We start from the raw sequence: 71,584 nt of genomic DNA, 5'->3' as shown, positions 1-71,584 counted from the left end.
TAGGGGATGTGACGGTTCAGTCAGGGAAGGTCTCTTCGAGAAGATGTGATTTTAGGAGGGCTTTGAAGATGGGGGAGAGGGATGGTCTGTTGCATCTGAAGAGGGAGGGAGCTCTAAACCAGAGGGAGGACATCACTGCTGAGAAAAGCATCCGTCTTTCCTCCGATCAGCGAGGATCCTCACTCCCAGCACGCTCTGTGCCCACCGGGCTGGGGTTAAAGCTGCTCTGGTGTGGACCCACAGCACAAAGGTGCCATGAAAACTAGGGAAAAATGGTGGCTGCCAGTGGGCCACAAACCCTAAGTGCTGATGAGCCTGAAAATTTTCTCCTCTAGCTACACTCTTCAGATTTCATTCTTCCATTCGATCATATTGAGTATGTACTGTGTGCAGTGCACTTTACTAAGTGCTTGGGAGAGTACAACATAACAACAAATAGACACATTCCTTCCTACAACAAGCTTACAGTCTAGAGGGGAAGAAAGACATTAATATAAATAAATAGAAAGATAAAATAAATAAATTGCAGATATATACATATGTGCTGTGGGATGGGAGGGAGGATGAATGAAGGAACAAGTAAGAATGGCTCAGACAGGTGTGGGAGAAGACAAGAGGAGGGCTTAGTCAGGAAAGGCTTCTTGGAGGATATGTGCCTTCAATTTCTCCAATTCACATAGGTCTGTAGGCTTGAGTGCAAATTACTGCCTGACAGAAAAGAACTATAGTCAAAACACGTGGTTAAAAAGTCATTAGTAGATGGTCAGATTAAATCCTCCATCAGTTTGAATCCCTAAATTGGATCTGTTTAGAGGGGGCGAGCGATAGTCGTCATAACCAGTTCCAGCTTTTTATCCTATTTCATGTGCATAGTACTGGACCAGACTATCCAAAGTAATTAAATAGACATGGGCCCCGTGTCCTAGGAGTAAAGATAATATCAGGACAAAATGAAGCAGTACAAAATAGAAAGAAAATTAAAAATGGAAAAAGCTACTTTCTAGGCAAAATGCAAGGGGCTCTAGCACTATGATTAATTGCAACCTAGTGATGGACTGTTCTGGAACCACAGTTTGCATCCTTTCTCCCTACTGGCCATCATGCCAAGTGTGCGTTTGGACACAGGGGGAGAGAATGTGGATGGTGCAACATAAATCACCTCCACTACTGTAAAAAGATCCATATACGTCCTGCTGCCAGTAGGGCGAAGACCCACAAAAGGTGCACTACTGTATTTCTAAAGACACAGAGCACTCAGTGACGCTCAAACACACGAATGCAGTGTCACCGTCGGCAGTGCCATTTTCAAACTGGACAGCTCTATTGCCAACGGTCTCTCTGTACCACAGTCGCAACCATCTCGCCACAGACCTCTCGGCCACGTCTTGCTTCTGGCTTGGAACGCCCTCCCTCCTCAATTCCGACAGGCAAATACTCTCTGCCCCTTCAAAGTCTTATCGAAGACATGTCTCTTCCAAGAGGCCTTCCCTGACTAAGCCCTCTTTGCCTTTCTTCCACTCCCTTCTGCATCGCCCTGACTTGCTCCCTTTATTCACCCTCCCCGTCCCAGCCCCACAGCACTTCCGCACCTATCTGTAATTTATTTATTTATGTTAATGTCTGCCTCCTCTTCTAGACTGTAAGCTTGCTGTGGGCAGGGAATGTGTCCGTTTATTGTTATACCAAACTTGACCAAGAGCTTAGTACAGTGCTCTGCACTCAGTAAGTGTTCAATAAATACAACTGACTGACTGACTATTACTTCTTTTATTCTAGTCTCTTCTAGTAAAATCTCCTGGCACTTTTATTCTCTTACATGACATTCAAGTCTATATCTAGTCTCTTGGGCTGTGAAATGCAGTGGAGCCTAGTGGAAAGAGCAAGGACCTGGGAGCCAGAGGACCTGGGAGCCAGAGGAGCTGGGTTCTAATCCAGGCTCCTCCAATTGCCTGCCGGGTGAACTTGGGCAAGTCACTTCACTTCTCTACTTATGAGAAGTGAATGAGTATCAGACTCCTTGCCTACACTTCTGTGAAGGTGATCCAAGGTAGGACTTTGCCTTTTGATTTTTCATTCAAGAATACTTTGAAACATTTCTAGGCATGCTCAATGAACAGATGTTTTTGTGTGGGAATCAAATCAGGTTAGACAGATCTGATGCTTTATCACAATTATTTCCCAAGAACAAATGTGTACCATAGGCAGTAGTAGCTACTGTAGTATTTATTTGCTAAACAGATGGAGAGACAGGCAAAGATTCTAAATTTCTTGTGAAAAAGCACACGAGTCAGTAGAAGAGCTAAGAACAAGTCTTCTCGATCCATCAATCAATCAATCAATGATATTTATTGAGTGCCTATTGTGCGAAGAGCTCTGTTCTAAGCACTTGGGCGAGAACGCTACGAGTGGGCAGACATGATTCCTGCCCACGAGGAATGGTTTCCCAGTGTGCTCAGTTTATTAGGCTAAATGTCCTTTCATGGCATAGTGGCTGGAGCGCAGGCCTGAGCGTCAGAAGACTGTGGGTTCTAATCCCAGCACCGCCACTGGTCCGCTGTGTGACCCTGGGCAAGTCAATTCACTTCTCTATGCTTCACTTCCCTCATGTGTAAAATGATGATCGAGACTGTGAGCCCGATGTGGGACAGGAACTGTGTTCAATCTGATTTACTTGTATCCACCCCAGCGCTTAGTACAGTGCCTGGCACACAGTAAGTGCTTAACTAATACCACAATTATTATTATTATTATCTTAGATGAACCGAGCTTCTTCTGTTGCGATTTTCCTCTCCCTTCTCTTGTACACATTCTTCAGATTTCCCCAGGACTCCTGAGAACTGTAGTCAGAGCACCACAACATTTGGGATTTGATTTTGCTGATTGATGCCTGGGGGAAGAAGCACTGAAGATTCTTAGTCACTGTTTTGTTACCTAAAAAGAAATAAGTTTGGATTGGAAGCTGGATAACCTCATTTTAAGTTTAGGTACTCTGGCACTGAAGAAATCATTTTCCGTAACGCCGAGGGCTTTAGGGCGAGACGGAAGAGGCTGTTTGTCATGTTTGGGTGCTGACTCCGAAGGCTGGCATCTAGACCACATGTGACATTTCACTGGGGTGGAGCAGGGAGTTGCATGCCTAAGTGGATAAAAAAAGGCTGCATTTGCTGATACTTCAAGAGTTATCTTTAACATTCCCTTCATTAGGCAATTCCAGGTGGCAGGGGCTAATTAATCAGCTTACAGATTTTTCCGGCTTCTCAACATTAATACCGAAAATAATAATACCGATCACGATAATCCTGGTATCTGTTAAGCACTTATTATGTGCCAGGCACTGTTCTAAGCGCTGGGATAGATAGGAGATAATCAGGTCCCTGTCCCGCATGGAGCTCACAGTCTTCATCCCCATTTTACAGATGATGAAACTGAGGCACAGAGAAGTGAAGTGACTTGTTCAAGGTCACCCGGCAGACAAGTTGGCGGACTCCCAGGCCCGTGCTCTGTCCACTAGGCCACACTGCTTCTTGCCATCTCACTCCTCTTTCGGCCTTTCATTTCACTTTGCTATTGTCTCTTAATCGGTGAAAATTGACGGTTATGGCCACCGGGCTGAGGGTTTTTCCAGGGTGGGGGGGCATTCCTGGACTCCTTCCTTGCTCGCTACAGTGGTTTTGTGTTCCCCTTCCAGGTCGGCGTGCACTAGAGCGGTGTCCCTAGCTGCCCGACTTGGTGGTGAGGCCACAGGGAAATGCCCGGGGTCGAGGGGATGTGGCTCCTGCAAGGTTGGACCCACTTGTCTTTTCTGATGCTGCCGTGGCAGCAACTGAGGCAACACCCTGAGCCAAGTGACTGGAGCAAAGACTGGGGTCTTCATAATAGTAATAGTATTAGTATTCATTCATTCAGTCAATCCTATATATTGAGCACCTACTGTGTGCAGAGCACTATACTAAGGGCTTGGGAGAGTACAATACAACAATAAACAGACACATTCCTGGCCCTTCGAGTAACAGTTGTATTTATTGAGCACTTACTTGGTGCAGTGCACTGTATTAAATGTTTGCGAAGGATATAACGAAGAAGAGCCCGTTCCCTGCCCACAAAGAGCTTACACTCTAATGGAGGAGATAACTGAATGTATAATTGAATAGACATAGGGAAACAGCCTAGCCAAGTGGAAAGAGCACGGGCTTGGCAGTCAGCAGACCTGGATTCTAAATCCAGCTCTACCGGGTACCTGCTGTGTGACCTGGGGTGAGTCGCTTAACTTCTCTGTGCCTCGGTTCCTTCATCTGAAAAGTGGGGATTCGATATACCTGCTCTCCCTCCTACTTACACCGTGAGCCCCGTGGGACCTGATTGTCTTGTATCTACCCCAGTGTTTAGTACTGTGCTTAGCACATAGTAAACAGGATGCAGTGGAGAAGCAGCATGACATAGTAGGAAGAGCATGGACCTATGAGTCAAAAGGTCATGGGTTCTAATTATTCATTCAGTCAACCGTATTTATTACTTACTGTGTGCAGAGCACTGTACTAAGCGCTTAGAAAGTACAATGGGGCAACAGATAGAGACAATCCCTACCCATCAACGGGCTCACAATCTAGAAGGGGGAGACAGACAACAAAACAAAACAAAACAAGTAGATATCAATACCATCAAAATTGATAAATAGAATTATAGATATTTGCACATCATTAATAAAGTAGAATAATAAATATGTACAAATATACACAAGTGCTATGGAGCGGGGAAGGGGGTAGAGCAGAGGGAGGGAGTTGGGGGAAGGAGAGGAGGAGCAGAGGAAAAGAGGGGCTCCGTCTGGGAAGGCCTCCTGGAGGAGGTGAGCTCTCTGTAGGGTTTTGAAGAGGGGAAGAGAGTTAGTTTGGCGGATGTGAGGAGGGAGGGCATTCCAGGTCAGTGGTAGGACATGGGCCAGGGGTCGACGGCGGGATGGGCGAGAACGAGGCACAGTGAGAAGGTTAGCGGTGGCAGAGGATGGAGAGTGTGGGGTGGGCTGTAAAGGAGGGAAGAGAGGTGAGGTAGGAGGGGGCAAGGGGATGGAGAGCTTTGAAGCCAAGAGTGAGGAGTTTTTGCTTCATGCAAAGGTTGATAGGCAACCACTGGAGATTTTTGAGGAGGTGGGTGACATGCCCACAGCGTTTCTGTAGAAAGATAATCCAGGCAGCGGAGTGAGGTAAAGACTGAAGCGGTGAGAGGCAGGAGGATGATCAGAATGGGGAGGCTGATGCAGTAACCCAGTCGCGATATGATGAGAGATTGTACCAACAAGGTAGCGGTTTGGATGGAGAGGAGAAGGCAGATCTTGGCAATGTTGTGAAGGTGAGATTGGCAGGTTTTGGTGATTGATTGGATATGTGGGGTGAATGAGAGAGCAGAGTCAAGGATGACACCAAGATTGCGGGCTTGTGATGGTGGATGATGTGAATGGCAGTGCCGTCCACAGTGACAGGGAAGTCAGGGAGAAGATGAGTTTGGGAGGGAAGATAAGGGGCTCAGACTTGGACATTTTGAGTTTTAGGTGGAAGGCAGACATCCAGGCGGAGACGTCCTAAAGGCAGGAGGAGATACAAGCCTGGAGAGAGGGAGAAAGAACAGGGGAGGAGATGTAGATTTGGGTGTCATCTGTATAGAGATGATAGTTGAAGCTGTGGGAGTGAATGAGTTCATCAAGGGAGTGAGTACAGATAGAGAACAGAAGGGGACCAAGAACTGACCCTTAAGGAACCCCCACAGTTAGGAGGTGGGAGGGGGAGGAGGAGCCCACAGAGGAAACCGAGAATGACCGGCCAGAGAGATAAGAGGAGAACGAGGAGAGAACGGAGTCTGTGAAGCTAAGTTTGGATAACGTGTGGAGGAGAAGGGGATGGTCGACAGTGTCAAAGGCAGCTGAGAGGTTGAGGAGGATAAAGATGGAGTAGTAGCCATTGGATTTGGCAAGAAGGAGGTCACGGGTGATCTTTGAGAGGGCAGTTTCGTGGAGTGGAGGGGACAGAAGCCAGATTGGAGGGGGTCCAGGAGAGAGTTGGAGTTGAGGAATTCTAGGTAGCGAGTGTAGATGACTCGCTTTAGGAGTTTGGAAAGAAAGGGCAGGAGGGAGATGGGCCGATAACTAGAGGGGGCATTAGGGTCAAGAGAGGGTTTTTTTCAGGATGGGGGAGACATGGACAGGTTTGAAGGCAGAGCTGTTGGAGAGTGAGCGGTTGAAGATGGAAGTTAAGGAGGAGAGGAGAGCAGGGGCGAGAGTTTTTATAAGGTGAACGGGAATGGGGTCCGAAGCACAGGTGGAGGGGGTGCCACTTGAGAGGAGGGAGGAGACCTCCTCTGAAGGTACTGCTGGGAAGGATGGGAAAGTAGAGGAGGGTGTTGAGAGTAGGGGGGTGGAGAAGGGGAAGGGATGACTTTGGGAAGCTCAGACCTGATGGTGTTAATTTTCTTAATGAAGTAGGCTGCCAGATGGTTGGGGGGTGAAGGATGGAGGAGAGGGAGGAACAGGGCGCCTGAGGAGGGAGTGATGACGGGGGTACTGGGCAAAGGTGTCAATAAGGAAAGAAAAACAGTGTACCCACCCCAGCGCTCAATATAGTGCCTGGCACATAGTAAGCACTTAACAAATACCATAATGATAATAACGTTTGGGGAGCTAGAAATTAATCAGGCAAGGCTTGTGGGGGGGAGGTGGGATTTCTAGGAGAACTTTGAATGGGAAGACTGTAAATTAGCAGAGGTGAGAGAGGGAGAGGGGCTGTGGTGGGGAAGGTGGAAGTTGGGGGGGTGGGAGGAAATCATGCCAAATACACCCAAGGGCCCCCCAGAAAGGGACAGCTAGAGGGCAGTTGTTCCAGTGGAGGCCCAGGAGGTGACAGCAGCAGGCAGCGACACCTTAGAGTGCCCCCCCACCGCAGGTTATCAGAAAAATATTATTATTATTATTATTATATGTGTTAAGCGCTTCTCCTGTGCCAAGCATTGTTCTGAGCACTGGGGTAGATACAAGGCAATGAGGTTGTCCCACGTGGGGCTTCCAGTCTTCATTCCCATTTTGCAGCTGAGGTCACTGAGGCCCAGAGAAGTTCAGTGACTTGCCCGAGGTCACCCGGCAGCCAAGTGGCGGAGCTGGGATTAGAACCCACGTCCTTCGACTCCCCGGCCCGGCCTCTTGCCACTAGGCCACGCTCTTCTCAGTGAGGGACGCGGGAAGGGAAAAGGCACGTCCCTCACTTAGAGAAGGAGTGGGGCCTAGTGGCGAGAGCCCGGGGGTTGACCAGATGTCCCCCTCGAGCCATGGGGCCGGCAGGGGACTGGCCACGTGGGCGAGACTCCCCCGGCCGTGAAGCCCCCCACGAATCCCCCGGAGACACCGGGAGGAAGGAGCCAGGTGGAGAAAATACAGGCTCTAAGGAGGGAAAGCCAGGGCCCCGTATGAGTTTGAAGGTCTGGGCCTGTGAGTGAAGGTTGTTGCATCCGCCGAAGGCCCTGGTGCATGTGTGACAGTGCTTGGGAGGGAAGGACAAACAGAAATTGGGGGTGGGGGCCAAGAAGGGAACCATTTAGAGGAGGTCTGCATCCCAAACAGGAGGGAGAGGCAGGGAAGGACACCCCGCTGGATGCCCTGGGCGGCTGCCCGCTTTTAAGGACCAACGCCCGTGTGCCAGGGCTTTACAGAGTCTAGCTCCTTTCACGGGTCGTTTGGGAATTTCCAGAGGGGTGGCAACCGTCCTCGGCCCCCTCCCCTCAAAAAAGAATTCAGACATAAAAGCGTCTGGAATCGGATCCGAGTCAGACGGAGGCTGGGGCCATCTCCAAACCCGACTGTCTGATGTAAGACCGGACAGCTGGTCACCCTCCTTCCCTCCTTGCAGACCTCCGTCATCGGGGCAACCGAGTCCAGGCTCCTAGAAGAGGGGAGGGAATGGAAGGAGCTCGAATGATGATGATGATGATGATGGTATTAAGCGCTTACTATATGCCCCGCACTGTTCTAAGAGCTGGGGAAGATACTAGGTCACCAGGTTGTCCCACGTGGGGCTCAGAGTCTCAATCCCCGTTATACAGATGAGCTAACTGAGGCCCAGAGAAGTTAAGTGACTTGCCTAAGGTCAGTGTCTTAGGCACTGGCTCAGTGGAATAGAGCCCGGGCTTAGGAGTCAGAGGTCATGGGTTCGAATCCAGGCTCTGCTACTTGGCAGCTGTATGACTGTGGGCAAGTCACTTTACTTCTCTGTGCCTCAGTCACCTCATCTGTAAAATGGGGATGAAGACTGTGAGCCTCATGTGGGACAACCTGATTCCCCTGTATCTCCCCCAGTGCTTAGAACAGTGCTCTGCAGATAGTAAGTGCTTAACAAATACCAACATTATTATTATTATTATTATTATTAAAATGGGGACGAAGACTGTGAGCCTCACGTGGGACAACCTGATGACCCTGTATCTTCCCCAGCGCTTAGAGCAGTGCTCTGCACAGAGTAAGCACTTAACAAATCCCAACATTATTATTATTAGACTGTAAGCCCGTCAAAGGGCAGGGACTGTCTCTCTCTGTGACCGATTTGTCCATTCCCAGCGCTTAGTCCAGTGCTCTGCACCTAGTAAGCGCTCAATAAATCCGTCTCCCCCGATTAGACTGTAAGCCCGTCAAAGGGCAGGGACTGTCTCTCTTTGTGACCGATTTGTCCCTTCCAAGCGTTTAGTCCATAGATTCATTCATTCAATAGTATTTATTGAGCGCTTACTATGTGCAGAGCACTGTACTAAGCGCTTGGAATGAACAAGTCGGCAACAGATAGAGACAGTCCCTGCCGTTTGACGGGCTTACATTCTAATCGGGGGAGACGGACAGACAAGAACAATGGCAATAAATAGAGTCAAGGGGAAGAACATCTCGTAAAAACAATGGCAACTAAATAGAATCAAGGCGATGTATATTTCATTAACAAAATAAATAGGCATAGTAAGCGCTTAACAAATCCCAACATTATTATTATTACTGCTATTATTAAAATGGGGATGAAGACTGTGAGCCTCACATGGGACAACCTGATTTCCCTCTGTCTCCCCCAGCGCTTAGAACAGCGCTCTGCACCTAGTAAGCGCTTAACAAATCCCAACATAATTAGACTGTAAACCTGTCAAAGGGCAGGGACTGTCTCTCTCTGTGACCGATTTGTCCATTCCCAGCGCTTAGTCCAGTGCTCTGCACCTAGTAAGCGCTCAATAAATCCGTCTCCCCCGATTAGACTGTAAGCCCGTCAAAGGGCAGGGACTGTCTCTCTTTGTGACCGATTTGTCCCTTCCAAGCGTTTAGTCCATAGATTCATTCATTCAATAGTATTTATTGAGCGCTTACTATGTGCAGAGCACTGTACTAAGCGCTTGGAATGAACAAGTCGGCAACAGATAGAGACAGTCCCTGCCGTTTGACGGGCTTACATTCTAATCGGGGGAGACGGACAGACAAGAACAATGGCAATAAATAGAGTCAAGGGGAAGAACATCTCGTAAAAACAATGGCAACTAAATAGAATCAAGGCGATGTATATTTCATTAACAAAATAAATAGGCATAGTAAGCGCTTAACAAATCCCAACATTATTATTATTACTGCTATTATTAAAATGGGGATGAAGACTGTGAGCCTCACATGGGACAACCTGATTTCCCTCTGTCTCCCCCAGCGCTTAGAACAGCGCTCTGCACCTAGTAAGCGCTTAACAAATCCCAACATAATTAGACTGTAAACCTGTCAAAGGGCAGGGACTGTCTCTCTCTGTGACCGATTTGTCCCTTCCCAGCGCTCAGTCCAGTGCTCTGCACCTAGCAAGCGCTCAATCAATCCTATTGAATGAACGAATTGTCCCTTCCAAGCGCTCCGCACCTAGTAAGTGCTCAATCCATCGTATTGAATGAATTGTTCCTTCCAAGTGCTCAGTCCAGTGCTGTGCACCTAGTAAGCGCTTAACAAATCCCAACATTATTATTATTAGACTGTGAGCCGGTCAAAGGGCAGGGACCGTCTCTCTGTGACCGATTTGTCCCTTCCCAGCGCTCCGTCCAGTGCTCTGCACCTAGTAAGCGCTCAATCCATCCTATTGAACGAATTGTCCCTTCCCAGCGCTCAGTCCAGTGCTCTGCACCTAGTAAGCGCTCAATCCATCCTACTGAACGAATTGTCCCTTCCCAGCGCTCAGTCCAGTGCTGTGCACCTAGTAAGCGCTTACAAATCCCAACAGTATTAGACTGTGAGCCGGTCAAAGGGCAGGGACTGTCTCTCCCTCTGACCGATTTGTCCCTTCCCAGTGCTCCGTCCAGTGCTCTGCACCCAGCCAGCGCTCAATCCACCCTCTTAAATGAATGAACTGTCCCTTCCCAGCGCTCAGTCCAGCGCTCCGTACCTAGTAAGCGCTCAATCAATCCTAATGAATGAATGAATTGTCCTTCCCAGCGCTCAGTCCAGTGCTGTGCACCTAGTAAACGCTTACCAAATCCCAACATTATTAGACTGTGAGCCGGTCAAAGGGCAGGGACTGTCTCTCTGTGACCGATTTATCCCTTCCCAGCGCTCAGTCCAGCGCTCCGCACCTAGTAAGCGCTCAATCCATCCTATTGAACGAACGGTCCCTTCCCAGCGCTCAGTCCAGTGCTGTGCACCTAGTAAGCGCTTACAAATCCCACCAGCATTAGACTGGGAGCCGGTCAAAGGGCAGGGACTGCCTGTGACCGATTTATCCTTTCCCAGCCGCACCTAGCCGGCGCTCAATCCATCCTATTGAACGAACGGTCCCTTCCCAGCGCTCAGTCCAGTGCTGTGCGCCTAGTAAGCGCTTACCAACCAAACCCCACCGGCATTAGACTGGGAGCCGGTCAAAGGGCAGGGACCGAGGGATCTGTCCCTTCCCGGCGCCCCGTCCCGTGCTCTGCCCCCAGCCCGCGCTCCATCCATCCTCTTAAATGAATGAACAAACTGTCCCTTCCCCGGCGCTCCGTGCGCTCAATCGAGCCAATCGAGTGAACGAAGCCTTCCCTTCCCGGCGCTCCGCCCCTCCTAAGCGCCGCTCCAGCCGCGGGAGCCTCGGCCTCCGGGGCACCTGCGCCGGCCGGGCTCCCCCCCCCCCCCCCGCCTTCCCTCCCCCCTTCCCTCTTCCCTCCCATTGGCCGCCCGGGGCGTGACGTCATCCTCCGGCCCCGCCCCCGAGCGCTGAGTGGCTGTGCGGGCTGTGACGTAGAGGGCGGGGTATAAAAGGTGGGTCGGAGGCCGCCTCCCTTCCCCAGTCGGTGCTCGCTGCGCCCGCCTTCCCTTCTCCTCCTCCTCCTTCTCCTCCTCCGCCGCCTTCCGGTTTCTTCCTTCCTTCCTTCCTTCTTTCTTTTCTGTCGCCTCCTTGTCGCCTGGCCGCTCTTTCCTCCGCTCCTCCTTTTTTTCTCCTTTCCCCCCCCCTCCCCCCGGTCGTGGTTGGTTTTTTTTTTTCCCCCCCCCCGCGCTCCCCCAGCTGCTGTCGGCGCGGCCCTCCCCCCCCCTCCCCCCCCCCCCGGTCTCCCCCCCGCAGCCTATGGCCCAGGCCGCCTCGGCTATTTCTGCTCTAGGTAACCACATCCCTCTTTAAAAATTCCGCCTAAAAAGAGAAGACGCTTTACCCGACTCTTTGGGCCGTTATCTCACGTGAGTCGAGGGGCGCGCGGAAAAGGGAGGGGAGGGGAGAGTCGCCGGCCGGTCCTGACCGCCTTTTAACATGGCGGACGCGTGTGCGTGGTCACCTCCCTGCCGTTGCTGCCCCGCCGCCGCCGGCCGTCCCCTTTGGAACGACCCTCGGCTTCCCCTCCCACCCACCCCCCCCCCACCGACCCCCTCCCCGTGTGTAGAGCGCTGCCCTAAGCGCCGCGGGGAGGGACGAGACACCCCAGCCGTCCCACGTGCGGCTTCCCTCCTCCGGCCCGGGCATCCCGGAGGAGCGAGAAGGGGGGGGGGGGGGGGGACGCCCGGCAGACCCATTTTGTTTTTAAAAAAATGATGGAGGAGGCTCGCCGTGTGCTGAGCGCCGGGGGAGGGGCGAGGGGTGTGCTAAACTGGGTGACAAGCACTAAGCGCTGGGGGAGGTGCGAGGAATGTGCTAAGCGCTGTGGCAAGCACTGAGCGCTGGGGGAGGTGCCAGGGGGGCTAAACTGGGTGACAAGCACTAAGTGCTGGGGGAGGTGCCAGGGGTGTGCTAAGCGCTGTGGCAAGCACTGAGCTCTGGGGGAGGTGCCAGGGGTGTGCTAAGCGCTGTGGCAAGCACTGAGCGCTGGGGGAGGTGCCAGGGGTGTGCTAAGCGCTGGGGGAGGTGCCAGGGGGGCTAAACTGGGTGACAAGCACTAAGTGCTGGGGGAGGTGCCAGGGGTGTGCTAAGCGCTGTGGCAAGCACTAAGCGCTGGGGGAGGTGCAAGGGGGGCTAAGCTGTGTGACAAGCACTAAGCGCTGGGAGACGTGCGAGGGGTGGGCTAAACTGTGTGACAAGCACTAAAGCGCTGGGGGAGGTGCGAGGGGTGTGCTAAGCTGTGTGACAAGCACTGAGCCCTGGGGGAGGTGCGAGGGGTGACAAGCACTAAGCGCTGGGGGAGGTGCGAGGGGTGTGCTAAGCTGTGTGACAAGCACTCAGCGCTGGGAGACGTGCGAGGGGTGTGCTAAACTGTGTGACAAGCACTAAAGCGCTGGGGGAGGTGCGAGGGGTGACAAGCACTAAGCGCTGGGGGAGGTGCGAGGGGTGTGCTAAACGCTGTGGCAAGCACTAAGCGCTGGGGGAGATGCAAGGTGATTTGTCCATTCCGAGCGCTTAGGACAGTGCCCTGCACATAGTAAGCACTCAATAAACACTATTGAATGAAAGGTGTGTGCAGTGTGGCAAGCACTGTCTAAGCGCCCGGGGGAGATGCAAGGTCATCAGCCCTGGGGGGCTCCCAGTCTTCGTCCCCCCATTTTCCAGATAGTAATGTTGGTATCTGTGAAGCGCCGACCAATACGGGGTCACCGGGTTGTCCCACGCGAGGCTCACAGGCTTCATCCCCATTTTCCAGATGAGGGAGCTGGGGCCCAGAGGAGGGGAGAATGACTTGCCCCAAGGTCACCCGGCGGGAGCCGGGATTCGAACCCATGACCTCGGACTCCAGCCCGGGCTCGCTTCGCGCGGCGGGGGCGGGATTGGAACCCACGTCCTGCGACTGCCGGGCGCTGGGCACGGAGACGCGCGGGTCGGTGACAGCTGGGGGCGGGCCGGTGGCCTGCACGGAGTAAGCGCTCAGTAAATAGCACCGAATGAATGAAACGGCGTGGGGGGGCTCAGGGCGGCCGGTCCTTTCTGGAAGCCTCGGGGCGGGGCCCTCCCACTGGCCGGGGCGGCTGTCACTCAAGGCCGCAGCGCCTCTTGCAAAGTAAGGATTAGTCACCGGACCTTCCCCAAGGCCGACCCCCCCACCCCAGGCCTCGGCTGGGGAGTGGGACATCCCCGTCGGCTCATCATCATCATCGGGGTATTCGTTAGGCGCTCACTCTGTGCTAAGCGCCGGAGGAGATACGGGGTGAACAAGTTGTCCCACGCGAGGCTCACCCCTTCGATTCTCGTTTTAACAATAATCGGGATGGTATTTGTTAAGCGCTTACTAGGTGCGAAGCGCTGCGGGGAGGGATACAAGGTGATCGGGTTGTCCCACGCGGGGTTCACCCCTTCGATTCTCGTTTTTACAATAAACTTACTGCGTGCGAAGCGCTGCGGGGGGGGGGGATACAAGGTGATCGGGTTGTCCCACGTGGGGCTGACCCTTTTAATCCCCATTTTACAGATGAGGTAAGCGGGGCCCAGTGAAGTGACTTGCCCAAGGTCACCCAGCAGCCAGAATTAGAACCTAGGCTCTTCTGACTCCCCAGCCCGTGCCCTTGCCACTAAGCCACGCTGTCTCTAATGATGGTGTCTAAGCACCTACTATGTGCAAAGCACTATTCTGAGCGCTGGGAGGGGTGGGGGGTTACTCCAACACCCATCGGGGTCTCCCATCGCGGTGGCTACGACCCCGGTGACAGGGCCGCATCTACGACCGGGGTTGCCACCGCACGGTCGGAAGGGCCCGGGCCACCCGCCGACGCCCACCCTGAGCCCCTCCCAAAGCCGGGGAGGAAGGACACCCTTTTTTTTTTTAAAAAAAAAAAAAGGAAATGTCAAATTCTTAAGGCCCCACTTCAGCCACGGTCGGGGTTGGAAGGAAGACTTTAGATCGAGAGAATCTAACTTGGGGGCCCTGAAATCCAAGTGGTGATAGTAGGCCCTTGAGACAGCTGTTTCCGGCATGGCTTCACCCACCATCTTTAAATCGGTTCCCTTTTCTGCTACTGGCACCGAATTCCGCCTGTGTGGTTTATGTGCTAGAGGGAAGGGCCCTTTTTTTTTTTCCCCTGCAGTCGGTCGTTCCCGTTAGGTTCAATGGAGGAGGGTCCCGATGGGGGAGAGACCCGTTAAAAGATGCGTCCTTTCCCTGGGTTGAAACGGCTCCCCTTCTTACGCTTTCCCCCCCCCCCCCCCCCCCCCCCCCCGGCCCCAAAATCTGCCCGTTCCTGTCCGGGCCTGGTGGGCAGAAACCCCAAGGAGCATCCTCCCTGCAGTGCCGCAGCATTTTAGCGCGTTTTTTTGTTTTGAATCCGTTGTGGGTGGCGATGAGGAAGGAGGAGGAGGGGTTTGTTCCGGTCTGGACCGCTCCAATCTAGTTCTCTTCTTCCTGTCACTATGTGAACAATGCTGCTGCTGCTGCAACTGCTGCTGCAACGGCCTGGGTGGAGGAGCCCTTTCCAGCCCGGAATACTGCCCCGTTTCCCTCTCTTCCCCACCTCCTCTGCCCCCACCCAGATCTGTGCGATTATAAAGCGTCCCCCTTCCCTCAGCCCTGCTCACTTGGGCTAGGAAAGGGCCAGGCGGCGGCTCCTTTGCATCCGCAACCTCACGGGAAGGACTCCACTCCAATGACACCGTTCTAAATGTTGCAGGTGACATTCTTTTTCCTTATAAGGAGAGACTGACCTTTCGGGTAAAGTAGAACCTCCTTTCCCCCCCTCCCCCGGTTTTCTTTTGACAAAATAGGGTGGGTGAAAGAAATTGGCCGGCCGCTTAGAAATCTTCCCCGCAGACTGGCCTGTCTTGGCTTTCAGAGAAGTAGCAAAAGATCAGGGTGATCTGCCGGCTGCTTACTCACTTGAAAGTTTTGTCCTTTTTGAGGTCTGGTCCCGAGGCACCCTATTAAGGACAACTAGCTGGATGGGAGTGGAGATGAGCCGACACTTTTAACTCCTCGGCAAATCAGATTCCGGCCTCGGATTTTCACACGGTTTTGAAATATAGTCGACACAGAGTACGGAAGCTTGTGAAATAATGCCCTGTCAAGCCAAGTGGTCAACTGCGTGTTTAATTAATGCATTTGGGGTTTTTTTTTTTTTTCCCCTTCAGTGCTAAAGCACATAGTTTTCTAGTTGGCATGTAGAGTAGCCTAAGATAAAAATATAGCAGCGAGTAGTAGTGATGGTATTAAGTGTCTTACTGTGTGAAAAGCACAGTACCGAATGCTGGGTGAGAGTAGATGGGTGAGAGATAGATATTGTTGCTGTTCTGCAAGGGGCTCCTCACTTACGAGTAAGTGGGGGGGGGGGGGCACTGGTGACGCACACAGGAAAAAAACTATTTCAAACACTAAAACAATGTAAGAAAAAAGGCACTGGGTGGTTGTGGCTGTGTTAATCAGAATATTAACAGTTTGAAAATGGCTGTCTCATTCGAGGCCCAATTATCAGATGCTAGAATTTTGGAGATATTTGCTGCAATTAAGAAGTTTGGTTTTTATTTATAAATGCATATTTATTTACTACATATATAGTCTTGAGTCTGCACACATGGCCTGAACTTCAAGCCATTGGCTCCAATGTGAACTTGCGTTAACTTTTATCCTAGCATTTGCAGTAGAAGGTGGCTAGAAGCATACTTAGGGAAAGACCTTTCCTACACGGATTGGTTTTAATTTCTAATTCCTGTGCAGGGGTACTTAAAACACTTGTGTCCTTCAGAGTGAGCTAGAAAACTGATTACCATGTCATGTTTTTCGAGCAAACCAACTATGGTCTTGAATGATTAGTAGTGCTCCTTTTGCTCTGTAATACTGAGCTACTAAAGGACTCAAACTAGTTTGAGCTTTCTGGTGGTTGAAAAGCGGGCTTCATTATGACTAATAATTACTGTACTTAAGCACTTACTCCGTGCCTGGCACTGTACTAAGCACCAAGGTGGATACTAACACATCGGGTTGGGCACAGTCTCCTGTCCCACGTGGGGCTCACCTTTTCAATCCCCACTTTTCACGTGAGGTAACTGAGGCCCAGAGAAGTGAAGTGACTCACCCAAGGTCACACAGCAGACGAGTGACGGAGCTGGGATTAGAACCCATGACCTTTTGACTCCCAGGCCCGCCCTCTGTCCAGTAGGCCGTGGGTTAAAATGTTCCTGTACTATTTCTTTTGGGGCAGTATTAGTCAGAAAGTTATACTAATATATTAGTCTGATATGCAGTCAATCTTCGAAAAGGACAGATTAAATGGTGGATGCTGCTGTTTGCTTCTCAAAATGTTTCCTTCAGAGGCTAAAATAGGGTATCATCCCTTAATAGTCGGTAGCCTTAGCATTTTAAGAATAATCTGAAAAGGTTCAAGTTCGTATGACTCTTAGTTCACTCAGAGTGGTTCTTGTGTCTACAACCACACATATTCACCCACGCTGGTAAAGGGGATGCCGTATATCTGATAGCCAAACAGTTAGATTTACGCTGCACTTTTTGGGGCAGTGCTGATTCACCAGGATCTCTGGCTTTTTCTTTAAAAGGTCTGTCTTTGGGAGGTAATGAGTCTGAAGAACTTCTAACTTAAAGAATGATTGTTAAACTTATTCTAGCGTGAATAAATTTGAAACCTTTTAATAAAGGGAAAGTATTCAGGATTAAGGAAGTGTAGCCGTCTTTGAGGTTTGTCTTAAGCCAGAGGCTAAAGTCCTTTAGAATGACATAACTAACTTTATCTCTCCTGCAGCTTTTAAGAACTGATGAACACTTGCCGATGAGTTGGAGTAAGAAAGGTCAAGGATCTCTTAAGGATTAAAGCTGGAGCTTGTGCATAACCCTTATACTGTGTGGGGTCGGCTTTCATATGGAATGACCAAATCATCTGCATAACACAGGCTGTTGTGGAACGCCCTCTGAATTACTCTAAATTATTTGGTAGAGCAATAGACATTCACTCTTTGATAGTTGATAAACCAGTCCAAGTGGGCTCTGCGCTCCCCCTTTCCCCCCCACTCAATTTTTATTTCCGAGAAGGTGGTTTCAATGAAGTAACTAATTTTGTTTCACCTAGAGGTCTTGATGATTCTGAGTGGAATCCTCTTTATATTGTTTACCAGGAAAGGCATTTTTCTCCCTTTTTTAAAGAATTAGCGGAGTATAGGCTTGACATCTGGCATCAGGTTGATCAGCTTGGCATCCGTTTCAGCAAGGATTTGGGTCTCTCCTGAGTCTTCAAGTGGAAAAGATTTATTCAGGCATCACTTTTCCATTTGCCACAAGCTTCCTCTAGCCCTGAAATTCCTTTTAGTTTTCTTCCTACAATTCATTCGCGTCAATTGAGATTAGGCAGTCTCCTCGATTATTCTTTGTAGTTATTTGGCTGTAATTTCAATGATATCATGAAATTGAATTTCTAGCCACCAGGCTAAAGAATGGTAAGTTATTTTCTGAGTTTATGTTCCCTTGTTTTGAGTTAGCTGAGGTGTGACCACCCATTTCTATGAGAGGTTGTGTTCACTGAGTTTTTCACCTTGAAGAGTTTTTGTTTCAGAGGAGCAACCGTACGGTACATTGAAATTCCTCCTGAGATGGGATTCCATTCTCAAAGGTGATAGCAGAAAAGTTGGGCCTATCTTTGTGAGGCCCTAGCTGTATTAGGGTACCAGTGTGTTTTATTCAGTATGGTATTTGCTGAGCACTTCACTGTGTGCCGAGCGCTGTACTTAGCGCTTGTGGGGAGTTCAATACAGCAGAGTTGATAGACACGCTCCCCACCCTCAGGGAACTTAGTCTAAAGGCGGGGACAGATATTAAATTCAAATTCCTGTGGTTGGTCTCTAGTGTGAGTTTCAGTTTTTTTTAAAAAAAACATTTTTCTTCTACAGTGCTTAGCATAGTTTGCATTTAGAGGATGTACGGTTTGAGGGTGGTTTTCGGGGGGGAGGAGGGGCTCAGAGCCCAAACTAAGATTGCCTGATTCTTGTAACGAGCAGTGAACTGGTTAGCTGGGGAAATGAGACCTGACTGATTATTCTCTTTGCTTAATTTACACGACACTGGGATAGGGTTTTCTTGGCACACTTTCCTTAGGGAACTGACACATATGATCATAGTTGACTACTCACCCGCATGCCTAGGTATCAAAGACAGTGGTAGGCAAATAAATGTAAAGACCACCTCCTGCCATATTTGCTCAGAGGAATAAGGCCGAAGCCTTCCTTTGTCTTGTTTTGTGGGACCCCCCAAATTCTCCTACTAGTTGGAACAAAAAGGAAGTGGTGTGACCAGGAATTCTGAGGCCTCCCCCTTCTTCCCCGTTCTCAGGGGCAATATTTGTTAAGCATAAGCACCGCAGAGCAGTTTTCCTAAGCACATCTAAAAGGACAGAAGTAAAGACGGTCCTGACCGGACCGCGACTATTCTCCATCCCTTTTCCCCATCTCCTATCAGTGCATGTCTTCGGCCAGGATACCGGCCCATCGCTTTCCCTGATTTATTTTCTTGACGCTTTTGTGAATATCTCAACTGAGGAATCTCCCGATGGGTGACAGGTGAGCCTCAGTCATCAGACCTCATGAACCACCCAAAATCTGTGAAGTGATTGATTCTGACCATCACTATAATCAATAGAACTCATTGTGTTCAGAGATAGACGCAGAAGGCATGATCCCTGCCCTCAGGAATTCACCATCTAGCAGGGGAGACTTTTCAGTACTATAAAGAGTAGGGAAATGGCAAGGAAAGTGCTCCAGGTGGCTGAGTGCATAACTGATTTGCTCAGTACCGCTTGCGTTTCGTGTCCGTCATCCCTGCCACTTACTTGCCCAGAGGGCTACAAATGAGTAAGCAGGGCTGTAGCCCATTGAGGTACACACAGGTGTGTGTTTTGTTCTGGGTGTTTTTTGTTTTTAATATTAGACCCAGCAACAGCCAAAGTGACTGTCTCATCATTCAAATGTTGTGCCTCGGTGCTCTAACCCAGCAGATGGTTGCCTAGATAGCCACTGTGGTCTTCACCGCCCATGTTAGTCAGCTGTTTTTCAGGATTCTTGCTAGGCCTGTCTACCTTGTAGCATGCCTTAAGTGGTAGTTCTCCAGGCAGAAGGCTTCATCACTCATGGCCCAGTCCCAACAGGCATTCCTCTCCTCGCAGAGACAGAATGGGAATCCAGGGCTCCTGTTCTCTGGGCCCATGTTCTTTCCACCAGACCAGCATCAAGACTCACCACTATTTTCCTGGAATTTCAGGCAGGGGATGTGTCTGGTCTACTGTACTCTCCCAAGTGTGTAGAATAGGGCTTTGCACACAAGCGCTCAATAAATACCTTTGACTGATTGGCTGAAAAACCAATCTGTTGCATATCCTGCTAATAAGACTCTCTTCACTCTCACCCCAAACCTAAAGTCATATGCAAATAGACATCCCAGTGTTGGTATCTTGGTTGCCGAAGGTAGCCGATGCTTTTTGGCAGCACTCTTGATAGCTGTACTATTGAGAAATGCACTGCTCTCCTTGGTTGGGCAAGGGGCTTCTGAAGGTGTCTCAATATCTGTGCAAGTAGATATTGTGGCCTAGCAGAAAGAACCCAGGACTGGAAATCAGGAGAGCGGGGTTCTAATGTCAGCCCTGCTACCAGCCTGCTGTGACCCTTGGACAGGTCATTTTAACCTCTGTGGACCTCAACTTTGTCAGCTGGCCTCCAGGACCCAATGGCACAGGAGAAAGACTGTTCCATCTCCGTGCCACCGTGTCTTTCAACTTTTAGAATGGTCAAAAGGTCATCACTGGAACTGGAGGACTGCTGATCTGAGTCACGAGGTGCTTTTCTATTTTTGTTAGTGTATAATAATGATGATAACTGTGGTATTTGTTAAATGCTTACTGGTGTGCCAGTCACTCTACTAAGCGCTGGGGTAGATACAAGCAAATTGGGTTGAACACAGTCCCTGTCTCATATCAGGCTCACAGTCTCAGTCCCCATTTTACAGATGAGGTAACAGGCACAGAGAAGTGAAGGGACTTGCCGAGTGGTAGAGCCGGGATTAGAACCCACGACCTTCTGAATCCCAGGCCCGTGCTCTGTCCGCTACCATGTTGCTGCTTCTGTGTCTGTCACCAACTCCCTGCACCCCCTGCCTTATTCTTGGATGAATAAGGCCAGAGACTGTATCTGTTACCTCGTTTCATCTGTCGCTCTTTCCTAGCACTTAATACAGTGCTTTGCACATAATAGTTAATAAATGTTATTTCTACTGTCATGGGGATAGAATAGATTGTGAGCTCCACAAGGGACAGGGTGTGGGTCCACTCTAACCTTTTGTCTCAGTGCTTAGCATATTGTTAGTGCTTAAATGCCATAATATCTGTTCAGTGTGGAAAATCTGTCTCTCGACACCATACGCATGTACACTTAGATGACGTCTGACCAGTTGCATCATTTAATACAAAGAACAGCTATTTATGCATATGCAGTAGAAAATGGATTATCCCAATTGGCCTTGAAACAGATGTCCATCTGGAATAGTTGGGGAGGTAAATGAATGAGGCCAGACAGTTATCCGATGTGGAATAACTGACAAATTCTCAGCGGGCCAATTCCCCTTTACCTCCTCCAACCTGTGCGCCGCCCCCAACACACAGTCTCACCCTCTCTCTTACCCCGGCAAGGCCGATGGAGACCTGTAATGTTTATTTTTAAATGTTGAGTATGTGGGTATGCCTACTTGTACGTCTTCTGGTTATTTCTTAATATGCAAGTAAGTGGGCAATTAAAAGCAGGACTGGCCTCTGGAATTATTTGGGCAAAAGCAGGAACTGGTGGCTTCCAGCTTTCCCCCTCTTCCTTCTTCCCCTGCTGGAATAGCAAGCTGACGTGGCAGTAGTGCCCAACTTCTTGGGTCACAGTAGAAGGCAGGTCTCTTTCCTTGGTTGAGGATAGTGGGATCTAGGGTCTATTGCCCCAAACTCCTGTTTTGTTCTTTTAGTTGTATTTATTGAGCATTTACTGTATATAGAGCACTGTACAGAGCACTTAGGAATGTACACTATAACAGACACATTCCCTACCCATGATGAACTTACAGTCTAGGGGCGGGGGTGAGGGAGAGACAGACCCGAATATAAGTAAATTAGAGATATGTACACAAGTGCTGTGGAGTTGGGATGGGAAGATGAATAAAGGGAGCAAGTCAAGGTGTCACAGAAGGGATTGGAAGAGGAAGGAGGAGGGTTTAGTCAGGAAAGTCCTCTCGGAGATGTGCCCTCAATCCTTCAATAAGGCTTTGAGCAGTGGGGAGACTAATTGTCGGCTTTTTTTTCCCTTCTTAAAAAGTTCAGCCCATGTCTCCTTACCACTCAGTCCCCTCCTTCCTTACGTCACTGACTTTCTACTTCAACCCAGTCTGCACACTTTGCTTTTCAGTCAATCAATGATATTAAGCACTTACTGTGTCCAGAGCAGTGTGCCAAGGGCTGGGGAGAGTACAATACATTAAAGTTGGTAGACCTGATACCTGCCTACTTACCATGCCTCAGTCTCGTGTATCTCGCCGCTGACCCTTCGTTCGTGTCCTGCCTCTGGCCTGGATCTCTATCCCCTCTTCCTGTCAGTCAGATCACAACCCTTCCCAACTGCAAAGCCTTATTAAAACTACATCTCCTCCAAGTGGCCTTCTCCAATTTAGCCCTCTCCTTCCAGACTCACTCTCCCTTCTGCATCACCGTTGCATCTGTGCTTGGATCTGTGCCTTTAAGCTGATGGTGTTTACCCCACAGCACTTATGCACATCTGTTATTTATTTTTATGAATACTTGTCAACCCTCTATAGATCATAAGCTCTTCGTGGGCAGGGAATGTGTCTACCAACTCATATTGTACACTCCGAAGAACTTAGTTCAGTGTTCTGTACAGTTAGGGATCAGTGAATACCATTGATTGATTTCAGAAGTGGGCAATTCATTCAGTTGTATTTATTGAGCGCTTCCTATGTGCAGAGCACTGTACTAAAGCGCTTGGAAAGTACAGTTTGGCAACAGATAGAGACCATCTCTACCCAACAATGGGTTCACAGTCTAGAAGGGGGGCGGGGGGCAATGAAGGTCTCAGGTGAGTGGGAAAGGGGCAATTTGGCTAATTCACCTGGATCTTGCCATTTGGTTACACACTGGAATTGGGGACCAAGCAATCAAAGTAGACTCTTTGGGGGTGAAACCACTGCATAGCTTTGTTTTTTTCATGGCTCATTTTAGAGCCTTATTCTGACAGTTGTCAGGGTGCAGTTCTTGAAGGCCCTTGAAGCCTGCCACCCTAAACATCAAGCCTCTGCTGTAACTTGACTAAAGAAAAGCAGCTGTAAAATGTGTCCTTGGGACTCTAATTTTTTCACTCTTTCTGGGCCTTTGACTTTGTTATAGGTAGGGTAGACATAGCAGTGTCAGAGGTGGGCTAGTATTTTTGGCTCTTTCCAAGGTGGGCAGCTTGCCATCTGGGAGATTGGAAAGAAACTCCAAAGGATTGAAAAATATTAAGGAGATGCGCTAAAATGATGTGGAGTAGCTGAAGAAAGAACACGACCTAGAAGCTGACCAGTTTATGCCAGTTCTCATAGTAAATATTTTCGGGTGGTTTTATTTTATTTTAAAAACTGGATGTTTATCCAACCATATTGGTTTATTTGTACAAAGCATTTTTAAAGGTGAGGCTAGGGATTGCATCAATCTGAAAATACACTCCGGTGAAGTGAAATTCCACTCTTGACTTGGCATCTTTATTTTTCGGCTACAGTCCAGATCCTTGCCTTCATTCCTTTAACCTGTTTACTCTTGGTCATTTAGGCTGCCATTTTAATGATATGAATTTAAACTTCCTTGAGGTCCTTTCAGGCTTTTTCAGAGCACTTTTGGATTTCTCATGACAATTTACCATATCTAAGGTCAACAGTTCCAACTTCCAGATTAAACAAAAACTGATGCTTCAAAGTTCCTAGTTGAACCTTTTAAGTAACTTTAACGTCATACTTTGGGGGTAGTTGTTGGGCTAGGAAAATGAGCCCAATCATGGGTGTCAGGAGACCCAGGCTTCTAGGCTCGACTGCCACCTGCCTGCTGTATGGCCTTGGGCAAATCACATGACTTCATTGTGCCTCATTTTCCTCAGCTGTAGAGCACACTGGCTCCCTACCTTGTAGATTGTGAGCCATGGATAGGACAGAGACTGTGACCGTTTTGATGATCTCGTATCTACCATAGTGCTGGGCACAAGTAGCCACTTACTAAATATCGTGATTACCGACCACTCAGATGTTTGGAAAAGTTGTGTGGTTTTTAATTTTTCTTGCCGTTCCATGTCGCATTCTTGAGGTAAGAACACTTTCTAATTTTGTGTTTTTTGGGTTTTTTTCTCTCTCTCTCTCTCTCTCTAGGGCGAACTTTCTGACCAGGTATACAACTATCCAGAAGGTCTAGGAGAAGTGCTTTATAGAGAGCAGTTCGACTTCAACGCCGAGCCACCTTGGGAACCTAGCTGATGATAGGGGGGTTCCATCTCCTAACTTGTCCATGTAAGTCCTCTGACTTTCCACTACCTCGGGTACATCGGCAAGTCCCAGAGCACCACTGTAAGACTGTTGAGCCCCAGAGCGGCTTTGTACGGGAAGGGTGTTGCGCTGCTGTGGCGTTTCATTGTGCACCCTGATCTCAAAGGGCGTGGACCTCCTTTGCTGGGTCTGTCTGTGTTACTTGCCAATTGCCAGCTCACTGCCATAAATAGTTTTATCTGAGATCTTAAGTTCAGTATTGAGCAGACGCTATACCAACTGCAAATGAATTTCTGGGGGTGGAGGGAGTGTTTGAAAAGCACTGTTTACTCTGATCATATTGAAATGGTATCCTTGTAGGTTGGTAGCATTATTTAACTCAGTATGATCAGTGTGCAGTCTTAGAGATTCATTTATGGGCTTTTTAATGTCATTGTAATTTTCAGGAGAGGGTGTTATGAGCAACATCTAAGTTAACTGGGGAATGGGATTTAGCATTTATTCAAGGGAAATGTTGGCTTATCAGGAAGTAATTATCAAATTGTCTAGTAATGGATATTTTCATTTGAGCCACTGGATAAAACTGTATAAATATTGAATTTCTTAAAAAAAACAAAACAAAACACCTTGCCATCTTTAAAAATAACTTTTTTAAATGTCTATTTTAGACCTTATGGGGTGGAGAGATTTTGTGTTGGTTTTTTTTTTTCCATGGTCTGCGTGATTGTGGAGACCACAGGGAATATTATGTTAGTCATTAGTAGCAAGACTCTACCAGAAAATTGGGTGTGCCAGTGGGCCTATTGTGTTTGTGGTAGGGTCCTCAGACATTCTGGCTTTGTTTTTATTTGATAGGATCTGTTTAACTTTATTCTTGTGCTGTGATGCATGTGTCTCATTTAGAACTTTTACTCGTGTGCAAATTAAATAGACGATGACCTTTAACTTGATTATTGAGATGTCATTAACCTTATACTAAAGCTAGCCAGTTCTTTAAGCTTTAGGAAGAGAATGTTTAAGGTTATTGCTTTTATAATGCTTAGGTTATTCATAAAGGTGGTAATCAGTTGCCGCTCCTAGCGGGTCTCACATATTACAAATTATTTCCATAATGAACAAAATTATTTTTAAATACTGATCACCTAATATGATTTTCTCCCCCTGCACCCCAAAATGGGTTTCATATTAATTTTTTGGAGACTTTTCTTTGTGAAGTCTTCCTTCCTTGAGGCTTTCTACCTATTCTGAGATTACCAGGAGCCTGATTTTTTTTTTTGGTCTAGTGTCTTTGCTCATGGATCTGATTCGAGGCCAAGATGTTGTGAAAGTTCTTTTGGAATTTTGTTGCCTCTTCATAAAAGGCTCATTTATGCATGAGTCCTCATTAGCTTCCGGTGGGTACCATATTCTGCTTTTTCCATTTGAGTGGCATCACCGTGGCCAAGACTGGCAAACTAAAAATGCTTTTCCTTCTGGAAAGGGAGTAGGGATGAAATGATAAGATTATTCCTGTTTACAGTGGCTCTTGATTCACTCTGTTCAAACTGAAAGTGAACCTGTGTACCTTCTTAATATAAAGGGACCCACCCAAGATGTGTGTGTGTCTCCCAGAGTCAGAGAAAGAGATGTCATTGCAGAACTCTTTGAAGTAGTTATTTCTGCCCCTTTTTTCACTTCATTTATAGCAACTGATTGTCGACTTTTTGATGAAATGCAAGGTTTTTAGCTAGACTGTGCGTTCTTGTGAGGTTATCACGGATTAGTGGTAGTGTCCTTTTAAATAGATACCCTTCCCCTTCCTCTCCTCATTCCCCAGGAAGTTTCCGTGATGTTCATTCATGCATTCATTGTCATATTTATTGAATGCTTACTATGTGCGGAGCACTGTACTAAGTGCTTGGAAAATGCAGTGCAGCAATAGACACAGTCCCTGTCCCCAAGCTCACAGTCTAGAGGGAATAATTATGGCATTTAAGCGCTTACTATGTGCCAAGCACTGTTCTAAGCACTGGGGTAGATACAAAGTATTCAGGTTGTCCCAAGTAAGGCTCAAATCTTAATCCCCCTTTTACCGATGAGGTAACTGAGGCACAGAAAAGTGAAGTGGCTTGCCCAAGGTCACACAGGAGACTGAGCCCGTGCTCTTTCCAAAGGTACTATTGCCACGCTGCTTCTACAGAAAACAATGATACATCCATTCCATGTCCCTTAAAGTAGTTTTCACCACCTTTCGGTCACTTTGCCTGAGAAGGCTTGGGCCATGGAAAATAGGGGTCAGAACCTCTAGCCAACGGGTCTGCTTAGGGAAAGAGAAGCAACAGAGCCAACATTTGAGAAGGAGCTGGCTATGGAGGTGGCAGGGGTAGCACGAACACTGGCAGGAATGGTTGGCTGGGAAAGGAGGAGGCTTGGGACACCCCCTGTTGTCTCCCCCCACTGTTTGTGTTTGTATATGTGAATTTCTTAAGTTAGTCTGGTCATAGAAATAACCGATTAGTCTTTCACTTGGGATGAGTGGAAAAACTCCTCTGACCTGATTAAAAATGTAGGTACTGGGGGATAATTTAACAATTAACAGCAAATCTTCCCAACTGATGTTAATGCCACAGCATTAGAACTCTTGGAGCGCCATTGGAACCCTGGCATTTTGGATTTCACTCTCTTTCCCTGCTCCTAAACTGTGAGGAGCATGCCTGTACAGATGTGGAAAAAAAACAAGCTAACGGGGGTGACCGAAGCAGTGAGAAGCATCAACTTCGGCAACCTGGTTGAACGAAAAGTGTAGGTGGGCAAGCGACACCTTTTTCAACCGCGGCTGGTTGGGCCCCAGTGAAAGTAGAGCAGAGGCACTTAATTCCAAGAACTTCAGGTAGTCTTCTCCACAGTGGCTTCTCCCTGCCTCGGAACCAGCTGTGCATCCTGACTGTAACTCTCACACACCTCTGGACTTGGAAGAGTGCTACCTGCATCCATTGTTGAAAGTAGGAGATGCTGTGGATCAAAACCGCTATTTCTGAGCTAACCCAAATCTGGCCTGCAGGATGAATTGTGTTCTTGTCTGGAGTAATGGCTACTTTTACCAGCTCCTCCCGTGCATCTTGAGGCCAGAAGAGGCAGTGGCCCTTTTAAAGAAACTGAGCTGTAAACTTTGATTTAGGTTTTCCAATACTCCTGCTAATTATGGGGCCCAGACATCTATTTTTATGAATAGCTCTATTTTTAGTCCAGTGACCTGTCATTCCAAGAAGGATCTTCAGATTACCCCAAGGATTTGCTTTTGAGGCTAAGAGGAATGAGTGCCTGCCCTTCTTTCTTACCCTCTGGTCTCTTAATTCAGCTTGGGGAAATCCTGTCCTAAGACAGGCTGTTTGTTCTCAAGTAGCATGCCAATCCAACTCAGACTTAGTTGGGGTGTGTTCCTTGTGTGTTTCCCCAAAACCAAGGTTAAATTACATACTACTTTTGCCCAAATATAAAGCAGAACCACCTGGTGTTTGAACTGTTGGAAAACATATTGGGGAAAAGCTGAGAATTCTAGAAGTTGGATTGATCCTTCTTGATTTCAGTATTAACAATTTCTCACGCGGACCTGAAATGGTAAAAACTCATCCAGAATATCGTCGAGTAAATGGTTGCAATAAAACCTCACATCTTGGACTGTGAGTCCTTATGTGTATGCCCCAGCATTTAGCACAGCGTCTGCCATATCGCAAGTACTTAATAAATGCCATCGATTTATTATCCGACAGCAAATGGGCTGAAATGATCTCCTCTTCTCCTCTGATGGCCCAGATCTCCGTGTCTTCCAAGAATTTGGTGTTCCTGGGGAGCCTGGTCTTATAAAGAGACTTCAAAGAGTATCTTCTCACAACTTTACTTTTGCTCTAGTGCTTAAAAGGTGGAATATTTGAGGCTGAGAAGTTGTCTGGTCCATTGTGCTATATCTGAAAAGGAGAATGATTTAAAATGTCTGATCTGCAAAATTGGTGCAGCCTCTGATTCAAAGTGCTAGAGAGGATTCAGATACTCAGTTTGTAAAAAAAAAAAAAAAAAAAAATTTTTTTAATTGTCTCTCTCTTGGTTCAGGGAGACTTGTGTGGTGGCTGGTTTCAAAGGTACTCTATAGATCTTTTTGAAGCTTGTTCAATTTAGCTGAAAATCACGTGCCGTAAAAGTACCTATGCCTTTCACTTGGACAAATGGATGCTTGGTTTCTCCTGACAAGAATGTTCGAAACTGTGGTGTCTAAGAAAAAATGAAGAACTTGGAAATAGAAACTTGTAAGATCTAATGTTGTGGCAGATAAACACATAATTGCTGGGCACCATGAAGAGTATAGAAAACAAAATAAAGGGCAGAATTTTGCCCCTATATAAAAACACGGTTTACTCATCTTGTTGTACTGCAGCATCCAGAATGGCACACATCTTAGGAAGGACAAATAACGCTGGAGAAGGCACAGCAGAGGATCGTCAAAGTGGTTAGTGGATTGGAGCAACTTCTATCTGAGGATCACCTGAAAGATTAGCACCCTAATTGGAAAAGACAAACAGAAAGGTAAAGAGTTAAAGGGAACGTGACTGAAGTTAACAAAAGAGTTTGGAAAGGGCACATATGGAATTGTGAATTTTATTGATTCACACCACTGGAATTACAAGGAAACATTTTACCCGGCAAGTGGGAGCAATTGGGAATTTATCACAGGAAACTGTATAGGCCCAAAATAGGAGCCAGGTTTGCATAAATTCATCCAGAGACTGATAATATCTGGCACACCACTAACCATTGAGGTGAGTGTCCACGAGGGCAGTCTTCACATGCAACCAACCATTCTTTTGCCATAACTAGGGAGAGGAAAAACCTGGCTCATATGTTAAGCTAGTCAGAGCAGCCCAAACTTCACCCAGTTTGCAACTAAAGAATGAGTCATTGGTACTTGTCTTCCAAAGGCTTTTCCCAGTGCTCGTTTGGAAGCAGACACCTTTTTGTTCTGTGTATCTTTGGCACTCATTTCCAAGATACTGAAGATGTCTCTCTTTCTTGCCCCCGGCCTACAGTTCTCTCGACTCTTAAGCTCACTGTGGGCAGAAAATGTTTCTGATATACTGTACTATCCCAAACGCTAAGTACAGTGCTCTGCACACAATAAGTGCTCAATAAATGACAGACTGACACCCCTCAAAAAAAAAAAAGGGGACTCCTTGGAATGTTTCTAATTTTGGTTAGGAAGCAGTTCTTGTTCCAAGCCTATTCTGATTAACCATTTCATAATTTCAGGTCACATTCCATACAGAAATATTTTGTTATTGTTGTTTCTCCAGTTTGCTAAACATCATCTAAATCTATAATAATGTCAGAGTATTTACTAGTCAGCTCAAAAAGTCAAAAAAGGGCTACCTTCTGTTTTTCCTTTTGTATGACCCGCTTTGGGTTATTTTTTTCCATAGCCCCTCAGATAGACTCATGCCCAGATGGAGGACAGTACACAGTGTCCTCCTCTCTTCCCCATTAACTGGAAAATGCCCAGGTAACAGGGAAGAGAGTTGGGCAGGCCAATAGGTTACATATGGGGCTGGGTGATTCCTTTGCCTCTGTTACCACTTTTTAAATTCTCTAGATAGTAAACACAAAAGTCTACTAGAAACCTGAGGTGATCAAAAAGAGTAAGCGTTATTTTTTCCCATTTATATGCAACATGGCAATACTTTCTAGACATAAATTATTCATCTAAGAAGCCTGAATGATCAACTGTCTTTTTTTCTTCATTTTAATCATGAGGATGTCATTCTCAGAGTTACATATGATATGGAAGCATTTCTTAGAATTCTGTGTTTTCGAAAATCAATGACTTTTTAAAAACTGTGATAATACATTGGGAACGTCAGAAGATATCCTTTCAAAGTGGGTTGCTCCTAAAAACTAATTGCACTCTTCTCTGTTTAAATTCCTGTTTTGTTTTTTCTTCTCAGATTCTCATATTTTTCATAAATGGAAGTCCTTTTAGAGGAGTGATTGATGGCTTTAAGATTTGGTTTCCTTGTTAGGTGTCTCTGGAACATTATTCCCAGTCTTTCAGCTCTCCCTGTTCTACTTCCAGGGAGGTCTTCTCTTCAGAAATCCAAGAACTATATTCATCCAACTTGGTGTCAAGTGGGCTGTGGTTCCAGAATTGTCTTGTGATTATTTGAGAGATGTATCAGTTCATTCTGAAGTACAGTCAACTGTAGGAGCCTTTGTAGCAGGTGTGTAATAAGGCAAGTGCTTACCTGCTGTGATCATGAGTACGCTTGGAGCTGCTTTCTTGATTGTGAGGTCTCGGCCTCATGAAACGTCCCAAGGAACAATATGTGATTCTTTGGCGTCTTGGGTTACTTCGACAGCTACTAAGGGCCAGGTCACTAAATAAAACCCATAAACAAATGCACAGGAACTCTAGGGCTGATAGGTAACGAAGATATGAATGTCAGTTGGTAAACACAAACAGGAGGTACTCTGAAACCTATAGTATTTCAGCTGCGAGCAGAAACTAGTTTCACCACATAACAAAAGGAAGTACATAAGCCGAACCTACGTGCTGATCAAACTGCTATCTCACTCATTTCTTGACCGTGTTTCCAATTGTGAACATTGGATCATAGGTTCTTCGAAGTGCCAAAATCTTATGGTGGTACGACTAAGTCACTGCCACGGTTTAAAAGTGATTGTGTGCAAAGAAACTTACATCAAAACTTCCAATTTTTTTTTTTAATACATTCAGATATGGATTGTATGTTTTCATTACCTGTTTTGGATGGATACTATTAGGGATTGTTCTCCCCATAACATACATCTCTGTAGGTATTAGAAGTGGTTTTGTATGTGGCATCAGTTGACGACACAGGTACTATAAGCAAAGTTGTGGGGTTCTTCAATAACACAGCCCTAGAGGTAGTTTGATTCTTTAAAAAAAAATTCTGAAGTGGCATCTTCCATCATCAAAATAGAGAAATTGGGGCAACGGAACTACTGGGGTTAGTAGTTCCCCTGCTTGAAAGGGAAGGAGCAGATTTGCTTTTCTGTGGAATTCTGGATTTACCCTGAAGGAAAACACATCTGGCCCCAAAACTCTGGTTGATAATGGCCTGGAGAGATATGTGGAATGTGGTCATCTTTTGCTATCCAGTGGTAGATCTGGAAGTTGAAGCCGAATCTGCTGCTGTAACTAGTAAACATAGAGGGTAGAACAAAATGGCAAAATTCCAGTGAGAACTCCTCCCCCTATCCCCCTTGTGAGGCCAGGAAGCTGGACTTAAGTATGAAACGTTGAGGTAAACTTAGAAAGAGCATAGGGTTATATTTATGCAGAAAGAGGTGAGCTTTTTTTTTTTTTAGACCATCCTGTCATGATCTCTGAAACCTAAGATAGAGTATCTCATTATGGGTTTAGAGAAATTGGTACATGAGCATGTTGAACACAAGTCTTTGAAGCCAGTGCAGTTCAGATTAAGCAAACCTAGAAAGCTTTGACAATAGGATTCACAGAATAACCTCATTTGCTATATTAGTGCTACTATGCTGAAAATTGATGACTTGTTTTAGAGCAGTTAAAATTGGTCTTGTCCACTCCTAGAGACTCTCCATTGTTGATTTACCCACCTGGAACCAGGATACCTTCTGGCTCTGAGTCGGATGGGAAGGGATGGGGTTTGGGAGTCACGGCCTTTGCTGCTGGTTGCCCCCAAAGTGGTCGCTGGTCTCATTGTAAACCATTGCTCTTAAGTTTTCTCATCAGCAAAGAAAACTGGTGTGTGGACATTCCAGCTCCCAAATCCGTTAAATTCTTATGACATTCAGCCACATTGTAATTATCCCAGGCCTAGAAAGAATGGATGAAAAAAGATACTATAACAAAAAAAAATGCAAGTTTATTTGGTACATGTAAAGAATTTTATGAAGATGGTTGAGTTCAGTGTATATAGTAGATGCGGAATGAAAAATGACTTGGGTGTTTTGGATTTGCTTCAGACTTCATTGCCTGTGGGATAGGTACCAATCTTAGTAAAATGCACCACAGTCTGGTGTAACAAACCATATTTCTCATTTATGTAGATCATTTTTGGTTCCTCTTACAGTTACATTTTCAGGACTGCCAGAATCACAAGAGCCAAGAAAGCAGGACCCAAATTGGAAGGGAAGAAAGGCAGGGGACTGCCCCTAAGGGTGGTAAAAGGAGTAATTAATCAGTGGTATTTATTAAGCGCCTACTATGCAGAGCACTGTACTAAGTGCTTGGGAGAAAACGATATGACAATTAGCAGACACATTCCCTGAGGAACCAAATAGTAATAATTTTAAGCATCTACTGTGTGCAAAACACTATTCAGCACTGGGGGAAACATTACCTTTATAAGAATTAGACATGTTCCCTGGCTCCCCAAGGTACCTCACAGTTTAATAGGGATGGGAGAACTGGTGACAGACACATAAGGAAAAACAGACAAAAAATGAGTCAAGGACAGGAGTTAATAAGACCGGACTATTAGTGCACTGTGGCCAGAGGAGCGGATTTCAAGTTCCCCACCGTTCAGCTCGAGTCAAAATGGTCGGGGCCATTGCCCCGGCCATGATACAGTTATAAAAGTCTAAAGACCACCCCGCTGAGTCACACAGCTTAATCCCAGAAGTCTGGTGTAAAGAAATACCACTGTTGTGGACTCAGATAGCTGGAAGTTCTTCATCCTACCTACTGGTAGGGGCTGGTGGGTGTCTGTGCTGAGGAGATAGGCAGCCATCGCTCCCGTGCTACTCTGGGAAGACCCAGAGAGAGGTAACCTGGGGCAGATCTCTCGATGGATACCTCATGTTTAAGGGTCTGTTAAGTAAAGAACACTGTATTAAGCACTTGGGAGAGTACAATAGCTGTAAGACAGATCTCTGGCCAACAGGAACTTAGAACCTAACCGGGTAGGCTGACATGAAAAAAAAAAAAAAAAACTTAGGGAGGAGGAACAAGAGGACCCAAAGTGCAGTGGGAGGTTGTGAGTATGATGCCACTTGTGATTCTTAGAGATAATGATGGTGCATCAAAGGAGAGAGATCTCTCTTGTGGGAGACTGTTGAAAGTATTAAGCTGTACCAAGTGGGGTGCAGTTACTTAACGGTTAATTTCACCTTTCTGCTAAAGTCAATTGACTTATCGTCATGTTTAAATGTAGTAATCTGGTTTTCCAGGCCATCTGTTCTGCTCAGTGCTTCATAATTAAGGAGTCTGGGGAATTTGGAAAGGATTCAGGATAGAAATACCCAACCAAATATTTGAAAAATGGGTCCTCTGAGAATTTAGTTTGAAGAGTGTGCCAGGGTATCACTTTACTAATCATAAACTATAGAGGATCGTGACTTTCCACCTTCCCTACTAGAAAATCAACTTGCAACAAAAGAAAGGATTCTTTCTTGAGATGATGTAAAAGGAGCAACTCAGCACTAAGCACTAGGCTCTGATGAGGGGCATTGAATTACTACCTTCCGAAAGGAGAGAGCCACCTGTGTGGGGTGGCTTAGAAAACACCTGCTTGGAGAAGTAGTGTGCCTAGTGGATAGAGCCTAGTGCCTCATCCCCCTCTCCCCGTCCAGGGCCCCGCCACCTCCTTCCCATCCAAACCCTCCCCACCCCCCGCCCTTCCCCCCCCCCCTGCACCCACAGCTACTTTCAAGTGTGGCCTCTGGAACCCCCGCTCTATTACAGGTAAGCTACCTTTCATCCATGACCTTTTCCTCTCTCGCTCTCTCCTCCTCCTCGCCCTTTCGGAAACGTGGCTCTCTCCCGAAGACACGGTCTCCGCCGCTCCTCTCTCCAGCGGAGGCCTCTCCTTCTCCCACTCCCCCAGACTCACCGGTAAGGGAGGAGGCGTCGGCTTCCTCCTCTCGCCCCGTTGCCGCTTCCGCACTATCCCTCCTCCCCCCTCCCTCTCCTTCCCCTCCTTCGAAGCCCATATCATTCGCCTCTACCACCCCCTCCAGTTACTTGTCGCCGTCATCTACCGCCCTCCCGGTCCCACCTCCGACTTCTTCAACCACCTTGACCCCTTTCTCACCTTCCTTCTCTCCTTCTCTCTGCCCACTCTGATCCTCGGAGACTTCAACATCCATATGGATGTACCCGACGACTCCTCTGCCGCCCGCCTGCTATCCCTCCTCGACTCTGCCGACCTCCTCCTCCAGCATACCGCGCCCACTCACCGACTCGGTCACACCCTCGATCTCGTCATCTCCTACCGCTGCACTATCTCCTCCCTCACCGACTCTGAAATCCCTCTCTCTGACCATAACCTCACCTGCCTCATCTCTCACACTCCCTCCCCCTGCAAATCTTCGCTATTGCCCCACAGAGACCTCCACTCTCTCGATCCCATCCGTCTTTCCAATAGCATCTCTCCTCACCTTGCCGCCCTGTCCTCTCTTCCCACTCTCGATGATCAGGTCTCCGCTCTCAACTCCACCCTCTCTACTCATCTCGACTCTCGCCCCCCTTCCCTCCGCCGCTCTCGCTCCACTAACCCACAGCCCTGGATCACCTCCTCCGTCCGCCTCCTACACTCCTATGCTCGAGCTGCCGAGCGCTGCTGGCGAAAGTCCAAGCACCGAGCCGACCTCACACACTTCAAATTTATCCTTTCCTGCCTTAACTCTGCCCTCTCCTCCGCCAGGCAAAACTTCTTCTCCTCCCTCATCGACACGCATGCCCGTCACCCCCGCCGATTGTTCCGGACCTTTAACTCTCTCCTTAGGCCCCCTGTTCCTCCCCCTCCCCCATCTCTCACCCCCAATGATCTGGCCACCTATTTCCTCACGAAAATCAACACGATCAGGTCTGAGCTCCCCAAAGTCACCCCTCCGCCTCTCCCCTCCCCCCACCACCCCCCTCCCCTACTTTCCCATCCTTCCCTGCAGTATCTTGAGAGGAGATCTCCTCCCTCCTCGCAAGTGCCACCCCCTCCACCTACGCCTCGGACCCCATTCCCTCACCTTATTAAAACCATCGCCCCTGCCCTCCTACCTTCCTTAACTTCTATTTTTAACCACTCAATCTCCAAGGGCTCCTTCCCCTCTGCCTTCAAACATGCCCACCTCTCCCCCATCCTAAAAAAACCCGCTCTCGACCCCACTTCCCCCTCCAGTTATCGTCCTATCTCCCTACTACCCTTCCTTTCCAAAATCCTAGAACGAGTCGTCTACAATCGATGCTTAGAATTCCTTAACTCCCATTCTCTCCTAGACCCCTTCCAATCTGGCTTCCGTCCCCTCCACTTTACTGAGACTGCTCTCTCTAAGGTCACCCGTGACCTCCTTCTTGCCAAATCCAATGGCTCCTACTCCATTCTGATCCTCCTTGACCTCTCTGCTGCCTTTGACACTGTCGACCATCCCCTCCTCCTCCATACCTTATCCCACCTTGGCTTCACGGACTCTGTCCTCTCCTGGTTCTCCTCTTACCTCTCTGGCCGGTCATTCTCGGTCTCCTTCGCTGGAGCCTCCTCCCCCTCCCATCCTTTAACTGTTGGAGTTCCTCAAGGGTCAGTTCTTGGCCCTCTTCTGTTCTCCATTTACACTCACTCCCTCGGTGAACTCATTCGCTCTCACGGCTTTGACTACCATCTCTACGCAGATGACATGCAGATCTACATCTCCGCCCCTGTCCTCTCCCCCTCCCTTCAGGCTCGCATCTCCTCCTACCTCCTGACGTCTCCACCTGGATGTCGGCCCGCCACCTAAAACTCAACATGAGCAAGACTGAGCTCCTCATCTTCCCTCCCAAACCCGGTCCTCTCCCAGACTTCTCTATCACCGTGGATGGCACGACCATCCTTCCCATCTCTCGGGCCCGCAATCTCGGTGTCATCCTTGACTCGTCTCTCTCGTTCACCCCACACATCCTATCCGTTACCGAGACCTGCCGGTTTCACCTCTACAATATCGCCAAGATCCGCCCTTTCCTCTCCACCCAGACGGCTACCTTACTGTTACGGGCTCTCGTTATATCCCGGCTAGACTACCTTGTCAGCCTTCTCTCTGACCTCCCTTCCTCCTCTCTCGCCCCGCTCCAGTCTATTCTTCACTCCGCTGCCCGGCTCATCTTCCTGCAGAAACGATCTGGACGTGTCACTCCCCTTCTTAAACAACTCCAGTGGTTGCCTATCAACCTCCGCTCCAAACAAAAACTCCTCACTCTAGGCTTCGAGGCTCTCCATCACCTTGCCCCTTCCTACCTCTCCTCCCTTCTCTCTTTCTACCGCCCACCCCGCACGCTCCGCTCCTCTGCCGCCCACCTCCTCACCGTCCCTCGGTCTCGCCTATCCCGCCGTCGACCCCTGAGTCACGTCCTCCCGCGGTCCTGGAACGCCCTCCCTCCTCACCTCCGCCAAAATGATTCTCTTTCCCTTTTCAAAACCTTACTTAAAACTCACCTCCTCCAAGAGGCCTTCCCAGACTGAGCTCCTCTTCTCTCTCTACTCCCTCTTCCATCCCCCTTTACCTCTCCGCAGCTAAACCCTCTTTTTCCCCTTTTCCCTCTGTTCCTCCACCTCTCCCTTCCCATCCCCACAGCACTGTACTCGTCCGCCCAACTGTATATATTTTCTTTACCCTATTTATTTTGTTAATGAATTGTACATCGCCTTGATTCTATTTAGTTGCCATTGTTTTTACGAGATGTTCTTCCCCTCGACTCTATTTATTGCCATTGTTCTCGTCTGTCCGTCTCCCCCGATTAGACTAGACTGTAAGCCCGTCAAACGGCAGGGACTATCTCTATCTGTTGCCGACTTGTTCACCCCAAGCGCTTAGTACAATGCTCTGCACATAGTAAGTGCTCAATAAATACTATTGAATGAATGAATGAATGAATAGAGCATGGACCTGGGAGTTGGAAGGACCTGGGTTCTAATACTGGCTCCACCACTTGTCTGCTCTGTGGCCTTGGGCAAGTCACTTCACTTCTGTGCCTTTTCCCTCATCTGTAAAATGGGCATTAAGACTGAGCCCTGTGAGGGACATGGACTTTGTCCAACCTGATTAGCTTGTATCTGCCCCAGTGCTTAGTACAGTATCTGGCACATAGTAAGCACTTAATACCATTTTACCAAAAATAAATGGAGGCAGGGAGTTGACTAGTTGGGCTATGAGATTTTCTTGATGTCATGTTCCTTATACTTTGGGTGTGAGGGCAAACTTGTCTGTCCAAGAATGACAAAACAATCTATAGAGAGTGCTTTGGGACTTGAGAGTGGACTTAAGAAAAGTAGTGGCTATCCACTCTCTTCTGTTGTAACTGTGTGCATTGAGAATTTAGGAAATAGGGAATGTTCTTCCCATATGGTATGATTGTCTGGTTATCAGTATAATGTCAAAAAGAGATAGTCATGTGTGCATGAGGCTGTCCAAGCAGGAGAACTACAACCTGAGTAGTTTGGATGGTTTTTTTTCCTGTTTGTTTTTGTTTTGTTTTTCGTTTAGTTTTTTTTTTTTAATTTTCATTACATGGTTCTTTGGGAACACAACCACTGTGTTAAGAGAGAAGTGACTGGTTAATAATAACTATCTAAATGCCAGTCACTGTACTAGGTACTGGGGTAGATACAATATAAGCAATCCCTGACCTGTGTAGGCTAGGACGCCGACTAACTCCCAGACCACAGTTGCATAGTGAAAAAATTCACTTAAATATACTGAAAGTGTCAATTATGTAATCTGGTTCAGCAGTTTACCACCATAAGACTTAGGTGCAGCATTTAATTCTATTAATGTCAGTGTATAATTTGGAGTGTTGCATCACTAAAGTGCATGTGTGACTCTGAATCTCCATAAAAATGGGACAGGAAAAGATTCTAGAAAGCCGACCCTGGATCCAGTGACTGTTGTGGCAGCTCCCTTCTCCTTTTGCTGCTGCTGACCTGCTTCGTGCTAAGCTCTGGAGGAGGTGAGCATTCTGAAGAGCTTAGCAAGAAGTAAGTCTGCAGCCCCAAGATCAGGTAAGAAAATAAATGAGTCCCTGTCACTGCAATAGGTGAAAACTAGAGGGGGCTCTGTGGAGGATGTCGGAGCCTGGGCTCTGCCTTTCTGCTTTCGGTCATAGTGAGAGTTTGTGTGGTGGGTGCGTGGGGGTTTTGTGGGGGAAAGGGAATGTGAAGATGGGAGGACAGGCTGAAAGCCGAAGGCTACTCCTGCCCTCATATCCTTCACCCTAGATGAAGTAGAACAATTCCGTTGGCACACACCTTTCAGTCTTAAGGTTGAATAACTTCCTGTTTTCCTGAAACCTGTCTCCTCACCTGCAGGCTGAAGTTCACCAAGAAAGGTTAGGGGTTGGATTTGGTTTAAAGTATCATGTGACCGAAGAATAGTTCCCTTAATACTTTCCATGAAATGTAGCTGCGGCTGGCCATCTAGCTGGCCATCCAACTGTAGTCCATCCCGACCCAACTCTTAAATCCACCTCGCCTTCCTTTGTCGGAAACAGTTGCCGGTAGTGCTCTTTATAGATGCCCTTAGATTAAGTGAAAACTACTGGTATGGTACTTGACAAGCCTCCAAGAAAATACTGCAGAGTATTTTTAGAGGTGTTTGTAACCTTATCCTTCCAGTATTCCACGGGAAATGCTTAGTACTATGTGGCAGAGCTTTATAAAAAAAAGTAGTGCGTGCTCATCTTTATGAATTGAACAAACAAGGGATTGGGGTGGCCTCATCTGAATCAAGCAGCAGCCTTCAGCCGTGTGCAGAGCACTGTTCTAAAAGCTTGAGAAAATAAGAACAGAACTTAGGATACTTAACCCCTGCCCTTACCCATACCTAGAATGCAGTGGAGAAGAGAGGCACAAAAATAAATTGAAGATAGGAGACAGGAATAGGGTAACCAAAGATAGATAAGTGCAATGGGGTAGGAGAGGGAAGCAAGTTACCGATGGACTTAGATGGAACAGAAGTATTGAAGTGACAGTTGGAGCGTCATAGATTGGAAAGATTAGAAGTTCATTAGGGAAGGGCTTTTGGAATAAGTGCATCTTCAAACTGGCTTGAAAGCTGGGAAGAGCAATTTAAATTGTTGAAATTTTTCCATTGGAAGGTCTTCTGGCTTAGATTAAAATGATAGATTTGAATTATGATTTAAATATTGGTTTTCCTTAATGTAATAATTGTTATCACCACAACAGGGATGTAATTATTCAGAACTTCGATATGTTTTTTTTCATTGAAAACACGCATGCATTTGAAAGCTGTTTAATTTTAGTCATATCAACCGAATTATGATTTGGTTATTTTATATCCCAATCTTAACTGAAGTAGAAAGTGGTGACTTTATTGGGATGAGACAGTTTCCAGTCGACAAGAATCAATCATGGATATTTAGAAGATGTTTTTACTCTTGAAGTAATTCAAAAAAATTAATTGGTTAATGAAAATACCAAGTCTATTTCTTTGGTATTTTGGTTCAACTTGTGAAACTATCCACAAATTCCTTCTCCAAGTTCATATCCCTTCCACCCCCAACAATTCTCTGTAAGCGAACAGTTCTAGCATTGAAACAGGCAAAAGTCCCTGCATAAGCAGTCTTTAAAGGTCAAGTTGATAGTACATTGGTTACTTCAGTTTCACTTTGCACTTTCAGGAAGAGGTAAGTACTTGACTATCCACAAACTTGGGGAGAAGCGAAACAATCGAGTAGGTAATGGAGAGAAGCAGCGTGGTTCAGTGGAAAGAGCACGGGCTTTGGAGTCAGGGCTCATGAGTTCGAATCCCAGCTCTGCCACTTGTCAGCTGTGTGACTGTGGGCAAGTCACTTAACTTCTCTGTGCCTCAGTTCCCTCATCTGTAAAATGGGGGTTAAGACTGTGAGCCCCACGTGGGTCAGCCTGATTCCCCTATGTCTACCCCAGCGCTTAGAACAGTGCTCGGCACATAGTAAGCGCTTAACAAATACCAACATTATTATTTTTCCCTCCAAAACAAAGATCCACAGTTGAAAATACAACAATGCAGTTACGCTTATTTGTTGCAGCTGTTGAAAGTTTAGTAGAAAGCACTAAAACACAATAATTTTAAAATTTATATATGTGGCTCTTTCATACTCAGAACCATTTCTTAAAATGCCTCTCCCAAAAGCAGTCATATTTTGACCTAGGCAGGGCTCTGTCTGTACATTCTGAAACTGAAAGGGTGGACTACTTGTAGTGTCGGATTTTCTGTGGAATCTTACTTGATCCTTCTAAAGTAAAAATAACTTCAGTCAGCTCTGGGGGTGGTGAGGGGGAAAGGAATGGTGTGGCTAATTCCCTTCCTTTCCCACCCCCAACCCACCTCTTCCAGCTCTGCTACAAATCTCATCATCCCACATTCACACTCTTTCCTCACACTTTTGGCTTCATCTCTCAGGAGAGCTTTCCAGCTGAGAAAGATATTTGACAAGGGGTCGAGGGGCGGTGGGGGGCCACTAGGATGGGCACAGAGAAGTTCCATGCTCTAATTGGAAAGGAACTTAGGACCCCCCATATGTCTGTATTTTTGTTTTAAAAATCGCCTTCTCAACATAAGCAAGAAGGGACTTGGAAGCAGTTTCCCTGAAACTTGGGGATGTTTTTAGTCTAGCTGCTCTTCCTCCTGTTCTTAAACATACTATTGAAGGTAAATGCTCTCTTTTGTTAGTTATTGACAGCGGATCTTCCTTTAACATGTAGACTTGAAGCCCCAACAAAATCCTGGCCTTGCAGTTTACAATTGCTCTTAATGACCCAGATATAAAAGTGGCAGGTCCGTTTTGGTTAACTGTGATCATTTCAAGTAGGTAACCTGTAGCCGAACAAAGCTGGGCAAGTGACCAGAATAACTGTCCTGGGCTCAGCTGAGAAGAGACACTTGACAGCAACCTATGGTTGACTCTTACTCTGTAGTCATTCATTCAGTCGTATTTATTGAGTGCTTATTGTGTGCAGGGCACTATACTAAGTGCTTTGGAGAGTACAATTCAACAGTAAACTGACATTCCCTGCCCACAACAAACTTAGTCTAGAAGTGGGGAGATAGACATCAATATAAGTAAATACATTTCCCTAGACTGGCAGCAGTCCAGAAGTTCTGAGCCACATGTCTAGCTGCCATAGTTTTGCCACTCTGGAGCATCTAAATAATAATAGTGGAAATATGTACTTACTACCTGTCAAGTACTGTTCAAAACCCTGGAGTAGACAAGGTAATCAGATTAGACACAGTTCCTGTTCAGTCACTCATATTTATTGAGTGCTAACTGTATGCAGAGCACTGTACTAAACACTTGGGAGAATACAATATGACGCATTCCTTGCCCACAGAGAGCATACAGTGTAGAAGACAAGCTTACTACATGGGGGCTCGTGGTCTAAGGGGGAAGAATTGGTATCCCACTCCCATTATACAAATGAGGAAAGTTGAAGTGACATGCCCAAGATCCCACAACAGGCAAGTGGCAGAGCCAGGCTTAGAACCCTGGTTCTGTCTCCCAGGCCGCAGCTCTTTCCAGTAGGCCGCGGTGCTTCGCCCCTGAAGGGTCGCCCCGCATCCACGGCCACAAGAACCAAAAGCTTGGTGGAGGGCCAGGCTAGAGTTCTGAATGGTCTGAGGATCCAAAGTAAGTCTCTTCTCATTTTTACCCTTGCTTCTGGGAGTCCTGGAAAATGGGAAAGGAAAGAGGCCTCGTGGGGCCTGCAGCACCAGGCCTTAGTTACCCCACTTTTGCCTCCTTTGACCCCAGAGTGGCCCAAGTGTGGGGAGAAGTATGTAACTGGTAGTCCTCCTGCCCCCTCCCCCCTCTGGGGAAAAAAATCTCTTTGCTGCTGTTTGGGGAAACCACTGTCAAATATGTAATCTTATACCTTGAAAACTTATCACAGAATAGATGTAAAGGAGTCAAATGCAGTTAACGAGAGTTGCATCATCATCATTTGCAACCGGTGCTTATTGAGCACTTCTGGTGTGCTAAGCACTGTGCTGGGAGAGAACAGTAGAGTAGAGTTGGTAAGCATGTTAACAGGATTTGAGCACAGTAGTAAACATTCTGGGGTATTTAAAAATACACTTGCCATGAGTTCAATGAAAAGCAGCATGGCCTAGTGGAAAGAGCAGCACAGATCCAGAAGTCAGAGAACCTGTGTTCTAATCCCATCTTTGCCACTTGTCTGCTCTGTGACCTTGGGTAAGTCACTTAACTTTTTTGCCTCAGTTCCCTCATCTATAAAATGGAGACTAAGAGTGTGGGCCGTATGTGGGACAGGGACTGTGTCCAACTTGATTATCCTGTTTCTACCCTAGTGCTTAGAGTGGTGGCGCATCGTAAGCACTTGATAAATTTCATTAAAAATGCTTATAATTTTTTAATGGGGAAGAATCTGTAATAAACCATATCAGAAATCCATGCCAAATTGCTGTTGTGCAAGGGAAGAAAATTGCACCGTATTTCATAAAGGATCTGATTCTAAATACTCAACCTCACTTGGTGGTCCTTTCACCAGAGGTTACTGACAAGTCTACGGAAGCGCCTTCCTGCCGAAAACCACTAGATCGTGTTATTAACAAGCGTCTGGGAACCTGGAAAATACTGGAAGCCAGATGAAAGACCTGCTGGCCAGTGGCCATCCCCATGACTGCCTGCTGAATTTAAGTAGTCCTAGATGAGGCTTACATGGTGGCGATCTTGGTAGGGATCCTTGTTTCAGGAAGCCGCGGGCTTTGCAGTCAGTGAGGCCTCTGTTACCAGGCTCCGATTTGGTCTCATAAGTACCAGAATTTCTAATCCATTTGCTCTTGGGTGGTCCTTACCCCAGCCAGGGTCACTGTGTGTTAGACCCAGAATCCCAATAGCCTCGAAGGCCACTGTAGGTCTTCCTCACCCCCGTTGGCCGGTGGTTTTCAGGATCCCTACTGAGCCTCTCCACCTTGCAAAACTCCCTGCATAGGTCTCTGGTCAGAAAAAAAAGCTTCAGCTCCAGCAGGTGGAATCGAGTGCTCTCCGCTGGATGCACGAGCTGCGGTCTGTCATTGAGCGAGCGAATAAGGGCACACAGAGGGAAGGGCCAAGGAACTTGGTATGGGTAGGGAATGTGGGTTTTTTGTTGTTGTTGTTGTAGCATACTGTCCTGAGCACTTAGCACAGTGTTTGCACACCATAAGCACTCAGTAAATATGAATGAATGAGGAATGGCCACAGCCACAAAGCCCAGCGGGCTTTTGGAGGACCTGCCCAGAGGAGCATCCCTGCCCACCATTTTCACTTCTGAATGAGGGCAATGGTTAAAAATGTTTGGTTTACCTGGTTCCCATGACACTTCGGTGGGGGAATTTTGGATCCAAAATTTCTTGTGTCCTTTGCCACTACTCTACCTGCCTCAAAGGGGGCAGTCCTCAGACCTCTGTGGTGTCTTCTGATGGGGTGAAGTCACTTGTTGGGAGGGGGAGAGCCTCACTCCCCAGCTCTAATTCCCACTTGCTTTCTTCTTTTCCCAGTGCTTAATATACAGTATTTGCATGCTCTATAAAGTTACTTACTGCAAGCTCTGACATTCACACACTGAAAGATGGTCCTGGGCCTTACTCTTGAAGTCTAGATCCTGATCGGAGCTATTTTGGCCACTTGGTCCCAAGGCAATCATATCTTGAGGAGCCTCAACTTCTCTTGTCGTGGCTCCAGAAGCAACTCTGGACTGGCTTCTTGAACTTCATCAGATTTTAAATAGGGAATCTGCGTGCATTGGGTTGTGTTTTGGAACATTTAGTTGCCTTGGGTAAAATCCATTGACATATCTCTGAGAGGGCGGTCTGCTTCCCCAGACACCCCCACATCCTCTGCCTGAGCAAGCTGACACAGGTGTCAGTGGAAGCCCAAGCACTTAATACAGTGCTCAGCACAAAGTAGGTGCTCAATAAATTGGATTAATTGAATGAGATCACTTTTAAGTCGAAAGAGAATACTTTCTAAATAACGATTAAAGACATCCCATTGCCCTTCAAGGATTTGTCATGCCTATATTCACTCCAGAGTTGTGCATCTTAGTTTTCTCTTTTTTCTTTTTTTTTTGTCGCCTTCACCCCTCCCCTCCCACCTACAAAACGGGGAGGCCAGGCAAGTGACTTGTGGTACTTGTGATATTGGGAATGGAGAATGATAACCTGAGACATGGTAGTTTAGTAACTTAAATTTCTCAACAAAGCTGCATCATAGGTCTTGTATGTCCAAATCTGTTTTGCAACCCTCTTCTCATTTGCAGGCACCACTTCTTGTTTATAAAGAAAGTGCCTTGTTGTTTCAGCTAGTGAATCCTAGCAACTGTCTTTGAAACGTTGTCTGAGACTAGGGAAGGTGTAATGGCCAACTGAAAAAGATACTCTAGAGTTCATGACTTAGATGTCTTCTCTGTATGAGAAGGGCTAACAAGACTGTCAGATCCAGGAGGGAAAGGGGCCAAGACTACAACTGGATCATCAACTCTGAAAAATCCAGTTGAACCAAATGTAAAGAAGTTTAGATTTAAAAAATGCACTAGAACTTTGGTTTCTCTGAATTCTGTAGCATAAAGATAGGAAGGAAGAACTGTGAGGAAGGGTTCCAATATCAAGAATTACAGGGATAACTGGAAACAGATTATAAACCAATTTACAATATCCAAATTAGTACATGTCTTTATTTGGAGGGAGATTAAGCGATAGCTTCTCTGTAGTATTTGTCATGCAACCATATGCATAAGTCTCTCAGCATACACTTTATGGCTAGAATCCTCAATGGCAAAGCATCCAATTTAGCATAAACACCGTACACACAAATTCTTGTCCTTCTGAGTAACTGTAGACTTGATGTATAATTCTTTTATTTTGGCAGTTTGTTGCATATTCTAAGGACCCGAACATAAGGCTTGGTGGCCCATCTCTTGTTTTTCTTGGTTTATGACTTTCGGCTTCGCGGAATACGGCTGAGATGAAAGGATTTATTGAAGATGCAAACTACTCCATTGGCTTATTGGATGAAGGAACAAATTTTGGAGATGTTATTGACAACTATGTGTATGAACATACCCTGGTAAGTATCCGATCGACTTTGTAGTTTATTTTGAAGGCATTTCAGATATCTCATGGCCATCCTGTGGGCTAAGAAACATTATTTGCCTCACGAAATTGATTTAAAGTTATTAGAAAACAGGGAAGGTAATTTACTCAGTTCTCTACTTGTGCAGAATAAACCAGCCTTCAAACTGGGGGCAGGGAGGTTGCGGGGGGAAGGTTGCCATGGCCCTTCTGTACCTGTCAACTAGCCCAGCAATACAAAAATCCTTCTATTCTTTATCATTTATAAATCCCTCCATTTGGAGAATCAGTTGTATTGAGCGCTTACTGTGTGCAGAGCCCTGTACTCCACAGGGCTGGAGTGCACATACTCTAGTTTTTACTGTAGAACTGAATTTAGTTTAATTCTTAATTGTTTTATATTCTTGGTTTTCCTTGGCACATGCCAGTCTGTTCTGTTCATTGCTAGACTGATGTATACTGAATTCGATCAATGTTAAAGCAAGGAATTGCTAAATGCTTCATTTTATCAGAATCAAAAAAACACAGTTCTTGCTACTAAGAAATGTAAATTTGGGCGTTTTGATAATTTTAGATTATATAGCTATATTACAGTCTGACCATACAAAAATGTTAGCCAGATTTTGCATACTTAGACTTTAAAGCTTATCTATAAACTAAGTACATTCAGTAAGTGCTCAATAAATACTATGGAATGAATGCTAAAATAAAACCAGATACCCTGAGAAGCAGTGTGGTCTAGTGGACCGAGCGCGGGCCTGGGAGTCAGAAGGACCTGGATTCTAATCCCGGCTCCAGCATGTCTGCTGGGTTACCTTGGGCTAGTCATTTCACTTCTGTAAAATGGGGACTGTGAACCCTATGTGGGACAGGGACTCTGTCCAACCCAATTTGCTTGTAACCACCCCAGTGGTACATGGGAAGAGCTTAACAAATACCACAGTTATTATATCCTGGGTGAAATTTTAAGTGTACCAAAGTTATTTTTCTAATTTTTTATTTTTTTGATGGGACATGGGAGAAAGGGGCAGTCAGGGAGAGGAGTCCTCTATTCTGAATGTTCACATTTACTTGTATTTCTTTTTTGAAGATGTGGCTTAACCACTCTTATTAATATTCCCTTTATAATTATGACATTTAACTGCTTATGTGTTAAACCTTGAGTTAGATATACAATTAGGTGGGGCACAATTCCTGTCCTACATGGGGCTCACAGTTAATAATGCTATTATGAATTAGTTTAGTAGGATTTTTAAGAGAGGTAATGTGCTTTTTACTGAAATATTATTTTTATGGTTGCTAATGTTATCATCAGTTATAAAGAGTAATTCTGGATATAAAACAAATATGTATTGTATTTTGTATTTGCATACGTACATTCAATTTTGAAGATTCAAAGTAATTCGCATTTAATCATACAGTGGACAATTCCATAATTCTCCCATTTCAAATTGACTCTTAAAGCCACTTGGGCCCTCATGGCATTCTAGCAAAATTAATTTTATTAATCACAAACAACTTTGCTTATTGTCTGGCACGTAGCATATTTTGACCACACTTAAATCATATATTTTCCTATAAGGATTTTTCAGAGAAGGATAGACTTGTCTTCTGTTGAAATCATCCCCAAATATAACTGCCTCTAAGTCTAGGTGATTCATGAATAATAATAATAATAGTATTACGAGCTTACTATGTGCCAGGCATTGTACTACGCACTGGGATGCATACAAGCAAATCAGGTTGGCCACAGTCCTTGTCCCATGTGGGGCTCACAGTAATCAATCTAATATGTAATTCTCCTGAGACGTTTCCTTCATCACACACCCCAAACTTACCTGAATGTCAGATTAATCATTCTACTCTGTTTTTATAATTGAATTTTTAATAGGAGTTCCCTTTGGGTCTCCCTTAGAAACTCCCTCACTGTCCTCATCCCTCAGGTGCTTGCTGATGTTTAAAAAAAAAAAAAAAAAAGATTCCTTTATATATTTGTTTCCAAGAACGGTGGGGCCAAGCAACATTAGTTTCCATTTTGGGTATCGTCATCAGTGGCATTTATTAAGCGCTTACTATGTGGAAGAGCACTGTACTAAGCTCTTGGGAGAGTACAGTATAACAGAGTTGGTAGATAGGATCCCTGCCCACGACAAGCATACAGTCTAGGGGGGTGCCTCCAAGAGTCATCATGGATTTTGTTGTATCTTGTCAGGTTTTTAACCCAACTCTAGAATAAAATGAAGGGTGCCATTATGACTCCTTTTTCTACAGCCTCAGTTTTCAATGTTTCTTTCTGAGCAGCGTGGACTAGTGGATCCAGCCCAGGCCTGGGAGTCAGAGGACCTCAGTTCTAATCTTGGTTCTGCCACTTGCCTACTATGTGAATTTGGGGAGTTGAACCAAATGTAAAGCATATCTTGTCTCTGCCTCAGTGTCCTCATCTGTAAAATGGGAATTCAATACCTGTTCTCCCTCCTACTTTAGATTGTGAGCCCCTAATGGGACAGGGACTCTCTGACACGATTAACTTGCACCTACCCTTGTGCTTGCTTAGGGTGCTTGGCATATGAGTGCTTAACTAAAAGCATGATTCTTTTTTATTATTATTATTATTAACTAAATAGTAAAATGGGAACTCAAGTCTTCACTTTTCCTTAGAGGTTCCTTAGAAATTCACACTTTTCCTTAGAGGTTGCAGAGTATCTATGGCTCCACCGTCAAACACCAATCGTATTTATTGAACACTGTGTGCAGAGTACTGTACTAAGCACTTGGGAGAATACAATACAACAATTAGCAGACATGTTTCCTGTCAACAGCGAGCGTAGATAAACTAGAGTATATCTGATTGGAGAATTAGGCCCTTTTTAAATGTTCAGTGTTCTTAATAACATGACTGGTGTACAACATTCATGAGGGGGTGTTTATTGAGCACCTATTATGTGAAGAGTAGATTTAAGTTTGGAGAACATATGAAAGGTGTGAGCCATGCCCTTGATTAATCTTCATTCTAATGCCTGAAAATGATGAACATAAATTTATGATGTTATTTGCTAATAGTGAAAAAATAGATATAGGCAAACATGAATACCTAACATAAATGGGTGAGTGCTGAGATGGCTGATGACTGGGACAGGGGAGACTTGGGAATACCCTGTGCAGAAGGTGACTTTGAATAATACTTATGGTGTTTATTAAGCACTTACTATGTGCCAGGCACTCTACTTGAGCACTGGGACAGAAGGCACAAGTTTTGACAAAGTTGAGTGGGGAAGATGTTTGAGTCGGGGGAAAGGTGTGAGCAATGTGTCAGAGGGAAGAGAATGGATATTATTTTTTCCTCCTAGTTACTGCACTAGATAAATGTGTTCATCATGGTCAATAATGAATGACTTTCTCCTTGTTTTCACTGTATTATAGTTTTGATTTTATTTTCCTGAATTTTCTTAATAGACAGGAAAAGATGCATTTTTTGTGGGAGATCTTGGAAAGATCGTGAAGAAAAACAGTCAATGGCAAAACATAGTGGCTCAGATAAAACCATTCTACACTGTAAAATGCAATTCCACTCCAGCTGTACTTGAGATCTTGGCAGCTCTTGGAACTGGGTTTGCATGTTCCAGTAAAGTAAGTTTTTTTTGTTTTGGGTTGTTTTTTTTTCCCATCTGGAATAGTAATGGCATCTGATGGTTTTGCAAGTTTCAAATGGTCATTTGTGTGCAGATAGGCAGGATTATGGAGGTTAGGTTCCTGTAAGTACTCAGCGTTGACAGCACCCTGGTTGGTGAGACCAGAGCCTTGTGGATTAAAGGGGACTTTGAACTGTCCCGCTCCTGACCATTTTGGGAGTGAAATTCACAGTTTGTGGATGACCAGTACAGAAAACATCCGAAACCCTATACAAGGGGAATAATAATGATGGTATTTGTTAAGCGCTTTACTATGTGCTAGACACTGTACTAAGCGCTTGGATGGATACTACCTCCCCTGACACTGGTAGGTTATTACCATCAAATACTGTAATTCCAAATGTTAAAGGTTTCCCGTTTCCTTAGGTTTACTAGTAACAAGAAACATTTAAGTATACCCAGATATGCCAGAATGCACAAAGGGAGTGACAGAATTGGGGAACAATCTTCTGGGCACGAGGTGGTCTGGATACAGTTTAATGCAGTGGTGGGAGAATTGGTTGTGCGTATGTGTGCAGTGTGTCCGGGCTCAATGAGCGCTACCAAAATGAGTCTCCTTTAATCAAACAAAAATGTAGCCCCAATGTTAGACGAGAACTAAATGTAGTTCACTGTTACCTGAGAAGAACGCCATCCGCCTCATCTAGTTTGTCAGTCCATCATATTTACAGTCAGTATTATTTACTGAGCTCCTGTGGTGTGCTGAGCACAGTATCCGACCTAGCGGTGGAAAAAGACACAAACTACTGACAGATAAAAGGAAAGTGGCTATGAAGGTGAAGTGAGGGCATAAGTTACAGGACGAATATAGAAGTGCTGTAAGTGGTGTGGTTACCAGAGTGTGTGGTAGTTAACTTTATCCATGGCCAAAGGAAACCCCAGTTACTTAAGACTATATGTCTTGGTACCCAGCATGGTATTCAGCAGATGGTGTGAGTCCTCAAAGCCATAGTTGGGAAACAAGTTATAGTTAAACGAATGAAAGAACATAACCCTGAATGCTCCATCGATGTAATTCCTGTAATATTTTTTGTTTTTTCAGAGTGAAATAGCATTGGTGCAAGAGCTTGGTGTTCCTCCTGAAAACATCATCTATGTAAGCCCAAGCAAGCAAACTTCTCAGATTAAGTTTGCAGCAAAAGCTGGGGTGAACATCATGACATGTGACAATGAAATGGAACTAAAGAAAATTGCCCTTAACCATCCAAATGCTAAGTAAGTGCATAAGTACTCATGTGTAAAAGTCTCTAGTTCTGGGTTTACTAAATTCCAGTTGCAATGTGGGACGTCTACTTGATTGGAAGTAGAGTAGAAAGATAGCTTACTCTATCTTTGGTTATTAAACTGGCTTGTAGTAGATAATGCTAGCCATTGGCATTTCAACTATAAGCACTTTTTCTGGATTGTGCTAACAAGAAATTTTAGCTTTTAGGTCATTCACTCCAAATTCTTTTTTTTTTTTTTCCTTGAATCCATTGACTTAGTCTTGCAAAACTTCTTGGGAGTTAAACTTTTAAAGTGTTAATAAATTTCCTGCAAATGGTGTTTTGTGAGAGGCTGTTATTGCAGTGTATTTCTGAGGTGGGTGAGTAGTGCTCTGCACCTGTAACTACTCATATTAATTGAACTGAACTTCAAAAAAGAGTACTTACCACTGTTTTCCATCAAAATAATGGTCTAAAATGAAGGTTGGCTGGCCTAGTACTGCCTAGTGCCTCAACACTACTGCCTCTCCATCTCCCCTTTCCCTTCCCCCAACCCCTATTCCTCCTTCCATAATCCAATCCCTGTATTGAACTTTGCAAGATTGCCTCCGGGCTTGAATTTTTTTCTTCCTTTCTGGAAGCCCCAGATATTAACTAAGTTGCTCTGGCATTTTAGTTTTCCTACCTTCCCCCTCCCCATCCTCAAATATATTTGCATCTTTCCAATTTGTCAGGCATTTTCCACCCACCTTTAAATTTGGCTTTCTCGTATTGTGAGCAAGACATGAAATTCAGTGAGGATTAAAATAAAATGATTTTCCCCACCTCAAACATTTCTATTGGTTATGTTGTGGCATGAAAAATACTACACCCTCAAAACAAGCATATTTGCAATGTAGGAGCATTATATTTGCAAAATATATTCCAAATATAATCTCAAACTAGAAGAGCCTTGATAGGACAGATGACTAATGGATATTGAGACTGGCAAATGCGGAATACAGAAAATGTGAACAACCCGCACGATTTACCACTTAATGATGGTAAGCAGACTTGATAGGAAACTCCGATACTTAAGAATAATTTAGGCAGGTCATAAGCTTTTGGGGATGGCTTGAAAATGTCTGCTTTAGGGATACCGTTGGGGTTTTTGTTTTTTTGGGGTTTTTTTTTGTTTTTGTTTTTTTTTTAAAAAAAAAAAAGGCTTATTCAAATGAGCTTTTGGACTGACGCACTTCATTTGAAAGTAACGTCGTCTTTTATTACAGAGCCCAACCGACACTCTTGCTGCTCCAACAGTCTTAACTTGCTGCATTTCCAAATTCCCCATCCTTGTTAGCTCCATGCGTTAGGCCCTAATTGCTAGTTTTTTCTCTATACAGGATTGTTTTTCATTAGGTTCACTTGATTCATCCATCGATGGAGCCCGGAGCGCTGACAACATAATCAACCTACTTCTGACAATCTTCAGGCTTCACATGTGCTGATGATGATGTAAACCAACTGCCCCAATCATCTTCCCCTTCTCTTAGGCTCTTACTGCACATTGCAACAGAAGATATTAGTGGAGATGAAGAGATGAGCATGAAGTTCGGCACCACTCTGAAGAACTGTAGGCACCTTTTGGAATGTGCCAAGGAGCTTCAAGTCCAAATAGTTGGTGTTAAGTAAGTACTTTGTAATTTAAAAAAAAAAATGTTTTCACAATCCTTTAATGACAGAAGCAATTTGTGTAGAGCATTTTGTCACTTAGCTTCTCTAAAAATTCAAATCTCTCAGTTTCTGGTCTGTCACCTTCTAAGTGGATGTTCTTGCAGGACTCCAAGCAGATCCTAAGATTTGTCATAGGCGAAATCTCTGGTCAGGTCTCAGGGGGGTGAATTGAACCTTAAGCGTGTTTACTTTCTGTTCTCTGCAGTAGAGTGATTAGCGATGCTGCTAAAACTCCCTTTAAAGATTTGAAAAATCTTTTATCGGTTCCGTCTCTTACCCTAAAGTACTTAGTTTTTCCCCTTCCTTCTATGTCTTTGGTGCTACTCTCTAGAATGAAATATAGGAATCAATTGTTTAAGAAAGCTGTTCAGGTCCTTGGTACCATAAAAATTTGAACCACAGTAAAGACCTTGCAACTCCTCTGCTGAGAGCCACCAATAAACTAGTGGGCTAAATCAAAGCCCTTCATATTGACCAACAAAATTACTTAGCCATCCTAATGTGAATTTAATCCTATCAGAAAGCACTGCTTGAAAAGTCTAAATTTAGAGATCCAGCTAATTCTTACTTTTTTAAACTTTGTCAAGTTTGATGTAATCATGAAAAACACTTCCTAAGACTGTAAAATATTACTTCTCCTATACCAGCTAGTGAAATTGTTCATACAATTTCTAATATTTGACCTAGAGACAATTTATTTACAGCAACTGAAAGCTAGAGGAAGACTGAGGATATAGCAGAAAGTAATGCAGATATGTCAGGATGAAGTTACTGAATAAAATATACATATATACTCAGGTGCTGAGAATAATAAAGTAAGGGCAGTGGGTGAGTGCTGTGACTGAGGTATTGTAAAATAACTGAGAAATTAGTGTGGCCTAATGGGGAGAGAGCCAGAGGACCTAAGTTCAAAAATCGGCTCTGCCACTTGCCAATTGGGTGACCTTAAGCAAACCACATAACTTCTCTGGGCCTCAGTTACCTCATCTGTACAGTGGGGCTTCAGTACCTGTTCTCTCTCCTCAGAATATGAGCCTCATGTGGGACAGGAACTATATCTGATGTGATTATCTTGTATCTGCCCCAGCACTTAGTATGGTGCCTGGCACATATAAAGTACTTAACATATTATTATTCCTTTTTTTAAAACATTATTAGGAGGAGATTAAATATATGACTGTTCAGGTGGCTCGATATTTGTACTTCATATTACTCCACATTTTCAAAACTTACCTCCCTGCGTGGCAGAGTGAATAGTGAAGTACAAATACATTATAACAAAAACTATATTCATTGAATTACTTGGTCCATCAATCTTTGAATCTTTTGGACTTCACGTCCACTTTTTCTTCTCACAAGCAGTTTCTGGATCTTGCTCTCAAGTTCCTTTGTTACCAAATCCTTAGGTGGTGCTTAGTTTCGCTGGAGATTTGATTTTGCTTTAGAGGGTGGTTGAACTGAATTCACATCCATAAAAGGTTTTCAGTATTTTAAAGGAAGTCATCTCATAGTGTTAGAAATACTGTCCTTTTTGGGTGTCCAAATAACTCTCCAAAGTTGATATCAGAAGCAGCCCTTTTGTCAGTTTCAAACGCAAGTCAGTATTGTATTAGTGACCATCCCCAATTTTTTCCAGAATCAACAAATCTTATTATACAGGATTAAGATAGGAGTAGGATTTGTGACTTATTTGGTCTCCTGTCCCATTCTCTTAAATTAATTGCTCAAATTTTCACTTGCATCCTATAAAGACCCTTTCCCACAGCATATGAATATTTTGGAATTTGACTGAGGGATTGAGCTGTAGGGTTAAATCATCCTCCATTTTAGCATTTTCACTGTTTTCTGATGGAACACAGTTTCACCGAACATGGGGAGCCACCAGATTCGATCTCTAGAATGCCGCATGCTTTTGTGAAACTGTTATTCCATGTAAGCATTGTTTTAGCTCTCTTTTGGTAGGGTAGGGTTTTGTTTTGTTTTTTAGATTTTTCTTTTTACGATTTTTTTCTCATATTGTGAATCATCATGTTGTCCTGGGGTTAATGGCCACCAAGGAACAATTGAGAATGACTCCCAATTGTTAACCATCTCTTGTATTGTTTATAGAATTATACATTACCCAAACATTTGTTTTTCTGAAAGCTGAAGCTGCTGTTCTGTGCCATTAGACTATTCTAAAGGCTATCATTATAACAGTAATTTTTTTCTGTTCTTTTTAAGCAGCGCTTTGCCTGAATATTGTTGCTAGTCTTAATTTGAAATATCTTTTATGGAAAGGGATGTGGGAAGAGTTAATATGCTGTAGTTCCTGTCTTTAGGATGAAAAATATGCTTTCTGTTATGGCATTTTCCTGTTGTCTTATTTTTTTTTTAATCTTTCAGGTTTCATGTTTCAAGCTCTTGCAAAGAACCTCAAGTGTATATACATGCTTTATCTGATGCCCGATGTGTGTTTGACATGGCTGTAAGTGGTCTTTGTTTTAGTAGTTCTACTGATTTTTAAGACACTCAAGACAGTGGAAGCTTTGCTTTCTCTACCTATGGATTCCACTAAACCCCTAAAACTGACCAAGAGCATGCCTTCCATAGATTAGAGCCTTATATGTCATTTATACCTTACCCAGAAGTGCAGTTTCATCTTCAACGTATTACAGGAGCTGAGTGCAGATTTTATTGAAGCACTCCAGAACATAGTATTTGAAGGAATCCACACTTAATTCTACCCTCCATTTCATTGGAGCTATGAAGAGCGGTGAAGCTGATTGAGTGGAGTTGTGGTCAGGTAAAAGGGCCAACCAAGAGGTTTTAAGAAAGTTGAAGATGAAGAAATACATTGTGTGAGTCCTTAAATATTTTGTTGTCCGAGCTTGAATGTCATGTTTAAGTGCAGTTCTGAAACCCACAGAGATCGATATGTAAGAAGGTTCTTTTTTCTAATTTTGGTAGGAACTGGAGATCATATTCTTGGAAGCTGACTCAACTCTGTGTCAGTTAAAATATTTAGGCTATCTCAAACCAGAGTGTAAATTTCCAGCAGGGCTAATTCATTGTCATCCTCTGGAGTAACTAAATCGGAACATTGTTCCAAGGCAGAGGATTCTCTTAAAACTTCAGCATGGCTTAGTGGGTAGAGCATGGGCTTGGGATTCAGAAGAACCCGGGTTCTAATCCTGGCTCTGTCACTTGTCTTCTGTGTGAACTTGGGCGAGTCACTTAATTTCTCAGTGCCTGTTACCTCATCTGTAAAATGGGGATTAAGACTCAGAGCCCCATGTGGCACATAAACTGTGTCCAACCTAATGAGCTTATATCTATCCCAGGACTTAGTACATGCTTAACCAAATGCCATTTAAAAAACATTAAAGTGTAGATCATAAACCTATGTGGATAGCTCAGAAGTAAAGCACCTGTAATAGTGTAGTGTGGTAGATTTTTATTATTGTTATTGATTGCTGCCTATCTAGGGATGTCCTTTACACATTAAGATTGGAATTTTTTCTATAAGAACTTTTGCATATCTGTTTTTGTTTACTTTTTAATTTTGCAGATTTTTGAAATGCTTAATTCATTTTCATCCTCTTTAGGGAGAATTTGGCTTCAAAATGAATATATTGGACATTGGTGGAGGTTTCACGGGAAGTGAATTCCAATTAGAAGAGGTGAAGTATCACATTTTGTGTATTTGAACAACAAATTCCTGTACTTTGCTCAGCGGTGGCACTTTGGGACCTATATCAAATGCAAGGGCTGTATACAAATTATTTTGCCTTAATATCTAGTTAGACCTGGCCAGCAATGAGGTGTTTACTTTCCTGGGCATCATTTAATGCGGGCTTGTAAATATTTCCAAAGTTTGCTTTACCAGCTGCCCCAGCTTTCCTCCCCAGTTCATCCCAGGAAATAAGTTGTTGTTAATAATAACAATGTTGTGTATATATATATATAATGGCATTTGTTAAGCTGATATGTGCCAAGCACTGTACTATGTATTGGGGTGGATATGAGCAAATCAGGTTGGACACAGGCCCCTACCCCACATGGGGTTCACAGTCGCAAATCCCCATTCTCCACATGAGGTAACTGAAGCCCAGAGAAGTGAAGTGACTTCCCAAGGTCACAGAGCAGTCAGGATTAGAACCCATGACCTCTGACTCCTAGCCCTGTGCCCTATCCACTACACCATGCTGCTTATATACAGTTCATTGCTGAATGTAAGATTTCCAGATCTTTCCCAGACTTCACAGTATTTAGATTTCATGAAAATTAACCAAATACTGTTCTTGAAGCCAGTTAATGTACTGGCTAGGGAGTAAATAAAACTAACTTGTACATAGCAGTGTTAGTCATGGGTAAACAAACCAAAATGAAATGGGAGAGGTTGGAACAGGCTCAATGACCCCATCAGTAAATGATTCTCATCTTCCCCTACTACTTCCCTCCCTCCTTCCTTCCTGTAATTTAGATTTATCTACTTGTCTCCACTGAAAAATGGTGAATTTTTTTTTTGTATTGCAAATATAGGGACCCCATGCTAAGTGGAGTGCAATTACCCTAAGGCTTTCCTGTCTATCACCAAATGATCCCAAAATAGTTTCCGTAGCGAATCTTCAGATAGTTATTATTAGTACATTTGCTAAGTGCTTACTATATATCAAGCACTATTCTAAGCACTGGGATAGATTCTAGTTAATCATATTGGACATGCATGTCTCTCCGTCCCACATGGGGCTCGCAATCTAAAGGTTTATGACACTTAGGCAGTAGGATATTTCAAGTAACAAATAGTTATGCAATTCAATTCATTTAAGGTCAGGATGCATGGTAACCTAGTTTGTCATACAAAAAGTCTCTAGGAGAGTTCATCTGTACTGTACTAAAATCAGATTGAATCGTTCCGGAAACTGGTATTGTAAACCTTATCTGGGTTTCCTAATTTCTTAGGTTAATCATGTCATCCGCCCTCTGTTGGATATCTACTTTCCTGAAGGATCCGGGATAAAAGTGATTGCTGAGCCTGGAAGCTACTATGTGTCTTCCGCGTTCACTCTAGCAGTTAATATTATTGCAAAAAAAGTTGTTGAAAATGATCATCTTTCCTCTGGAGGTAATACTTTTGCTTCAGCTTGAGTAGCTCTTTTCAAGGTGCACATCATAAATACACAACTATTCCAACAAGTGGTGGTAGTTGGAGATGTGGGAGAAGATGAGCTCCCAATAATTTAGGGAGTCTTTTTCTGTCCCCCATCTTGGATTAAATTTTACATTAAATCTTTTGCAGAACTTTCCACAATGAGTATTTAATAGTAGTGGTAAAGATATTTATTGATCACCCACTGGATGCAATGCACTAAAACATTTGAGAGGGTACAACAAATATTTATATTGTCTGTCTCCCCCTCTAGACTCTTAGCCCATTGGCAGGGAATCTGATATCTGGGATTGTTCTGTTTTACTCTCTCAAGCGCTCAGTACAGTGCCCTGCACTCAGCATTCGATAAATACAATTGATTGACAGAAGCTTGAGTCGTACTCCTTGCCCACTAGGAGTTTACCGAAAAGTATTTACAGATAGGGTAATCAGAATAAATCAACTGTTCATTCGTATATGCCCATGTGTCATGGGAGAATACAAGTAAATGTCAAAGTCCTAGAAATGGCTGGTCGGGTATTAGGAGTTTAGTTAGCTTGTTGAAAGAAATGGAATTTTAGGAGGGTTTTTAAGGTGGAGAGAGCTGTGGCCTGGTGGGTTGGCTGAAGGGCAGAGGAAGAGAGAATTCCAAGCTTGTGGAACAATGAGGGGCTAGAGCTGTGGGAGAGTAAAAATTGAGTTTCAGCTGAAAGGCTAGCTTGGGAGAATTGAAGAAAGCAAACTGGAGAATATAAGCTGCGGAGTGTTGGTGCAGACCCTTGAAATCCCATCAGGGGAAACTTTTGTGATGCAAAGGGAACTTGGATGCTACCGGAAGGTTTTGAGGTGAGGGGAAATAAGATGAGTGACACTTCAAGTTGATCTGTGCTGCATCATGTAGTATCAATTGGAGCAGGGAGAGGCTGGAGACAGATCTAGCTGCAATATAATAAGAGCTTGGACCAAGGAGCTAGCAGTTTTAGTAAAATAGAATGGGCAGATGTGGGAAAGAGAGAAGCAATGTGGTTAGTAGAAAGAACAAGGATCTGGGAGTTGGGACCTGGTTTAGAATCCCAGATCTGACACATTCCTGCTCTGTGGTCTTGGGCAAATCACTTACCTTATCTGTCCCTCATCTATAAAGTGGAGATCTAATGCCTGTATTCCCTCCTCCTTAGACTATAAGCCTGAAATGAGACTGGGACCCAGTACCTTGTATCTGCCCTAATACTTAATACAGTGCCTGGTATAAGAGAAAGTTGGAAGGAGGAAAAGGGTTTAGGAGGAAAAATGAGTAGTCCAATTTTGTTAAATTTGAGGAGCCGAATGGAGGTGTCCTGAGAATGAGAGGAAATGTGGGTTTGTAGGCTGAGAGATTAGAGCTGAAGAAGAAGTTCTGGAAGTCATCCACCTAGGCCATAACTGCAGTGGTTTTTTTAAGTGGACAGGTTCTCCAAATAAGCACATATAAAAGCCAAAAGAGAGCCCTGAGTATCACCTACTGTCCTGGTCTGAGGCAGGAGAGGAGCCAGTGAAATGAGGAGTGATCAGACGTAGAAGGAGAACCAAGTTAATAACATGTCAGAAAAACCAAGGCCTGATAGTGGTTTCAAAGAGGAGAGAGTGACCCACAATGTCAAAAGCGGCTGAGAAGTCAAGTTTAGAACAGACCAGAGCCCATTGTCCTTGGCTATATAAGGAGGTCATTGGTGGCTTTGTTTTAGTCTTAGTGGAGTGAAAGGGTCAAAAACCTGATTTGTAGTGGGTCAAGAAGAGAGTTGATGGAAAGGAAATTAAGGCAGCGGGTGTAAAAGTGGAAGGAGCAATAAGTGGAGGGTATTGTAGGATTGAGAGTTGGGAGGATGTGAACATAGCTGAAGGCAGAAGGGAAGGAACAGTGTGAGGTTGAAGAGAGCAGGGAGGGAGTGGAGTGTGGAAACAAGTGTTTTTAGCAGGGATAGATTAAAGAGGCAGAGAAAGATGGAGTGGATTTACACAGTAAACTGAGACCATAGAAAATGGGGGAAAAGAAAAATGAGGAAACATGGCAGACTTTGAGGGGTTTCTACATGATTGTTGGTAAAATTGATATTGATGACATCAGAAGGGGAGCTGGGGGCTTCAGAAGGGAGTTAAAGATTGGGCAAAAATTAGTGGTTGTGAGTGTGAAGGCCAATGAGGAAGGAATAGTGAAAGAGCTATGACAGCAGGTAATAAAGTGAACTTCCAGTGGGAGAAGTTGAACCTGTGCCAGGATTTCCACCAGTTATGTTCAGTTCCATGGGTGTAGAAGTAGAGGAAGCAGATTCGGGGGGTGATCCAGGTTTGGTGTGAGAACGATGGAGGGATTAGAAAGTTGAGAGGTGGCAAGGTCTGACTTGTGGGAAGGGAGGTTTTGTTGGGAGTCTAGTAAGAGTGACCTTTTGGGGGATGGTAGGTGGAGAGGGTCCAGATTATGGAGATCACCTTAGGGGAGGGGGTGAAGAGGTAGGTTAAAGGTTGTGGTTAATAGTGACAGATGAAGCATTCGTGTGGTTTGAGAAAAGATCTCGTGTGTGGCTGAGGTGGGATGAAGCAAGAGATGAGCAGAGGTGAGAAGTGAGGGGAATCTGTTTGAGGGGATAAGAAGAAGCATCATCATTTTGGAGTTTGAAGTTCCAAAGAATCAGAGAAGGAGAAATAAGAGCAGGAGAGCTGAAGCATTTATTGTATTTTATTCTAAGTATATTTAAGGTCTTACTATGTCCCAGGCACTGTACTTAGTGTTGGGGTAGAACCAGCTAATCAGGTTGGACACAGTCCATGTCTCACATTGGGCTCACAATCTTAATACCCATTTTACAGATGAGGTAACTGAGGCACAGAGAAGTAAAATGACTTGCCCAAGGTTACGTAGCAGACGTGGCGGAGCTGGGATTTGGACCCAGGTCCTTTCTGACTCTCAAGGCACATGCTTTGCCCATTAGGCCATTATTGCCACAAAGCTTCTCTAATACATCTCTCTTCTCAATCAGTCAGTCAAGCATTGATGTTTATTGAGCATATCTATGTGAAGAACACAGTACTATACGTTTGGGTGAATTCAGCAGAGTCAGTAGACATATTCCCTGTCCCCAAGGAGCTTACAGACTAGAGGAGTTTATAATCTAAAGGTTAATCTTACAGTTTGCACCACTAGGAAGATTAATTCCCCAGTTTATTAAGGATTTCCTTGATATGTAATCATAAAACCCTTAAGAAATGCTAGCGAGCTTATCGGATAAGCCAGTTTCTCCAGCAGAACAAGAAATGGCTGCTTTTGAGAGGCTGACGTCATACTAAGCAGATGACCAAATTTTAACAGCTAGTGTGTGAACTCTGTGGGTTTTTTTTTTCTATCCTTTTTCTATTCCTGTATTCATTGTTTTGCCATATCTGACCTAGTCTTGCTGGGTTAACATTCACTTAACCATTTTTCTTTCAGTAGAGAAAACCAGGAACAGTGAACCAGCGTTTATGTATTACATGAATGATGGTGTCTATGGGTCTTTCGCAAGTAATTTGGCCAAAAGCTTGAATACCGTCCCGGAGGTTCACAAGGTACATTTTTTGGGGAATTCTGAGAATGGTAATGTGTTCCGGTGATCTTTGTATTGAAAAATCAGCTTATGTTACACTGAATTGCCCCTGCAGAAATACAAGAAAGATGACCCTCTGTTTACAAGCAGCCTTTGGGGTCCATCCTGTGATGAGCTTGATCAAATTGTGGAAAGCTGTCTTCTTCCTGAGCTGAATGTGGGAGATTGGCTGGTCTTTGATAATATGGGAGCTGACACCTTGCGTGAACAGTCAACTTTCAACGATTTTCAGAGACCAGCCATTTACTATATGATGACACTCAGTGACTGGTAAGGGGGTCTTGTTTTTTGGCATTTCACAAGGTGAGGGTGTTTTGGGTGAGCTTTCAGTTCTCTTAAACAGTTATAAATTCACTTGGATTAGTGGACATATGCAACAGAAGAGAGTCGAAGCTTTCTTTTGCTTTGGGGAGTTGACTCTTATAGGGGATGAGGGAGGCCTCATTTTCTTACTCAAGAAGTCTCTAGGTTCATTGGCTTTTTCTGTTGTAGGTATGAGATGCAAGATGCTGGAGTAACTTCTGACACATTGATGAAGAACTTCTTCTTTGTGCCTTCTTGCATTCAGCTGACCCAAGATGACAACTTTCCTACCGAAGCTTAAGCAGGCATTAACGCTTCATTTAGACCTGCAGTTGCAAGTCTAGCTTGTCTGGTCAACATTCCAGTATGGAAGAAATGGAACAATCTCAAATTCTATCGATACTCTAAAACTTGAAAAAAATGAATTAGAGCTAAACGGGACCAGGCAAAACCAGCTTACAACTACAATTCAGTGGGGTGAGGGGGAAATTAGATATTGGTGTCCAGATTAAAATTTTTCCAGTTTGTCCAGCCCCTAAGCGTTTAAAATAAAATATGCAACAAAATGGATGACTTAGTGGAGGTGGAAGCCCATCACTTGGGTTCCCTATTAAACAGTTTACATACAAGTTCACAGTTTTTATACTAAGGATTCCTGTTAGAAAGTCTTGTAAAGTTATTGTCTTTCGCCCAGATATATCAAATGTCAGTGGAAGACCAGTGTGACTTCATTAGATATGTTTAGTGTATTTAGAATGTGTAAATTTGTGCTTTGAACTGTAGTTTAATAAATGTAAAATTGCATCATAGTATTTGTTGTATTTGACCTGACATAAGCCCTGTATGATTGCAATAAAATTTTGTGTAGATTTTACTGGGTTTTTTTTTTCAGGCTAAAACTTTGGGAAAGGGGCTAGTTAGCAAAGGTAGTTTTGAAATAGATGTGTAAATGACTGTTTTTGAAAGCTATTTTTCTTTGGCCCATTTCAAGGTTAGTTTGGCAGTACATTAATTTTTTCAATTATTTAAGTCTTCGATAATTTAAGTAAAATAAGTTTGATAAATCAGTGTGAAGTTCAGTTTCATTACTGGAAAGTTGACATTCAGTGTTGAATAAACATATATTTATGTTTAACAATTTTAACACCAAAAATGTCAGACCTACAAGGCTAATAATATGAATTGTTTGTGTAGATAGAATGCACATAGACTTCCCCTGCCCCGCAGTAGATATATGAATTACAAGTCTGTTATTGACTACTTGAAATTGAAGTGGTTTCTTTTAAATACTTAACAGAAGTGATAGAAAAAAATTAACTTGCAGATAAATCTGCAAAGCACTAAATCTTAAACAGAAGGGCTACATCCATCTTCAGAAGTGATGCTCTTTTTGCACTGAATGTTCTAAGTACACAAATTGCAGGAAAGCACACTTCGAATTTTATCTTGATTGATAACAAGAAAGCATCAAAGTTATTTCATTTGATTTCTTATTACCTTGCATCCATTAGCCTCATGATTTGTGCTTTTGACTTCCTTGTGTTATGTCATGATTCTTTTTGTCACTCACCTACCTGGCAGTATTGAAAGTCAGGATTTTGCAATGTTCTCTGCTGATATATTAGTCCTTGAACCCAGAATCAGAGCCTAACTGAAATGAATTAGAAAACAAAGCTCTTTATTCTTGACCTATTCTGTGCTCTGCTGTGGGATTTCTGCCACCCAAGTGAACACATCACATTGGTGCCAATTGGCAGAAAATCTTAGTTCATACAGAGAGATTAGTAATTCACTTTAGAGCTAAGGGGTTACTTTCACCTCTGATTTGAGGTGGAAAGAGATTGATCATGAATCTTAAATTTAAACCCGTGAAACCAATAGTAGCACTAAATGTTTAGTGCTCTTCTATTATATTTTGAATACTTGTTTCCGCTGAATAGTCTACTAATAATAAAACCAGAGTCCTGGGCATGTTATGTTATCCAAATGTACCTGTTGTTGTGGCTTCTTATGCAAAACTACAAATTTCAAACTACCAGAAAATTTGCTTGGGATTTGGAGATGAGGGTTTGCTTCCCTAATTCTTTTAAATAAATATCACTTTTTCTGCCCAAAATACCAACCAAATGTGTAGACTGCAGCTTTTAGTTCTTAAAGACCACCTAGAATCTTCTGAGCTTCACTATCTCTTCTTGGTTTTGCTCCGAAGATTCTAGAACTGTTTGATGTGAAACAGAACCCAGAATTGCAAATATTTGTAAATGATATGGTAGTAACTTCAGGAAATGTCTGTATTGTATTTGAAGACTGTTTGACATAAAAACAATTGAAGTTTGAACCTATGTATTTCATTTTGATATGCTAAAAAGTACTGAATTAATGTTACTATCCTTTCTGTTTACAATATTGTAATCTCAGTCCAGAATTTAACTGAAAATATAAAAACCTGAATGATTTCTATATAGTAAATTGAACTGTAATGGTAACCTGTGTGTGATTCTGAATACACAGATAGTTTTACTCACTGACTCAAGCCCCTTCTACTCTAAAGTCTTCAAATGTAAGTAGAGGTTGAGTTTTAAGTTCCAGAATGATATAAGTATTAGTACATGATAGGACCATCTAAGAGACAGATAGGTATAATTTTATTCAAGCAATTAGAAAATAGGTAAACAGGATTAAGAACGAGACCTATGATTTGAAAGTACAAGTCATCAGCATAAAATCAACAGGTCATAATTCCCAGGCAAACAGGTTCCATTAAGATCCATATCTTCTATTCCCAAGGAAATACTCAAGTATCTGAGAATCAAGGACCCCAAATACCCTGCAGAAAAGTTAGTTCCAACTCTTGGACTCTAAATGGTTTTGATCACTTTGGAGTAGTTCCCCACAGAACACTCAAAATATTTTATTTCACTTTCATAAATTACTTTGGATTTACCTAGGACTCTCTGATTTAAATTGAGTACCGTAAATGTGGTAGGGCTCCCAGTCAAATATAAGAACCATTAATCTAAATTAAATGCTGGGATTCGTGGCAAATAGCATTCTCTGCTTGTCTGGCATTAATTGTTAATTGGCAAAAAATCTATAATTATTCCCAAGATTGGGTTAGATCTTACTATATCCTTTGCCTTATGAGAATCCACAGAATCTGGACCAGAAAAGGAAGCATCCTGGGCATGGTTCTGCCTCAGAATGATAGACAAGTCATGTGCCCCATCTTCATTCTGTTCACTCATTCAATAGTATTTATTGAGTGCTTACTATGTGCAGAGCACTATACTAAGCACTTGGAATGTAGAATTCGACAACAGATAGAGACAATCCCTGCCCAATGATGGGCTCACAGTCTGAACAGAGAAGACAGCAAAACAGAAGAAAACAAAAACAAGACATCATCATCAGGATAAATAGAATCAAGGGGATGTACATCTCATTAAGAAAATAAATAAGGTAATATATACAAATGAGCACAGTGCTGAGGGGAGGAGGAGCAGAGGGAAAGGGGAGGCTCAGTCTAGTAAGGCCTCTTGGGGAGGTGAGCTCTCAGTCAAAATAATTGCACTTGCATATCCATGTTAGCCAGGACTCAGAAATTGGGTGCATTTTAAATAGTAATTCTGAGGTGTTAAAGTGGTGTCTAGGCTTGAGTAAATGTTATTACTCAAAGAGTTTTGCTTACTTTTACAATGTAACTAATATAAGCTATAGAAAGGAGTCCTTTGGAGAAAGTGGCGATTTTTAAGCTGGTGTTGATAAGCTTCTTTGTATAAAAAGTGAATGCTTCAAAATTAGTACACTAATATGACTTATCCAGCAGGCAAATAGAAGAAACTTCAGCATGCAGCACAGCACCCTAGTTTGGTTTATGAGTTGGTTTGCAAATAAAAGCAGGTCTCCTCAGGAGAATTCAGCTCTAGAAATGCTTGGTCTCGAGGTACAGAAGCAAAAGCATGTAGAGTACTTCCCCTCAGTCACAAAGTACCTACCATTTTGTATTCAACACTAAAAAGCAACAACAAATTTGCTTCCGTGCACACCAACCCTTTGTCCTGATCCTAGTTTGTTATAAAAATAAGCCTCTGAGACACCCATTTGGTGACAAATTCAGTTTCAGAAGGGAGGAGTGCAAGCATTTGGAAGTAATTTCAGTAGCATTGTTTGTGAATTATAAGCAAACGATGGCTTCCAGCTTCCACTTAATCTCTGCCTATGCTGTAAATTCCTTGATAATAATGATAGTTTACTCAGGTAAAAAAAGAATTTAAGACCCAAAGGCTCTAGTATAACTGCAGTTGATTAGTCAGTCAATCGCATTTGAGCACTTAGCATGTGTAAGGCACTGTACTAAGGGCTTGGGAAAGCACAGTCCAACAGACACATTCCCTGACTGAAGGCTGTGGGGATAAAGTCATCTCTTTTCAATGATTATTTGGGGCTTTTGTTGTCTAGTCAAGAGTTTGAAGAGCAAAATGTTTATCTCGTACAGAAAAGTTTTAGCCACTGAATGGCTTTTTTGGATTCTGCTGTGCTAAAAGATCAGGCAGGAAATAGCTCTATAACATGGAAGTTACATTTCTTAACCTCTCATTGAGGAAAGCATGTACTGTTGGTCAACCATTGTGTGTGTCCATCCATTTTCTTGACATCCCATTCTGACATGCTGTTGTATCAAGAGTGAAAGCTCACATTGTGAGAAGAATAGAAATTCTTGTGAAGGCAAGCATTGCTACAGATTTGCTTTATCCCACTTATTAGTATGGTCTAATTGCCTTGGACAGCGTTGTTTTTCTGGTGCAGGCCTCCACACTGTTTAGTGATTTTTTTTTTAACCCAATTATCCAGGAAGTTTAGCTGAAATGGGTAGACCTCCAGAGCCTCTGGTGTTCAGAGGTTGAGTATATGATGGTGCAGAGGATAAGTACCAGTTTCAGTTACATCTTTATAGTTGGATCTCTGGTATTTCCTATGATGGTGTCATTTTTACCATGTCCTTGGACCTGGCCAGGCTGAAAGACTGGACATAAGTGGGAATTGTTGGAAGCATACACAGTACATGAGAAGTAACATGGCCTAGTGTGAGCTCGTTGCGAGCCAGGACTGTCCTGTTACATTGTACTCTCTCAAGTGCTTAATACAGGGCTTTGCACACAGTAAGCGCTCAATAAATATGATTGAATGAAAGGAAGGGCCATAGGCCTGGGAGTCAGAGGACCTGGGTTCTAATCCCAACTCCTCCATCTACCTGCTATGAAACCTTAGACAAATTGCTTCACTTCATTGGGCCTCAATAAACTAGTCGGCAAAAAATCTACAACCTTTTCTCCCTCCTACTTAGACTGTGAGCCCTATGGGGGACCTGATTATCTACCCCAATGCTTAGTACAGTGCTTGGTATATGGTAAACACTTAAAATATATAATTGTTACTTTTTATGATGGCCGGGTGGCAGAATCAGCCAGGGACTTGCCAGAGAATGAGGTGATTTTTTTTTTTCAATTCTCAGCAATGCTTGTGGAACCGTTCAAAGCATTAAAAACACTTTTTCTCCTTTATTGATTCTTTTTCCATTCAATATTGGATTTATGGCTGCCATAAAGATCACAGAGGAGTGATACTGTATTCTTGGCTATTAGTTGGTGACCAGTACTGTCTTACCCCCACATGCTCTGTTCTGTATTGGCCATTAGATACCAAGTATAATTCATATGTTTACTGGCTCAATCAGTGATATTTATTGAGAGCTTACTTGGTTGATAGATACATTCCCTGCCTTCAGTGAGCTTACAGTCTAGAGAAGGAGACAGACAATATAAAATAATTGATAATATATACCATAAAGTCGAATAATTTTACGATTCAACTATCTAATGGTTACTCCTGCTCCATGCCTTTTTACCAATACTCATTCATTCATTCATTCAATAGTATTTATTGAGCGCTTACTATGTGCAGAGCACTGTACTAAGCGCTTGGGATGAACAAGTTGGTACTCCATGAAGCAAGGCTGCATTCACCTTCACCTGATGGGAAAAGTGAAGGGAATGTGGGAGGTTGACAAGATTTTCTAATAGTGTGGATAAGGGAAGAGAACAAGAAAACACCTCAAAGAATCCCAAAATTTCAGGCTCAGAAGAAGGAATCAATTGGTATTTATTGGGATCTTAATGTGTGCAGAGCACTGTGCTATGTGCTTGGGAGACTATAATACACTAGAGTTGATAGACAAGATCCCTGCCCTCGAGTTTACAGTCTAGAAGGATAGACATTAAAATCAATTCTAGGTAGGTGAAACATCAGTTATAAAGACTTGCATCTAAGGGTTGTGGAGATTGGGTGAGTATCAAAACCCCCATTTGTATCCATCCCACGGCTTAGTACAGTGCTTGGCACATAGGAATTAAGAAATGTCACAGTAGTAGTGCAATGCTTGAGAGAAGCTTGGGAACCTATGCTTTCAGCTTTCTGAGAGAGAGGTCAAGATGGTTCGCAAGCAGTGAGCAAGAAAGTCTCTCCCACCACTGCCCCTAAAAGAGGAGAGGACAAGAGGGGAAAGTGTTAATGGGTCATGAGGGCAGGGATCATGTCTGCCATCTAGACTGTGAGCCCGTTGTTGGGCCAGGATTGTCTTGTGTTGCTGAAATTGTACTTTCCAAGCAATTAGTACAGTGCTGTGCACACAGTAAGCGCTCAATAAAGACAATTGAATGAATGAATGCTAGTATACTCTCCCAAGTGCTCAGACCAGTGAATGAGGTTGTAACTAATCACAGTAAATCCACTGTCTTCCTTTCCAATTGTTGAAGAAATTCTCTACAATCCAAGGCCACTGAAAACTTTAGAATGGTAGAGGGTGGAAGGGGCCTCCAGGTATTATTTAGTCTGTACCCGTCTCAAAACAGCATTCTAACCTTGTCTTGACACTTCAACCAAACAAGCATAGGGGTAGGAGTGCATGACCCAAGTTCTTGATCTAAACCATTCTAGTGGACCAAAGCAGTTAGGAGCTATAGACCTATATCATTTCAGAGACATTCATTCAATTGTATTTATTGAGCACTTACCATGTGCAGACCACTGCACTGCATGCTTGAGAAAGTACAGTACAACAAAAAACAGTGACATTTCCTGCTCACAACTAGCTTACAGTCTAAAGGTGGGGGTTGGGAGGGGGAGACAGACACCTTCTTCAAAAAGATCTGTAGCAAAAGATGTTTTGTCACTTCCCTGGGTATCCTGAACCAGTATTCCTTAATACCATTGATTTCCTTCTAATCAACTTCCAGAGGGCATGAAGTTTGAGTAGTTTTGAGTGGAAAGAGGTAAGAATCTACAGGGAAAGGTGCAAGAGAGTTGGCAAGTAATCCAAGACTGTTAGACTAAGACTTTAAGCTCCTTAAGGGCAGGGAACATGGCTCTGTTGTATCATCCCAAGCACTCAAAGAGCTCTGCAGACAGTAAGTGCTCAGTAAATACCATTGATTGAAGAGGCAACAGCATATAGAGACCAGAAAATTTTTTTTAAAGACTTGTTAATTTTTTAGGGGGTGATATCTGGAGAGCTAATTATACAGAAAAAAGCTTAGATGAATTGAAAAGGTGAAAACTAGTAAGGCCTGAGAAAGGGTGGTAGACCTCAGAAGATGATGGTTCCAAGGCTAACAGGTTGTTCACAAAGAAAACCCAATTTAACCTAACTTAATTTAGTTAAACTGGAGACTTTTCCTCTTTTTAACGCCTATCATCTCCTTCCCTAGTCCTTACTGCTGTTAAGGCTTAAGATGTTTTATCTAAAATGTCCCCTGTGCAATTTGAACATACCTTCATTTGAGCAGCAAAGAGTATTTTTTTCACCCAAACCTGCTGGCTAACCTCTTCCTTGTACTTTGTGCTGGTGGGAGCACCACAGCATTTATGTACATATCCATAACTTATTTATTCCCCCTCTGGATTGTAAGGTTGTCGGGAAGGGAATGTGTCTACCAACTCTTATATTGCACTCTCCGAAGTACTTAGTGCGGTTCTCTGCACCTAGTAAGCACTCAGTAAGTACCATTGATTGAGAGGAGAAGGCGGAAGGAGACGGTCAAATCAGGCCATGCTTGAGCATAGTGAATGCTCAATGCTATTGCCAAAATTGCCTCCATCTCTCACTTCTCAGGCTTTCATTCATTCATTCAGTTGTATTTATTGAGCTCTTACTGTGTGCAGAGCACTGTACTAAGCGCTCGGGAGTCTGTACAGTCTATATTCAATATAGCAATAAATGAAAACATTCCCTAGCCACAACAAGCTTCCGTTATCCCTGGAGGCACCCTAGAAATCTGGATCATGAATTCAATATGGGCTTCCTCCCACCCCCCAATCCCCTCCCTACTCATTTCAGGTCTTTCTGAAGCCTGTGTCTGGGGTAAATCCACAAGCAACACTTAGGACAGGCACCATAAAAACATTATTGAGAATTTCAGGGATGGAGAAATATTAAAGCCAAATGTCCACGGCTATCAAATGTAGACAGGTAGCAGTCTTTTGTCAGCAGAAGCACAGAAGCAGCGTGGCTTAGTGGAAAGAGCAGGGGCTTGGGAGTCAGAGGTTGTGGGTTCTAATCCCAGCTCTGCCACTTGTCAGCTGTGTGACTATGGGTGAGTCACTTAACTTCTCCGTGCCTCTGTTACCTCATCTATGAAATGGAGATTGACTATGAGCCCCATGTGGGACAACCTGATAACTTTGTATCTCCCCCAGTGCTTAGAGCAATGTTTGGCACAGAGTAAGCACTTAACAAATATTATTATTATTATTGTCATTAGTGTTCTGGAAAATCTCCCAGAATCCTGTAGTCAAATAACCAAGCAATAGCGTAAGGGGGATGTTATTACTCATATTCTGTAGTACCAGTGCAGTGCCATTTTCCATCAAGCAATAAATATTCAGTTGTCAACAGTGACTTCTTTCTTCAAGAATGGTGTTGAGGCATCTGGGCCATTATGAATAAACTCTTCTTGATAACCACAAATGTTATCCTTTTAACATGTTTTATTGAGGAAACATCTATTGCCATTATCCAATATTTTTTCCTTAAACTCGCCCTTTCCAACCCATCATTGAAAATGCACTGTATTCAAGAAGGTTTTAGGACATAATAAAAAAGAAACTATTGAAACCTAAGTGTGGCTTTAGTGTCCACAATATTCTTCACCAGAGAGCCCTAAAATGACCAATTCCAAAAGATTTATCTGGGCCTCCTAGAAAGGCCCTTAGTGGTCTCTTCCTAAAGTTGCTATATCTAGTTGTGACAAGCATAAAGTTAAATAGCCGGAAGAAGTGAAGCACTCATTTAAGCCAGAAAACATTCCCATGAATACTTAATTAGGCGTGGCTAAACATAACATACACAGATCCAAACTGCTTCAGTATTTTGTTTCCTAATCAGTATTTCTTGAAAAAACACAAGTAAAACTCCATGTGGATGATTGTTAACTACAGTATTATGGTCCACTGGCCAGAGAGTTGGCTCATTTTCAGCAATTCTGTAGTGACTTGGTTCTATTTAAAAGTCATAAATATATATGTTGGTCCAGTTAATAAACATATTAAATGACCTTTATTGTCTTATAGTGTTTATTCAGTTTATCCTCTCCAAAATACACAAGATTAAGGACAATTAACAATGACAAAATAAAAGACAAAAGCCTCCCCCTAACCTATTTCGATCCCCCAGTCTTGAGGAAATGCTGGCAGCTCAAGATATCTTCACAGCAGAGGGTTTAAAATTAAAACCACTTAAATTTAAAATTAAAAACATTTCAAATCTGCAAGAAGAGGACAAACCCTTCACAAATTTACAAGGTCATTCAACATTCCTATTGCAGCTTCCTAAACATTGTTAGCTTCTCTCTACAACCAACCTGGCTCTCTAGATGATACTTGAAACAAGGGTCCCAGGCATAATTCACCTCTGCTAAATTCCAGCCACCTTGGTTTTCTGTAGGCACAACTATACAGCTAACCGCGCCCGCTCTCTCATTTCCAACTCTTTAGGAATCAATAGAAAGGCAGTAAAAAGTAACCCACTCCTGGAAAGCTGCATTTGGCTAAACTTATCTACTCACCCTCATGAGAAGCAGGGTGGTCTGGTGGAAAGGGCTGGGGAATCAGAAAAGATCCGGGTTCTAATTCCGGTTCTGCCAGTTGCTTGCTGTGTGACTCTGGGCAAGTCACTTACCTTCTCTGTGCCTCACAAGAAAAATGGGAATTTAAATGTGAGCCGCATGGGGGATAGGGACTGTCTCTAAACTAATTAACTTGTCTCTGTCCCAGAACTTAGAACAGTGCTTGACACACAGTAAGCACTTAAACACCATAATAATGACTTCTTAGAGGATATGAGACTGGGGAAGAAAGATCAAAGTGTCTTTGTGTCTCCTCCCTTCTTTTCAGGTAGCTGCTGGTCTCTCTTCCCTCATCAGTTAAATGGGGATTAAGTCTTATTCCCTTTTACTCAGACTGTGAGCCCCATGTGGGACAAGGACTGTGTGTCACCTAATTATCTTATATCTACCCCAGCTCTCAGTAGTTTCTGGCACAAAGTAAGGGCTTTAAAAATGCCATTTAAGAAGAAAGCCTTCCTTGCCTCATGATTATCATGAGAACAGTTACTAATTTCAAATCCTACTCTAAATGCAAAACACTCAAGCAAAAACACATAGTGGATAGAGCACGGGCCTGGGAGTCAGAAGGATCTGGGTTCTAATCCCGGCTCCGCCACTTGTCAGCTGTGACTTTGGGCAAGTCACTTCACTTCTCGGTGCCTCAGTTACCTCGTCTGTAAAATGGGGATTAAGACTGTGAGCCCCACGTGGGACAACCTGATTCCCCCGTGTCTACCCCAGCGCTTAGAACAGTGCTCGGCACATAGTAAGCGCTTAACAAATACCAACATTATTATTATTACTT

The 71,584-nt window shown here is 44.2% G+C and overlaps 1 protein-coding gene across 5 annotated transcripts; it reads left to right on the top strand.

Moving 5' to 3' along the window:
- Nucleotides 1-11,562: 11,562 nt before the first annotated feature.
- On the top strand, nt 11,563-63,108 carry AZIN1 (antizyme inhibitor 1). 5 transcript variants are annotated; one of them, XM_029062521.2, is made up of 14 exons: nt 11,565-11,677; nt 23,773-23,910; nt 28,295-28,443; nt 29,984-30,128; nt 44,762-44,959; nt 48,418-48,591; nt 49,696-49,868; nt 51,391-51,525; nt 53,957-54,038; nt 55,159-55,233; nt 56,516-56,678; nt 60,166-60,281; nt 60,375-60,589; nt 60,812-63,108. In XM_029062521.2, exons 5-14 carry the CDS (start codon nt 44,858-44,860, stop codon nt 60,921-60,923), a joined length of 1,347 nt encoding a protein of 448 aa, XP_028918354.1. In that variant the 5' UTR covers nt 11,565-11,677; nt 23,773-23,910; nt 28,295-28,443; nt 29,984-30,128; nt 44,762-44,857; the 3' UTR covers nt 60,924-63,108. The 5 variants fall into 5 exon arrangements, with proteins under 5 accessions (XP_028918356.1, XP_028918354.1, XP_028918355.1 ...); XM_029062522.2 differs by lacking the exon at nt 29,984-30,128; XM_029062523.2 differs by lacking the exons at nt 28,295-28,443; nt 29,984-30,128 and having other exon boundaries at nt 11,563-11,677; nt 60,169-60,281.
- The last annotated feature ends 8,476 nt before the right edge of the window (nt 63,109-71,584 follow it).

This window comes from Ornithorhynchus anatinus, chromosome 4 (genome assembly GCF_004115215.2).
Source record: "Ornithorhynchus anatinus isolate Pmale09 chromosome 4, mOrnAna1.pri.v4, whole genome shotgun sequence".
Lineage (NCBI taxonomy): Eukaryota > Metazoa > Chordata > Mammalia > Monotremata > Ornithorhynchidae > Ornithorhynchus > Ornithorhynchus anatinus.
This window is presented reverse-complemented; position numbering and strand designations above follow the sequence as displayed.

What these genes read in the sequence shown, in the direction of transcription:
- AZIN1 (XM_029062519.2), top strand. Translation starts at nt 44,858, where the DNA reads ATGAAAGGATTTATTGAAGATGCAAACTACTCCATTGGCTTATTGGAT. An exon ending in CTTAACCATCCAAATGCTAA is followed by an intron (nt 49,869 to 51,390) that starts GTAAGTGCATAA and finishes CCCTTCTCTTAG; the next exon opens with GCTCTTACTGCACATTGCAA. An exon ending in GATGTGTGTTTGACATGGCT is followed by an intron (nt 54,039 to 55,158) that starts GTAAGTGGTCTT and finishes CATCCTCTTTAG; the next exon opens with GGAGAATTTGGCTTCAAAAT.